The following is a 72,089-nucleotide window of genomic DNA, read 5'->3' on the forward strand; positions in this document are numbered from 1 at the left end:
GCTGTCGTGCCGCTACCGTGCCGCTGTCGTGCCGCTGCTGAGAAGACGAAGCAGCAATCCCCGAGCGGGGTGGGTAAGTCGAAACTTTCTTTAAGTTTCGCAAGGTATCATAGCTTGAACCCCCCTATTAAATTCTGCCAATTGATTGTTGATTGCTTTTAATTTGTTTGATAGCATGTCTGGTGTTAATCAATATGGTATGGTTCCGTTTGACAGAAAAATTTTAGGGAAGTCATGAATGTGAGAGGTAGATCTCAGGGTATGTCTAGTGCCCAAAAGTGTTATAATTGTCATTAGTCTGGTCATTTTATCAAGGACTGTCCTAAGCCTAAGAGAAATCAGCATGTTGAAAATGTTAATGTGGCTGTTTGTGAGAGCAATATGAGTGATATTTTTATGATTAATAATCTATGTGATTATGCTAGCTTAAACTCTGTGTTATCTGATTCTTTGTGCAAATATGATTGGCTAGTTGACTCTGGTTGTACTTTTCATGTGACTCCATTTAGAGATTTGTTTTCTAACTATAAAGAGATTGAACATGGCTTTGTGTCTATGGCAAATTCGAAAAATTGCAAAGTGTTAGGAATATGTGATATATGTCTAAGGTTCTCTTGTGGCTCTGTGTTTACTTTGAAGAATGTGAGGCATGTTCCTGATTTGCGTTATAATTTGCTGTCTTGTGCATCTCTTGAGAATGATGGTTTGGAGGGAAAGTGGGGGAAAAGTGTTATGAAAATTTTACGTGGGTCTCTTGTTATCTTTACTGCTAAAAAGATGAACAATTTGTATGTGTGTCATGCTGAGACTGCTTGTGACTCTGTGAACTCTGTGATTGGTGATAAATCTGTTCTTTGGCATAATAGATTAGGTCACATGAGTAACAAAGGTCTAGAAATTTTGCATAAAGGTGGTCACTTTGGTAGTGATAAATTGTCCCCCATCTCCTTCTGTGAATCATGTGTGCTAGGAAAACAACCATAAGGTGAGTTTTCCCATCTCCTCTTACCCAAATGTGTCTAAGTGTACTGATATCCTTGAATATTTACATGCTGATGTGTGGGGTCCTTCTAGTGTTGTTACACATGGAGGGAACCAATATTTTTTGTCCATCATTGATGATTATTATAGGAAAGTTTGGGTGTTACTTTTAAAACATAAGTCTGATGTTTTTGAAAAGTTTAAAGAGTGGAAGATTTTGATTGAGAATCAAACAGGTAAGAGAATCAAAACTCTTAGAACAGATAATGGTCTTGAATTCTGTAATAAACAGATGAATGATTTATGTGTTACCTGGGGTATTAAAAGACATAGGTCTGTGCCGTACACACCACAGCAGAATGGTGTTGCTGAGAGGATGAACATGTCACTTCTAGAGAGGGTGAGAGTTATGTTAGCGTCATCTGGTTTGTCTAAGAAGTTTTTGGGGATGCTTTGCATACTGCTGCTTATTTAATAAATAGGTCCCTTAGTGTTCCCTTAGGAGGGAAATGTCCTGAATCTGTGTTTTCAGGTAAACCTCTTGATTTGAGCAACTTGAAAGTTTGGTTGTGTTGGCTATGTGCATCAGTAGGTTGACAAGTTGGAGCCTAGGTCCAAGAAATGTGTGTTCTTAGGCTACCCTGAAGGGGTAAAAGGTTATAGGCTTTGGGATAGGAGTGAACATGGGCTTAAGATTGTGATAAGTAGAGATGTTGTCTTTAATGAGAATGACTTTCCTTGCTTGTCTATGTCTCCCACTCCTGTTAATGATGCTCCTAATAAGGTGGAGCATGTGCCGATAGTTTTTGATCAACCTGTTGAACATGATGTGAATGCTCCAAATGAGGTGGAGCATGATAATGTGCATGATATTGATGATTTGCATTATTCAAATATTTTGTCTGATTCAAATGATTTGTCTGATGATTTGCATGACTATCAACTTGCTAGGGATAGAAGTAGAAGAACTGTTATAATGCCTTCTAGATTTAGGGATGATAATTTGAATGATTGCAATATGTCTGAATTTGCTTTTAACATGTTTGAATCCCTAGACTGTAATGAGCCTAACTCTTACAAAGAAGCTTTGAGGTCTAAGTTTTCTACTGAATGGATTATTGCTATGAAGAATGAGATGAATTCCCTAAAAATCAATGATACTTGGAAACTTGTTCCTAAACCTCATAATTGTTCCTTAGTGGATTACAAGTGGTTGTATAAGGTGAACAAGAGTATGAAAAAGTTAGATTCAAGGCTAGGTTAGTAGCCAAGGGATTTACTCAAAAGGAGGGAATAAATTATGCTGAAATTTTCGCTCCTGTTGTCAAATTCACTACTGTTAGAATTATGCTTGCTTTAGTTGCTCACTTTGATTGGGAATTGAAGCAAATGAATGTTACTATTGCTTTAGTTGCTCATTTTGATTGGGAATTGAAGCAAATGGATGTTACTACTGCTTTCTTACATGGTGAACTTGATAAGAATATTTATATGCATCAACCTGAGGGGTTTGTTAATCCCCAGTTGCCTGATCATGTTTGTTTGTTAAAAAAAAGCCTTGTATGGTTTAAAACAATCTCCTATGCAATGGAATATCAAGTTTGATAAGTGCATGCAATCTTTGATGTTTAAAAGAAGTTCTTCTGATCATTGTCTGTACTTCAAGAATATAGACTATGTGCCTGTATTTCTTTTATTGTATGTGAATGACATGTTGATTGTTAGCCCATGTCTGAAGTCTGTTATGCATGTGCAAAAATCGCTTTGTGAAAATTTTGACATGAAAGACTAAGGTGATGCTAAGAAGATTTTGGGCATGAATATCATTAGAGATAGAACAAAATTTTCTCTTTTGTTGAATCAAAGTGCATATGTTGCTAAAATTTTGAGTACATTTTTTATGTCTGATGCTAAATCTGTGAATGTGCCTCTTACTTCCCACTTTGTATTAAGTAAGGATCAGTCTCCTAAGACTGAAACTGAAATAACTGAAATGAAGAATGTGCCTTATTCCAATGCAATAGGGTCTGTTATGTATCTCATGGTTAGTACTAGGCCTGATATTGCATATACAGTTAGTTGCTTGAGTAGATTTATGTCTAACCCTGGTATTCCCCATTGGAATGCTTTGAAATGACTTTTGAGATATCTAAAAACCATTGTTGATGTTGACTTGACTTTCTCTAAGTGTTCTGTAGGTACAAAGTTGGTTGGTTATGTAGATTTCAATTATACTAATGATAGGGATAATAGAAAGTCTACTACTTCCTATGTGTTTACTTTGTGTGGCTCTTGCATAAGTTGGAAGTCTCAACTTCAACCCATTGTTGCTTTATCTACTACATAATCTGAGTATGTAGCTTCCATTGAAGCCTTTAAGGAAGCAATTTGGCTTAAGGCTGTTTTGTCCGAAATTGGTTTTCTTGACAAAAATGTGGTTGTGTTTTCTGATAGTCAATCTGTTATTCAACTATGTAAAAATCATGTTTTTCATGATAGAACTAAACATATTGATGTTAGGTTTCATTACATTCGGGATATTGTTAAAAAGGGCATTGTTAAGTTAGAGAAAATTCCTTCAGAATTTAATCTTGCTGATATGAGTACTAAGTGTCTACCTGCTAAAAAATGTATTTCGTGTCAACGGATTTTAAATTTTGACTTAGGGAAAACTCTTTGAGGTTCGTCTTTTATGGGAATGGCATGCTTTGTGATCTTGCCTTCAATCTTTGTGATTTTCTCATGCTTTGTGCTCTTGCGTTTGATTTTTGTGATTTTCGCATGCTTTGTGCTCTTGCATTTGATCTTTGTGATTTTCTCATGCTTTGTGCTCTTGTGTTAGATCTTTGTGCTCTTGCGTTAGATCTTTGTGCTCTTGCGTTAGATCTTTGTGCTCTTGCGTTTGATCTTTGTGATTTTCGAATGCTTTGTGCTCTTGCATTTGATCTTTGTGATTTTCGCATTCTTTGTGCTCTTGCGTTAGATCTTTGTGATTTTCCCATGCTTTGTGCTCTTGCGTCTGATCTTTGTGATTTCCGTATGCTTTGTGCCTTTGCCCCTGGTCTTTGTGATACGAGTTTACCTTGGGTATTCTCTTTGTTGCCTCGGTGGTAATAAATTGGTGATGATGTGTCTTGCGATTCCGTGATTATGTTTTGCACTGTTTTGGGCCAAATGTGGAGATTGTTGGGTATTGGTTGGCTCAACATTGTGGCCCAATCTCTAGTAACCCGCTTATTGGACTTGACCTAATAATATAAATAGATACTACTCTCTTGGTGGGAGGGAGATGTCAAATTCTTTTGTGGTGTTTGGATGCTAGTGAGAGGGTTGCATCCTTTGTGTGAGATGGTGGTGCAACGGAATCGATAAACAAGAGGACTGAGCCAAACTTCAATCGCATTCACACCCAACAAAATGAATATGATTAAGAGGAGAGGAATCAAATATAACCATTTATTTTTTACATACACCATTATTTGAAATTTTTTTTTGTAAATATTATATTTTTTCTTTACTAGATTTTTTAATAAAAATTATATATATATCAATAGCTCTATTTGTATTAATTATTATATAATATATAATTATATATTAAATTTTAAAAATATTTTCACATACTCTTTAATTAAAATGTTCAAATAATTTATTTAAATATAATAATTTTTATACATTCTTTCTACATATTTATTACTTATATAATTACTTATTTTTTTATTCATTCTATCTTTTCTTTGTTTTTCATTAATAATGATTAAATATATATATATATATATATATATATATATATATATATAAATTCATAAAATTACAAATTCAATTAAACAATTACAAGTGATGCAATAGTTAAAATATTCATATGTCAAACTCAGACTAATGTGCGAATTTGAGAGAAATTATGGTTTAAATAAGGAGTAACGTTAATAATGAATTTTAAAGGGGTGCGAATTTAAGGGGTCTATAAAAGTGTGGTTTGAATTGTGAGATGGTGTTAATAATAAATCTTTGAATGATAAGATATTATGATATTTTGAAGAAATTATGGTTTGAATCAAGAGTGATATTAATAATGAATCTTTGAAGGGGGCGCGAATTTGAGGGATTGATAAAATTGTGGTTTAAATTGTGAGAGTGATGTTAGTAATAAAACTTTAAAATTTAAGATAATTATGGTGTTTGTGAGTTTGTACTTGTATTTTTTTGCCGAATTATAATTTAGTGTCAACTTTGTATTAAAAAGAACGCAACAAATGTCATATTTGTAAGTGTTGAATATAACTAATAAGCTGAATTTTTTGTTATCTCTGCGGTCAAACCAGCCTGACAAATAGTATGTTCCCACAGAGTGGTAACTAGCCAAGGAAAGATCTCTTTAAAATGGTGTGTTATTATGTTTTTGGTATTTGTGAGCTCATACTTGCATTTTTAAAGAAAATTATGGTTTATCTTTAATGTCTAGAGTTAGATAGAGAAGATCTAATGTCTTCATTAGCATGATCTTTTTTTGTTATTATGGAACATACAAGGTAAAATTGAGTTGAATTTTAAAAAAAAATAGTTATTCTTAATCAATATTATCCATCAAATTATAATTCAATGTCAATTTTGTATTAACAAAAATGAAACACATGTCATATATGCAAGTGTTGAATATAACTATTAAAAATGTCATATATGCAAGTGTTGAATATAACTATTTAAAAAATAGTGTTATGTTTTTTACAAACACACAGAAAAAAGTTGTAATACAATTTTATATGGAAAGATATATAGAATTTTCCATTGTATACTCATGCGACTTATGTATCTAATAATCTATAAAGATTACATTTGCCCTTGTATATATAAAGTGTTGAATATAATTAATGATACATAGTGTGATGATAATTTTACAAATTTATAAAAAAAAAAGTGCAGGCCAATCTTTTTATATGGAAAAATCATCATCAATATTCACTGAAATAATGGTTCTTAACCATTTTGTATCAAATTTTTTTTTGACGCAAGACATCTTTTCCTCCTAATAATTAAGATAGTTTTATTAAATATTTTTTAAAAATTTTGAATATCTTAATGAAAGATTTTACCACATTTTCCTTTTTGTTTTGGATAGAGATTTGGACAATTGTGTATCGAGATCAAAATCTAGAATTCGGTCAACAAGGCTCATTTGATGTTAATTTTTTAAGTATTTTTGGATTTTATTCAAAAAATAATTAAAGTATGAGTTATTAATTATTAAAATATTCTTTTATATTTAAAATTTAATAAAAGTAGAGTAAGAGTATTTTAATATTTTTTATTAATAAATTAAATAATTTGATAATTATAAAGATCAATATGATGGAGAATTTTTTTAAAATATTTACTCAAAATAACTCAACTAATTCATGATCAAACGTGATCCTAAAGTTGATATATTAGGTAAAGAATTTGTTTATGGAATTTGTTATGTTTGGTTGGATCATTCATTTCAATATATTAATTAGCAGAAGGACATTTGATTGGTTAAAATTTGAACATATGATATAACATAAGAAATGTCGGATACAATCTCACAATTGCATTGTGATCAAATTCGACACTTAATTTTAATAAGTAAAGTTAATAGGCGAATCAACTAGGATATCTATATATATATATAATGATGCTTAATTTTTAAAGTGTCCGGATTGCCGGGTCGAGAGTTGTGGTTAATTTGGATACTTGGGTCGGATTGTGGGTTGACCCGTTTTTAAATTTAAAACGGTTAAAAATAAAATTAAAAATGCTAGAGGTATGTTTCGAACTTGCAACCTAACAAAACAAGCACAACTCTTTAACCAACTAGACTACAAAAATTTTATATTTTAAATTCAACACCAAATTTGATAAACGCTGGACGTTTTAATATTAATATAAGTTCAACTTTTTAACTAACTAATCTATATATATATAATGATGCTTAATTTTTAAAGTGTCTGGTTTGCCGGGTCGAGAGCTGTGGTTAATTTGGATACTTGGGTCGGATTGTGGGTTGACCCGTTTTTAAATTTAAAACGGTTAAAAATAAAATTAAAATGCTAGAGGTATGTTTCGAACTTGCAACCTAACAAAAACAAGTACAACTCTTTAGCCAACGAGGCTACAAAGAATTTATATTTTAAATTCAACACCAAATTTGATAAACGCGGTACGTTTTAATATTAATATAAGTTCAACTTTTTAACTAACTAATATATAATGATGTTGAGTAAATAGATACTTGGGTCGGATTGTGGGTTAACTCACCCATAAACTTAAAACGGTTAAAAATAAAATTAAAAATGTTATCCGTAATTTTTTTCACGGTTTTTTATATTATTACTCGTGCAAATGCACGAGCTAAATGTTAGTTTAATATAATAAAGATTGATGTTGAAGAGATTAAGACAATGTTTAATAAAGTGATTTATTACTTAATAATTTATTTAATATAAGTATATTTGATAAATTATATTTATGATTAATTAATTTTTATTGACTTAAATGAAAATATATTAAAAATAAATAGTTAAAATATCTAACATATTTTGAAAGATGAAAAAAATCACTAAAGGACCATTCTATCCTTGTAATAAAATTACTTTAATATATAAGATTTATTAGGTTTTATTTATTTTTTCTATACAAGATTGTATTGAGATTTATTTATTTTTTCTATTTCCAAGTAAATAAATTGTTTTTTTTTTATCAAATTTTAAATGTTACGAAATTAATTTTTAATATCGATTAAAAGATTAAAAAACTAAAAATGTATATAGATCTAAACAAATTATAAAATGATTATAAAAATGTATAGAGATTAAATTTATAACATGATTATAAAAATGTATAGAGATTATATATATTCATTCTCATGTATATATATTAGTTAATAAATTATAAATTAATAATTTAATATAAAAAATAAAAATATTTATTTTTGTTATTTTTATTTAATATATAAAATTATATAATTCAATATTTATGTTTATTATCTAATATAATTAATATTTAATGATATAATAATCTTGATATATACTTTCACATATTAGTTTTAAATATTATTAAATTAATTTAAGTATTGAATATTTAAAATTTAGATGTTTAAATTTAATTAATTTAAATTTTTATTTTTAAATATTTAAATTATTTATATAGTGTTTGATAACTTCACTTATCATTTAATTTAATATATTAAGATATATTTATAATTACTCATTTTTATAAATTTAAATAATAATATGATAAAAATAAAAATATCAAGTTTATTTTAAAAATTGGGAAAAGTTGAACAAGTTACTTACGAAAAATAAATTTAAAAAATAATAAAATAAACATTTCATCTAAATCTAATCAAATTAATGATATATAACATTGTATCGGTTTTCTATTATTTTTATTTTTATCATAATTGACCAAACTAATAATATTACAAAATTATATATATATATATATATATATATATATATATAATTATATATATATATATATCCATATTTTGTATCTTAATTATAATTAATTATTTTTATCTTATTAAAATAAAATAAAATTAAAATCACACAAATTAAAATGGATTTTAAATGAATTTTATTTTGTTAATTAATTTGTCTTGAACTTTTATTTTGCAGATGCAAGGAAAGAAAAAAATACTAGTCGACCCAAATGGAGATGCCCAAACCTCAAAAAGAGCTCAAACAACCTAGGCGTCAATATTAAAACATTTTAAATGAAATGGATCCTGTTATATTTTAGTATTATATTTTAGTATATTCTTACCATTGATCTACATGGATGAATATGTATATAGAAATATTTTAAACTAAGTTAAGTGTATAAATCTCAAATAAAAAATTTAAAACTTTTATATAAATCATTATATATGTTACCCATTTGAAAATATGTCTCTTACTATTAAAATTCGTCTATTCTCTTACTATTAATCGTATCGACCCAAGAATTGAACTGTCCTAGTCCATGTAAAAAAATGTGGAAAAAATTTTACTTTCTTAATTTGACAAAATCATTCTTCACTTAATTTAATATAATATATGAGGTACTTATTTAATATAAATTTATTAATGTATTTATAATCACTTATTTTTTAATTTAAATAAAATTAAAATATTTAATTTATTATAAGAGAATAAAAAAAAATTAAACACTCCCTCTTAGTATCAAAGACAAATTTATCATTTTAAATTTAATAAAATTATTCATATATCATTTGTATTGTATTTCTTTTCTTTATAATAGACTTTATTTTAATTAGGAAGATTCTATGCAAAGAAAATGAACAAATATATAAGCGAATTAAATAAAAAAAAAAAAATCTAAAAAAAAATTGAAATATAATATATCATTGATTACTATATTTAATAGTTTAAAACAACTTAATCAAATACAGTAAGTATAAATTTTCACCTTCAATAATTTTGTTTTATAAAAAATTGATATATTTCAGTTCAATTTTTTTTATTCACAACATTACAGATTACAAATAAATTATAAAAAATTAATAATATTTAAATTTTATTACATAAATTTTACCATTATATTGTGATTGACATGAATTTCATAGTATCATAATTGTGAGACACTTCTTACATAAAATATATAAGTTTAAGAAATTTTAATATTATGTGTATGTTTTTCTTTTATTTATATCATTTTTTTTAATATTGTGTGGAGTCATCTTAACTCATATTTATTATAAACTTTCTATTAAAGAATATTTTTTGAGATTGGGACAACTAAAATATAATCTTGCAAATATAATCATTTTTATTTAAAATTTTAGTTTTTCATTTTATTGATTTAATTTTATTTTTCTATTTGTTAACGTGAATTTTCACATTATTTCAAATTGACAAAAATAATATTTAAACGAAATATGTATGTGTCTTTTCTCTTTTATACCTAATTGTTTCAGCTTTTACTATATCCTCTAAAATATTCTAGACATAATTTATTGTTTATCAAAATTTCAAAATATTATTTAAAATATATGTATAATTTTTATTAAAAAATAATATTTAATCATTTTTTTTTACGTTAACATCATCAAATTCTTGTTTCAAAACTACATATACCATCAAATTCTTGTTTCAAAACTACATATTCCTATATATAAGTGTTATTATATATAATTGTAATTTTTTTTCTTAAACAATAACGTTAATTATTATTTTTATTAAAAATAATAATAATTCAATTTTATAATATTTTATGTAAAAAATATATATTGATAATAATATTATAAATTAAAATAATAAATATTTATTCATTATTTAAAACATGTCAAAATATAGAATTAAATATATTTTTATTATTTGAATATATATATATATATAATCTATTTATTATATTGCGTGTATTAATTATATATATATATATATATAATTAATTAAATATTAATATTATTATTTAAAATACAATTTTACTTCTAATTTTATTGTAGAATATCTTATGAAAAAATAAAATAATTAATTTTTAAATAAAAATAATTAATTTATTAAAAAAAAAATTATTATTGAATTTTTTCACCAAAAATAAACTTAAATTTATTAATTGTAATTGTATAATCTAAGACCTCTCATTACTAATATTGATACTTTTTTTCGACCATTTATATAGAACTTTTATCATCATTTATTATTAATCTTCGGGTCCTTTAAAATTTCATTTTAGTTATAAGATTTTTAATATAAAATATCTTAGAATGATGAAAAATAAACATTAATTATAATAAAATAAAAAATAGTTACATTTCTATTTTAAAAAACTAATATTCATTCGCATTTAAAAATTAATTATCATCTTTTTGTCACCCAAATTAAGTTACACCCTACTAATTTTGAGACCTTACTTCAAATATTCTTCAATTGACCTCATTATTATTTTCGTTACCTAATTTTTGAACATTTTGTACCGACCTCTTAACATATCTCATTACTAATTTTTATGTTATTTAATATATCATTTTACTCATTAATTTTTTATTATAAATATATTGTTATTTTATGAAAAAATAATATTAATAATGGTTAACCAAAAAATAGTTAAATTTTTTATTTTAGAAATAATTAGTAAAAAAAATTAATATTCATTAGACTTTAGAAAATGATATTGATCATTTTTTTACCATCCAAAATAAATTTAAAATTTACTAATATTGTGACATCACTTCAAACATTTCTCAATTAATTACTCGTTATTTCACTTCAAGCATGATGTAATGAATTTTACTCTGCCTTATTACTAATATACGTGTTATTTTAAATGTTAGTTAATTAATAATTTTTTATTATAAAATATTTTATCATTTTATAATTAAAAAAATTATAGTAATAATATGATTAAATAAAAATATATTTAAATTTCTAATTTAAAAAAAAAACTAATATTCCATCAAAATAAACTTTAACATATTTATGACTTCACTTTTTTGTTTAAACAATCTCTAATTATCTCTCATTAGATTTCACTTCGAAAATTTTGTAGCGATCTTATCTTTACTTTTAGCGTTCCTTAATCGACCTCTCATATTATTAATCTTGTGACTAACACTCACTTTCTCAATTTGAACCATAATTTTTCATCCCTCAAATTCTGACTCATACATATTATTATATCTTTTATCTTTCAAAGATAATATTGATAATGATTAAACAAAAATATAATTCAATTTTTAATTTAAAAATAATTAATATTCTACCAAAATAAAATTTTAACTTACTAATAGTGTGATATCGCTGTAATTATTCTCTAATTAATCTCTCATTATGCTTCATTTCGAGCACTTTGTCCTGATCTTACCATTACTTTTGACATTCTCTAATCGACCTCTCATTTTAATATTCTTGTGACCAACACTAAATAAAATATATTTAAAATATTAATTTAAAAACAACTAATATTCTACCAAAATAAACTTCGACTTACTAATATTGTGACCTCACTTTAAGCATTTTCTAAAAATTTTCATTATAGACCTCATTTCGAGTTACCCTTACTTTTAATCAACAAAAAAAATTCACACACATCTATATATATATAATGATGCTTAATTTTTAAAATGTCCGGATTGCCGGGTCGAGAGCTGTGGTTAATTTGGATATATGTCAGAGTAAATGGACATTTGGGTCGGATTGTGGGTTGACCCGCCCATAAACATAAAACGGTTAAAAATAAAATTAAAAATGCTATTGGTATGGTTCGAACTTACAACCTAACAAAATCAAGTACAACCTTTTAACCAACTAGGCTAATAACACTTTATATTTTAAATTCAACCCAAAATTTGATAAACGCGTGACATTTTAATAATATAAGTTCAATTTTTTAACTAACTAATCTATATATATATATATAATGATGCTTAATTTTTAAAATGTCCGGATTGCCGGGTCAAGAGCTGTGGTTGATTTGGATATATGTGAGAGTAAATGGACACTTGGGTCGGATTGTGGGTTGACCCGCCCATAAACTTAAAACGGTTAAAAATAAAATTAAAAATGTTATAGTTCGAACTTGCAACCTAACAAAAACAAGTACAACCTTTTAACCAACTAGGCTAATAACACTTTATATTTTAAATTCAACCCAAAATTTGATAAACGCGTGACATTTTAACAATATAAGTTCAATTTTTTAACTAACTAATCTATATATATATAATGATGCTTAATTTTTAAAGTGTCCGGATTGCCGGGTCGAGAGTTGTGGTTAATTTGGATATATGTGAGAGTAAATGGACACTTGGGTCGGATTGTGGGTTGACCCGCCCATAAACTTAAAACGGTTAAAAATAAAATTAAAAATGCTATTGGTATGGTTCGAACTTGCAACCTAACAAAATAAGTACAACATTTTAACCAACTAGGCTAATAACACTTTATATTTTAAATTCAACCCAAAATTTGATAAACGCGTGACATTTTAACAATATAAGTTCAATTTTTTAACTAACTAATCTATATATATATAATGATGCTTAATTTTTAAAGTGTCCGGATTTTCGGGTCGAGAGCTGTGGTTAATTTGGATATATGTGAGAGTAAATGGATACTTGGATCGGATTGTGGGTTGACCCGCCCATAAACTTAAAACAGTTAAAAATATAATAAAAAAATGCTATAGGTATGGTTTGAATTTGCAACCTAACAAAACAAGTACAACCATTTAACCAACTAGGCTAATAACATTTTAAATTTTAAATTTAACCCAAAATTTGATAAACACGTGACATTTTAACAATATAAGTTCAACGTTTTAACTAACTAATCTATATATATATATAATGATACTTAATTTTTAAAGTGTCCGGATTGCTGGGTCCAGAGCTGTGGTTAATTTGGATATATGTGAGAGTAAATGGATACTTGGGTCGGATTGTGGGTTGACCCACCCATAAAAATTTTACCGTAATATTTTTTTTACGGTTTTTTATATTATTACTCGTGCAAATGCACGAGATACATGCTAGTTTACATAGTGACTCACATATGTCATCTTACCCTTACTTTTGTCTTCTCTATCAATCACAAATTCATACAGCATATACGTAAAGACTCACATATGTCATCTTACCATAACTTTTGATATTTTCATGATCACAAATTCACGCCATATATCATCACATCAAGTATGCATTATTTTAATATTTATAAATTCGCATCAATTGAGACTCAAACTCTAGTCTCAAATATGAAATGTGAACACTTTAACCAGTAGACCACCTATGATTATTTAAATTAATAAAAAAATAATAATGGATTAATAGATAAAAGTTATAATGAATAAAAAAATTAATTAATTATATAAGGTATAAAATTATTTTTATATAAATACTAAGATAAAAATATTTTTTAAATATAATATATAATTAAATTAAATTAAATTAAAATAAGAGTTAAAATAATGGTATATATAATAAATATGGAGAGAAAATAAAAAATATATATTTTAACTAAAAAATATTTTTTAAAATTTATTTAATAAATATGGAGACTAATAATATTAAAAAGAGTTTTCATCTCTTTTAATTTAATTTTTTAATTAGTGACTCTTCACATTATTTGATAATAGTTTGTATAATTAACATATTAACAAATTCTTTAACCGATTTGTTTTGTCTCATAAAGTACTCTTACTTTTGACCTTCTCCATCAATCATAAATTCATACACGCATTTACGTGGGACTCACACATATCATCTTATTATTAATTTTTGGCCTTCTCCATCAATCATAAATTCACACACGTATTTACGTAGGACTCACATATGTCATCTTACTATTACTTTTTGGCCTTCCCCATTAACCACAAATTCACACACGTATTTATGTAAGGACTCACATATGATATATTACCCTTATTTGACCTTTCTCTTGTATCGAATATAAAATATGAACACTTTAACCACTAAACTATTTGTGATTGTTGAATTTAATTTAAAATATTATGCAAGTATAAATATTTAATCATCTTTAGTTAATAATATATTAAATATATAATAAATAGAAGAAAATTAATTAATTATATAAATAATAAATATACAGAGAAGAATAAAATTAATTTTTTAAAAATATTTTTAAAATCTATTATATAATTATATTAAATAGGGCAATAATAAAACAATAGAATAAAATGTAAAGAATGTATAAAATTATTGTTTAATAAATTATTTAGAACTTTTAGTTAAAGATTAAGGTATTTTTTTAAAAAACAATTAAGATATATTAAATTTTAAAAAATAAGTTAAAATAATGGTACATATAATAAAAATGAAAAATTATATATGTATAGATAATTAATTGAATAATAGATAAAAAAATATATAATGAATAAAAAAAATTAATTATATAAATAATAAATATGAAAAGAATGTATAAAACTAATTATTTAATAAATTATTTGAAAATTTAAAATAAAAACTAAATTAAAATATTGTTAAAATATATTGTATAATTATATTAAACTAATCAAATAATTAAAATAATTGAATAATAGATAAAAATATATAATTAATAAAATAAAAATAATTAATTATATATGTATATAATTAATTTTTAAATAAATTATTATTATTTTTTAAATATTAATATAAAAATATTTTTAAATTTTAATATATAATTATATTATCGCGAAAAAAGAGTTAAAAAATTATGCATATATTAAATATAGAAAAGAAAATAAAAAATATATAATTTCTGTATATTGATTAATTAGTTAAAAGATTTAATTTTTATTATGAAAAATATATTTCTTTATAAATTTAATGTTAAATTTAAAATATAAAGACATTTTAGTTGAGTCAAAGACCTTCAAAGGGGCAAGGGCACGCCCATACACCACTCGTGGGCACGTTGAAAAACTCTCATTCTTATTTATAATGGGTGACATATTCCTATGTTAGCGAAGATGGTATTAGTCCTAAATCCTAGAAGTGAGGCTCTTCAATTAGATCGATATAAATCAAGCAAAATATTTAAATCTTTGTTATATATTTAAATTAACCACTTTTCACCTAACAAATACAAAAGAAATATTATAATTCATAATATTATATATAATATATATATATATTGAAGAAAAAAAATAGAAATAATTATGAATCAATGGCTAGTTTTTGGAGGGAAAATGGAGCATAGAAAAGGAACGGTGGGGCGCAAATGGATGCAAATTAAGATTTCTTCCTTCAATATCGCATAACCGTCGCTCCCCCGCCATTTCTTCGTCTAAAAACCATGGAATTCCTTCCTACCTCTTACAACTCTCTCTCTCTCTCTCCGAATCCATCCGTCAGAACATTTTCAACCCCCAAAATCCTCCCTTTCTTCTCTCTTTCTTTCACTGGCCAACCTCTCTCTCTCTTTTCTGTCAATACCCACACATTCTTGGAAGACTATCAACGTCATCCTGATCAAATCTTAAGCTAAGTTTTTCACCATCGAAAAACTCAATCTTGTGCTATGAGGTCGTGTTCTTTTCCAGGAAATCGTCTTCTTATTCCTCCTCCATGTTTGTGATAGTTCAACATTGATAAATCGAAATGAATGGACCTATTATTCGGGCTTTTCCTTTACTTATTCTGTTTCTGGGAATTGCACCGAGCGGTTGGTGTCTAGAGGGAGATGCATATAGTGACTCTAGAAATCCAGCTATGTTACCTCTTGTAACAACCCTAATCTATAACCAGATGTCAAATGTCACCTCTCTTTTCAAGAATGACGTCTCAAATTATCTGGGTTATTGCGTAACGGACGTGTAAGTGTGTTGCTAAAATGATATTACGCCTTTAATCAGCAACCAAATGGCGTGACCAACTGACCATGAATATTGTTGTATTGGTTTTGGTATTTTCATCACAGGGATGCTGAGTGGAATGCTGCTTTCAACTTTTCAGACAATCTTGATTTCGTTACCAATTGTGTCAAGCAGATAAAAGGTAAACAAATCAATCAATCTATGAATGAATGAATGATTTAAATTGAGAGGATTGTCCAGGTATTGAGATTTTCATCTTTGTATCAATCATTTAACAGGAGATGTCACACATAGGCTATGCACTGCTGCAGAAGTAAAGCTCTACTTCAGTAGCTTTTTCGAATCAAAATCTTCAGCTGCTCAATTCTTACGTCCCAACAAGAACTGTAACTTAAGTTCCTGGGCTCCTGGATGTGAGCCAGGGTGGTGTTCCAGTGTTCCTGCCAATGTTAAAATTGACATGAAGAACACCAATGAAATACCCGATCGGACTGAAGATAGTCTTCCCTGTTGCGAAGGATTCTTTTGCCCTCAGGGCCTTACTTGCATGATCCGTGAGTCTAGTAATTCTATTTGCTTCCTATTTAATGTAATCTAACTACTCTTAACTTTCTTTGTGATCCCATCTCTCATTTTTAGCTTGCCCGTTGGGTTCTTACTGCCCTCGTGGAAATCTTAATACAGCAACTGGCATTTGTGATCCGTGAGTATAATGGAACTTCTATTCTATTCGAATGTTTGATACTACTATATAGGACTTCTATCATTTGCTTATTCAAATATAAATGGAGAAAACCTGCAGATACCGTTATCAGTTGCCTCCTATGTCGAATCATAGTTGTGGTGGTGCCGATATGTGGGCTGATGTTTCGACTAGTAAGGAGATATTCTGTTCAGCTGGATCATACTGTCCAACCACTACCAAAGAGATTTCTTGCAGTAGTGGGTATTGAATTTGTTCCAAAAACTCTTCTACTTGTACATTTTTCTTTTCAGATATATTGTATATTCATTTTAATTGAAGTCCTTTCTTCAGTTGGATAACAAATGAGTTAGTGATTTCCATATTTTACCTAATAATCTTTATTTGTTCTTATCATTTCAGGCGTTATTGCCAAATGGGTACAACAGCTCAAAAAAGTAAGTAATAGTTCAATGCATTGTTATAGAGTGGTATTATGTATGGAGCTCACTTTGGTAAAATTTTCATGTAAAGGCTGGTTTGAAAGAAAAATAAATAAAGGATTAGGGTTTACAATGTTCTGGGTACTTTCTAGTATAGAACATTCTACAGAACTCTTGTTGATTTTGGTTAAGAATGTTTTTAGGGTCGTTTGATAAATTGAAAATTAAGTGTTTATTATTGGATTTTTTAAGGGCCGAATTAGTTAAGTGTTTAAAAATTAAATTAAAATATCTAAATTGAAGTACTTACATATTTGATAAAATATGAAACTAATGTCGGGAAATTATTTTAAGAATATTTACCCTTATAGAGACGTAATTTGATTAAGGGTTAAATTTGCCTTTATATGCTTATATTACTAAGTTAAGTCATTTATAGTTTATCGAATTAAGTCACATTTTTAAACTTCAATTCTTTTAGTTTAATTTGAGTTGAATTTCAATAATTAAGTGATTTTAAGTAACAATTATCAAATGAACTTAATTCAAATAAGTACTTAATTATTTAGATTATGTAATATGTTGTGTTATTAAACAATGTCTCAATCTGCATGATTGGATGTTGATTTTGATGTGCCAATTTTTGTCTTGGTGCCTCATTGTCATTCATTTAGTTTTTGAATTTTAATGTCTTTTGTTCCTTTTTTATTTTCATTTATGCAATTCTATTTGTCTTTTTCTGTTCTGCATGTATTTGAACTATGAGCTCTGTCATATAGCCTTTCTATTTAATATAAACATTATTAACCCGCTTTCGGATTTATAGTTTGAGGGGATTTTTTTATAGTTAGCCTTTTGGTGATCATTTCACAGGATGTTTTCAATTGAGTAATTGCAAGCCAGGAACTGCAGATCAAGATATCCATGTCTATGGAATCATTCTAATTGTAAGTGTTGTCTCATAATACAGAGATATTCTAAGCTAATTGTTGCCTCGATATTGACTATGTTGGCTAACTGTGTGCATATAGGTTGCACTGAGTTTGCTGCTGCTCATAATATACAATTTCTCTGATCAAGTCATAAGTACTCGTTATAAAAGAATGGCCAAGTCCAGGGAAGCTGCAGCAAGGAGCGCTAGAGAAACTGCCCAAGCAAGACAAAGGTGGAAGACTGCAAAAGATTTGGCCAAGAAAAGATCGCTTCAGCAATCCCGTTCGCAGAAAGCAGCAGACGCACCCAAGGTGGGGACTGATCAAGCTCCTCCTGCTGTTCCACCTCAGTCAAGTTCAGCTGAAAAACCATCTGCTGTTGTTGCTCCTAAAGGAAAAAAAAAGGATTCGACAAACCTCACAAAGATGTTGGATTCAATTGACGATAACCCAGAGAGCAATGAAGGTTTCAATTTAAAGATAGGAGACAGGAACATCAAAAAGCAGCATGTGCCCAAGGCAAAAGAGCTTCACTCTAAGAGCCAGATTTTTAAATATGCATACGGTCAACTTGAGAAGGAGAAAGCAAACGAGCAGAAAAAGAATATGACATTCTCTGGAGTTATCTCTATGGCAACTGATGACGATGAAGTCTTGAAAAGACCATCGATTGAGGTCGCTTTCAAGAACTTGACGATTACTCTTAAAGGGAAAAGAAGACACCTAATGAGATGTGTAAGTGGAAAACTCATGCCCGGTAGAGTTTCTGCAGTCATGGGTCCATCCGGTGCTGGAAAGACCACCTTTCTCTCTGCCTTGGCTGGAAAGATCACTGGATGTACTATGACTGGCTGTATTCTCATAAATGGAAAACTTGAATCCATTCATTCATTCAAGAAGATAATTGGTTATGTGCCACAAGATGACGTTGTTCATGGGAACTTGACTGTGGAGGAGAACCTACGTTTCAGTGCTCGATGCAGGTATTATGCTTAAACATAGCTGTTCGCCAAATTCTACTTCCATGCTGATAATTTGAAATGAAAACTCAAAGTAAATTTCTAATTGAATGAAGTTGTATTTCAAACTGTTACAAGTTCTGCTTTAACTAGTAAGTTTTTTTTCTTCTTTCTAATAATAACTTGTACTATTCAGGCTGGCATCTGATTTGCCAAAAGCAGATAAAGTGTTGGTTGTTGAAAGAGTAATTGAATCTCTCGGACTGCAACTGATTCGTGATTCACTAGTAGGAACAGTAGAGAAACGAGGAATCTCTGGAGGACAAAGAAAAAGAGTTAATGTTGGACTAGAAATGGTCATGGAACCTTCTTTATTGATATTGGATGAGCCAACCTCTGGTTTGGATAGTTCTTCTTCCAATCTACTTCTTAAAGCACTTCGTCGTGAAGCTCTTGAAGGTGTCAACATCTGCATGGTTCTTCACCAGCCAAGGTTTGTTAGTAAACATTAATTGAAACTAGTACTTGGAGGAATACATATATATATGTATACATATAATAGTCTTTGTTTGCATAAATTGTATTATTGATTTATTTCTTCCTCAGCTTTGTGCTATTCCAGATGTTTGACGATTTAATACTTCTCGCGAAAGGTGGTTTCACTGTGTACCACGGTTCTGTTAAGAAAGTTGAAGAATACTTTTCTGGTATTGGAATACATGTTCCAGAACGTGTTACTCCTCCTGACCATTTTATCGACATTTTGGAGGGTATAACTAAACCAGGACCGGGTTTAACTGCCCAGCAGCTCCCTGTCAGATGGATGCTTCACAATGGTTATGCAGTTCCCCCCGATATGATGGAAATATGCGACGAAATCTCAAAATCTTCATCCAATAAAGGTCAGAATAATACTAATAACGCTATTGCTGGGGAAACATGGCAGGATGTGTCCTTATCCACTGATTCTCAAAACGATCAAGTCGATTTCAATTATTCAAAGGGACACGATCTGTCTGGCCGCATTACTCCTGGTGTTCTTCGACAATATCGCTATTTCCTTGGCAGGTACCAATATTGAGCCTATTTGGAAATTACTCACGATCACGTTTTGAAAAATTGCCAAAGTAAAGTAATTTTTTGTTGCATTTGGTATAAAAAGTTTTGGCAACTTTTGAATCCAATTTTATATTTAGATGTTTACCATTTGATTATTGTGTTGGAGGCTAAAGAGTAAAGACAAGGGTCATTATGGCATTTCACAATTTATCGTTTTGGAAAATATAGAATGATTGTATTTGTAGCAAGTTGACTAAAGTCGATACCTAAACAGGCCATTGATCTCCTTCCTCTGTTCATTGGATGCAAGTTTTCTTCGTCAAATTATAAATGGAACAAATGTTTTTATTTTTAATTTTCTTTTAGGGTTGGAAAGCAGAGACTAAGAGAAGCTGATATGCAAGCAGCTGACTATTTGATCCTACTAATAGCTGGAGCAGCACTAGGGACTCTCTCGAAAACCACCGACGCAAGTTTTGGGGAACTCGGTTATACTTATACTGTAATAGCTCTTTGTAAGTGAAAATAGTAACAAGAATCTAAATATGATTGTTTTATACTTTTTTGTTCACTTTTTTGGTTTATGAATTGCAGCACTTCTGTGCAAATTAGCGGCCTTGAGATCATTTTCACTGGACAAACTCCATTATTGGAGGGAGAGCGCTTCTGGGATTAGCAGCCTGGCTTACTTCCTTTCCAAGGACACTATAGACCTTTTCAACACGATAGTGAAGCCATTGGTTTATCTTTCCATGTACTATTTCTTCAACAACACTAGATCATCGTTCGAAGATAATTATGCTGTCTTGGTCTGCCTTGTTTACTGTGTGACCGGAATGGCTTATGTGTTTGCCATAATGCTTGAACCTAGTCCTGCTCAATTGGTAAACATAAACACATTCACACATAATTTTCTTACTGCTGTTATTGACATTTTTTTATAATTTGCATTGGTAGTGGTGTGTACTGCTTCCAGTGGTGTTAACTCTGATTTCAAACCAAGATAAAGACAGCCAAGTCTCGAGACTTGTGGGAAATTACTGCTATCCAAAATGGGCTATGGAAGCCTTTCTCCTTGCTAATGTTGAAAGGTAAAAAAATATATACATTTAAATAGTATAGAGATTTAGAAATTTATTGGTTGTTTCTTAATCAGGTACAATGGAGTTTGGGTAATAACGCGATGTGGAACGTTATTACAGAGTGGTTATGATCTTCACAACTGGGGAAGATGTCTGACTTGCCTCATAGTGACTGGAGTACTGTGTAGATTTATAGCTTATTTTTGTTTGGTCACATTCCAGAAGAAGTGATTTTGATTTGATTTGATTATTTTGATGACTTCCTTTTTGTGTGAGTCTTATAAATTAAGATGGGATTGCACCAGAAGTAGGATGGTTTCATAGTAGCAATGTAAAGTGAAATTGTGTTGGTATAAATTGGGAATTACTATTATTTTATGGGTGAAGAAATGAGAAATTAGAAATGGGTTAATAATAATAATAATAATAATAATAATAAATAATAATAATGAATGGAATTATGGGGATCTCTATTTTGTATAGTCTTCTTATATACCCTACCCTCTGAGGTTGCCACCCAGGAAGCATGGAGATGAGTTAAAGAAATGTTGGGTTCTTTTTAATGGAGTTTCAGTCTCCAGCTCAACTGCTGCCACATGCACGTGCATAAGGTATTGCTGCCAGTCCAATCAATTTTTTATTTTTTTTACTTTAAGTAAAAGTTATTTTATTGTTTTAGATCAAAATTATTGATTTAGCATGTAGTAGTTTCTCACTAAGTTAAGATATGACTTGGGGAATATGGGTAGTAGGGCATGTGTTGAGTAGTGAAATCTAAATTAAATTTGGTTTTTTTTTACATTAAATTTATACAAATTCGTTTTCGTGTTTATTATCAGTTTAGTAACTTTTTAATTAGCATGTTTTTATTCCTGATTAATACATGTTTATCTATTTAGTCCGATTTTAATATTTAAAAAATAAATTACAAGTAAAATATTTAAACCAATTAATAAGTTAAAAGTATAAAATTTAAAAGAAAAAGTTACATTTTTTAGTCATAATCAAGTTAATATAAGTCACATATATGATGTTGTTATTCATTATTCTTATGGGTGTGGTGGTGAAAATTAAGAGAATAATGTGCATATTTCTATGAGGATCTCGTTTTGTTATCTAATTAGTTGGGATAAAGTTAAAATGTTTTAAAGATTAAGGAGGTCTAGATATTTGAGATCTTATTTCTTTTAATAAAGCTCTTCTATCACAATGATGTAGTAAATTTACAATGGAGCTGAATAGTCTTTGAGCATCGATAATCATGTATAAATATGGTAATGATTGGTCTGGTTGGTTCACTAAAATGTTTAATTATTCAGCGGAGTGTGACATTTAAAGAGAAATTTATCCTATGTGGAAACAATTTCGTGAGCAATCGAGATTCATTGTGAGGGATAGTTTTTTATTAGATTTTGGGATGACATTTTGTGTAGTATCAAAAGTCTAGCTACGACATATTTTGAGTTTGTTTTCATTGTTATATGTAGAAATGTCATTGTTAAGGACATGTTGATTCTCGGTCTAGTGTTTTGCTAGTCGAATTAGATATAAAATGAGATTAAATATTATGGAGATTTCGTCTCATAATAGAGTTTAGTTTTGGTAAGAGTGTCACCGTCTAAACAAGACATTATACGTTGACAAAATATGAAAAGTTTTCATGTGGGGCATTGCTACAAGTTGTTCGCTAAGATGATTTCATATAATTTTTACTGGAAAAAATTTTGGGAGTCAAAATTTTATCTAAGATCTTGTGTTTGGATGGAGCGTCGTTCATGGTGGAATTCTAAAAGATGATATGTGCATGAAAAAATATTATATTATGGCTAGTCGTATGTGTCAAAAATAAGTGAATCGGTAACTCACTTTTGTATTGTCGAATGATAACTAGTATTTGGAGCATTTTGTAGAGTATTACTGAGATTTATTGGGTGATGCCCGAGTCTTTAAGTAGTTGCTGGAAAATTGGATTTATACGAATGATATGGCAGACCTACATATTTTTGATTACCATCCCAATTATTTTTTAGTAGACTATCTGGTTGGAGAGAAATCGTCGAACTTTCAATGATAGTAGTCGTCCGATGCATATCATTCATAATACTATTATTATGATGCTTTCTAAAATTCGTTCAAAAAGTCAGTAGAGTATGTCCGAGAGTTAATTGTTCTTTTCGAGGATTTACAAACTTGATAAATTTTTTAATTATTATTTTTTCTTATTTTTTAATTTGTTATTTTCATGTAATTCTTTTCGATGTGTTTAAACAATTTTTCATTTTTAATATACATGGACCTTTTTAAAAATAAAAAATTTATTTTATAATTATTTTATAATTTATATGAGTTAAAAATATTATTTAAATTAAATTAGAAAAAATATTTGTATAAAACAATAAATTAAAAGTATAAAATTAATAACCTTAAAATATTTTTATCAATAAAAATACTAAGATGTACAATAAATAAATAAATAAATTTGGTTCTTATAGAATTTAATTATTTTTCAAAACACTTTTCTCTCGCTTTCATAAACAAAAGCATACTTTTTATCATATCATTTAACTCGAAATACCTTATCCAAATTATTTCGATTTTGTTTAAATTGTGGTTTGAGCCTCAACGGTATAAAATTCTTTAGTGTTCAAACATCAAACTTAAAAAAAAAAAAAAATCAGTTATTCAATAGTCACAATGATTATATAAACATTACACATACTATCCCAAGAACATTCCAAAATCAAACTCCAACATCCCATATAAAATTACTATGTATCATGTTTTTGTTGATTCCTTGCACTGTTAGGTTTGGTTATTTGAATAATCTTCAAATAACTCCACCATCTTTTCACATATCCCTTCATTAATCTTAGAATTTTTTAAATAAACAATTCAACTTCATAGTTCCAATCTGAACAAAATTATTTAAACAACCCTCAACCTTAACCTAAAAAAAGCCAAACTTGTGGCTAAATTGTAAACAATCCACTCCACTCAAATAATGACATGTTGAATAAGTATGCCCTGTCATATATGTCTTGAATTGACCATTATTTTCTTTAAAGAAAATGTAAGAAGTCTCTGAATACTATCTTTTACCATTGTTTCCAAATTAAAACAGCTATACACTTGTCTAGGAGGGATGGATGATGGGGAGTGAGGTTCAAATAATTTGTCTGCAAGACAAATTGATCTGACATTAATGTACTGTACAAGAGTGCCCTGTTTTTGAAGCCTTATGATGACACTTCACAATCACAATCATTCTTCTTTTAATTGAACACTTCTAATCACAACCACTAACCTTAAACCCTTTCCTTAATCACCCATATCTTAACGTTTTATTGACAGAAATCTACCTAAACTCTGCTCCCCTTTCCCTCAACCACAAGTTAGGACACATTGACCCTATTTCTAATTAAACAACTTTCTTTTTTAATCTGAATAGTACGAATATGACAGAAAGAAAAAAAAAAGAATCTAATCTACTTTCTGGAAAGCCTTTACTGGGACATGGACTTCTAATGGCCTATGTCATATTGCCTTGGTCTTTGAAGATAGCTTCTTCCTATTTAAATAACCAACTATAGGGAATCCATTTAGCTCAAATTATAAGACTTCTGAGTCAACTAAATGATACGGAACGGGGAAAATATTGATATGAAAGTTGTAGGGAATGATGTGTCATTTTTTGATTTGATTGAAAATTTAATAATAGAGATTTTTTAAATTTTAAATCCACTCAAGAAATGACACGATAAGTAATCTTCTTGTGATGTTAGCTGAGCTTGATCTTTTAATAATCATACTAGTACTATTATTTTTTTTATGGCAACTTCATCTCCTATAACTTAATGAAACAAAAGATTATTACTCTATCTGAATCTGAATACTAAACTCGCACTAATCATTATTGAACTTTGTTGACTTTTATCCCTTCTTGGTGGCTTCTAATCATAATCTAGTATTTCATGCTCATACTAAATTTAACTCTGCAAAATCTCTAATTAATTAACTATTGGGTGTAACTTATACTGGTCAAAGCTTAGATCGGGCATTGGGGTTTGTGAAAGAATGAATGAATCTCTTCCCATATTTGTTCCTGCAAATACCAAAACATATATATGATCCTCCTGTACGGCCATATTCTTGTCAGACAGATCTAAATCTAATCTAGATAACAAAAAAGTCTTAAGCACACAGGAGGAAGGATGATACGGATCGTACCCAAAAAAAAATATTATTACCACTACTACAAGATCACCTAAGAGAAGAAGAATACTTTATTACAAGATAATAATAATAATAATGATATTTCCCATTACATTACAAAAAGCTAGTGCATCATTAAAGGAGGCAGAAAGAGCAAGCAAAATCATTTATAATGGCTTTCCATTGTACATCATGTGATTTCCAGCTATTTTATTAAACTAATTCAAAAAGATTGCACTCCATCATTTAAATCATTCCATATCCACCATTACATTACATTAATCATATAATAATAATATTTCAACAGTTAATCAATGCATTATTATATATAGAGATATGTCAATGAGGTACAAGAGTACCTAAATCCCAACCTAGCCTGATCTTTTTAGTCATTTTTTTTTGTTTTTGTAAATGGTTCCGTGTGAAGACTCGAGTTCATGACATTGAGAGCATGAGTTTATACGTTTTACCACTGAACTAAATACCTCCTCTTTTTAGTCATCTAAGAGTCTCCAAAATCAACATGTACCCATAAATGGTTTCATTCAAATCATCTATCAAGATAGTAAATAATAGAAGAAAAACAAGATATCTTGATCCCATCACTAGTGGGAGACGCACCAAGCCCAGGAAACTTATCCATGCATCCATATCTCTAGATCTTCTTATCTTTATAATTACTATGTACCACTCTCAGTTAGAGGTGGGGTCTGGTTTCTGTGAACTACTCATGTTGACCCACCATCATGATCATCATCAATTCATCATCATCTCTCTCTCAATCATTCAGTGCATGTTCGTACAATGTCGTATAGAGATGATGCATATACCGTATTAAAACCAGCTAGATTTTTTTTTCTTTCTTTTTACAGATTGGCAACGCGCAGAAATCCAGCACGCTACAAAATCCGCTCCACCATTAATTCACACTTCACAGCTCACCCTTTATCTCTCCCTCATAATCATCATCATGTCAACGTTTTCATTTTTTTTTAATTAAAGATCTTTTTCCTCCAATCTCTCCTTTATATATATACCCATATCATTTTAATATCATCACGAATAACCATTCCTTTTATCTATCTATCTATCTCTTTCTTCTTCTATTAACATGAAGAACATTAAAAAAGGAAACTTTCTGAGAACATGCTTGAAGAAGTGGGAAAAGATTGGCAAACCTGCTAATGAAGCTTGTGAAGAGTGCTATTGTCTGTGGGCTGCTGCTAACGAGGAAGAGGAAGAAGAAGAAGAAAAAGACTTCATTCCAAGAGATGTTCCTAAAGGTCACCTGGTTGTATATGTGGGTGAATATCAGAAGAGATATATAATAAAGATTACAATTCTCAACCATCCACTTTTTCAGGCATTACTTGATCAAGCAAGGGAAGAATATGATTTCAATCCAACCTCTAAACTTTACATACCTTGCAATGAAAACTTGTTCCTCGATGTTATCCGATGCGCCAACTCTCCACGGGATCGGAGAAGAATCTCCTTTTCAGGCTGCTGCTGCTGATTTTGATCAAAAATTGACCAAAACAATTTATTGGCCTCTGCTGCTTATTATTTTCCTGCCTCAGAAGAGCCCCACTTTGGCGGGACTAGAAAACGCCCCTTTGTTCATATTGCATGAAAAATTATGCTATTCCTTTTCTTACCATCATAAGTAGAATGAATAGCACCCTAATCTAAGAGATTTTTTTGCTCAGTACTTAATTAAAAATCTAATGATAACAAAATATGAGACCAATGATTGATGAAGATAATGGAGATGATGATGGATTTCTAGCATATAAAAGTTGTCTTAAGCAATCATAAGTAAATTAATTGTTACTTAATCAACTTTTTTTTACACAAGCATCTCCCACCACACTTCAATCCAGGAGACTTCAGTCTCTAACTAGTTGAAACTGTCTCATCAGATAAACTACGCTGATTCGGTTATTATACCCATTACCCAATAATAATAAGAACAAACAAAGATAATACACAGTTTCAAGGAACTTCAGAGTGCATCAAATTGAAACCGAGAAACACAAACAAGGAAAAATTTCATACCATTTAATAAGAACCAAGATAGCTGCACTAGAAGGAAAGGAAGACAAAATTGGGGAAACTTGGTCTTTCTTTTCCTCTAATAAAACAACAAAAGGAAATATCTGCTGTAATCTTACATAATTATAGAAATGTAAGCTCAATATTTTTTTTGAAAAACGTCATTGAATAAAATAAGCGCAAGAAACGTTTAATAGAAAACAATTAGAGGGAGGGGAAAAAGAAAACAAAAGACGGAACAAAGCAAGATACCAAACAAGGGGCTAGATGTCAATAAAGTAAAAAAAATCTCATATTGTGCAAAAACACTCTTTTAATCTTTCAGTGTCATAACTCCTCTCTTGTAAAGGTTTTCCTTTTTTTAATATAAGCTCAATATGTATCGAATAAAGTAATCCAAAGAGAAATCGCATCATTAAAACTCATTATGCAAAGTAGAATATCAGCCAACAATGCAGAGAAGTTGCTATAATTTTGCCCAAAAGAAATGTCAGGCCAAAGTCATTTTCAGTAATGACCCACAAAGCACACAGTATAAAAGTGATGGTTATTGAAGATTTGAGAAGGAGACATTAAAAATAATTGATAATTATTAATACTAATGCTTCTCCGTCCATTACTCACATAAGGTTCACAGTACTAGTAGAAGAGGAGAACCAACTCATCCCTCAACACAAAAACATAATAGAATAAAAAGAACTACATTCTTCGCAAAGTGCTGACATTACCAGCAAAAATATATTAAAGAAAAACAAGTGGATCTTAAATATTATAACCTCAGTTTCACAAAATTTAATTAGAATTAAGACAGATGACATGAAAAATTATTGGACGGTAGAGATGGAATGAGGCGGATTCAAGAGAAATCAGGTTTCTCTGGATAAGTGCATCCAGAACGTTGGATAACAACATTGGCAGCATAAGTGCCTGCACGAACAGACTCCTCAATAGGCTTCTCTTGAACCAACTGAGACAGAAAGCCTCCAACAAAGGCATCCCCTGAAAGTTATGTCATTCTTAGTAAGATAAATATATGTCAAATCATAAAGAAAAGCATATGCAGTTTTTTAGAATGAGTACTTACCAGCTCCATTGGTGTCAACAAGCTTCTCCTTTGGCAATAATATGACAGGGAAAAGCTTCACTTTTCCATCCTCAGCAACAACTACCGGATCTGCCCCTTGGGTAATGACAGTTATTCTCTTGTGTGTTCCAGATGCTTTAGGCAACTGGGAGATTTTCAAAGCTATCTCCTCAACATTCTCCGTCTAAAAAATCAAAACCAACCAATTAAAGAAAACAGGTCAGAGATAAATTTCATTTTCAACCCACTCAGGATAGCTTAAGTGGAAAAGTGTTTGAACTTGAGAGTCAATGTCTCAAGTTTGATTCCCACTACAGTACCTTGGTTGAAGGTGGAGGCTCTCATAGCAGTAAAGAATAAACACTAATTCTCTAAATAAATAAAAAATCGATAAATCAACATTACCTCCCAGCCGTGAACTTTTGCAAAGGTTCTTGCCTCAGTTTCATTTCCAAAAACGTAGTCCATATACCTGAACAGTGAACACCAAATGGCGTTTGTCATTTACACTTTAACATATTCAAGTAGTAAAAAAACATAATAAGGGAGTTCACTTTACTTACGGAAGGACTTTTTCTTGTGCATCCTTGAAGAATTCACAGATGAATGGAGCCGAGAGATTCATCATGAAAACCTGCAACGAAAAAAGGAAATTTGAGGTCACTCAGGTCAGCCTTTTGGTAAAGAAAAGATTTGTAACTAATTGAATAACAAGCGTACCTTGTTATGTGCTGCTGCATGCTCTGCGACAAGTTGAATAGACTCGGGCGACACAGTGAGGAAAAAACCAGCAATATAGATGTATTTGGCCTTCTCAACTGTCCAAACGTGACAAAGTGAGCAAAAGACATGCAAAATGTTGTATGATGAAGGAGAAACGGGATTCTAGTTGTGAGAGAGGAAAGTACCAAGTGCCCAATTCTCGGGTCTTTTCAAGTGCTCTGTTTTGTAGCAGTTGGCAGCTGACAAATTCGCAACAAGAGACCTGCACTCACATTTCAATATAAAGACTATCAATAAAGCAAGGGGTTTAAGAAGTTATAGGTTGTTTTTACCAAAATGCACATTCAAACTGTTATTAATCAGTTGGGTGATTGAATCCGTAGGTGTACAATTATTATCTAACAATAACTAAATTTAAATAATGAGATGAAGTAAATAAATTAATTAATTAACATTTTAGCAAGTAAACATAACAAAAAATAACAATTTGAACCATTAATTAAAGCTTTATCAAAACATATATTAAGAAAAACGATCGCATGACTGTCAGGAATCGAATTCATAACATAATGTTATCTAGAAAGTCTCCACCACTACTGCTAAGAGGTTGTTCTATTATAAATTCAGTTTTTTAGCCATTAAAACCACTTTACCAGACAAAATTCATCAGTTCGGCATTAGGAGAGATGAACTGAACCTTTGGTTGGTCAATTTACCATCTTTTGAGTGGTTTTTTTTTCAGTGGGGTCAGTTTCATTAGTTAACTCAATTACAACTTTAACCCCTAAATCAGGCTTCTATGTTTTTTTAATTTCTACGATAAAAAAAGAAAGCTTTGGAGCAGTATGGGTCAAGTAAAACTGACCTTTCACCACCCACAACACAAACAGCACAAGTACCAGTTGGAGTGGAGTCGACTTCATAGTATTGTGCCTGAATGTTGATTTTTTTATTATTAGCACATTATACAGTCAATAACTGTAATCATGGGAGCAAATAATTAACAGAGATAAACAAAATGCGTCAACATACATTAACACCAGCAAGTTTCACGCTTTTCTTCATCTCCTCCCCAAACTTGTCTTTTCCAATGCAACCCATGAAGCTGGTTGAACCAGGAATTTGAAGCATCCACTGAAAATAAATAAACATGCCCTTTAGACACTGAACAAGAGGCTCACTAAATTGGTTGCAATTTTAATAAGTTCGAAACACACCTGAGCAACTTTGATTGCATTTTGAGTAGCACCTATAGTAAAAAGATTATCAGCTTTTTAATATAATTCATAAAAGTGGGAATTCTTATTTTGACCTTAGAAAAGAAACATACCTCCTCCGATATATTCAACATTGTCTTTTGCTGCCAAATCATCGTACCTGAAATTGAAGATGATTAACTTTCTTGACAAAATAAAACCTCTTATATGCTATAAACTTACCATTTATATTCTTCCCTAGCAATATGCAAATAAATGCAAACAATATCCAAAATTCTCTAGGGTATTCAAAGTTGATTTCTTGAGAATTAGCTCAGTTAAATTAGGTAAATTTTATGTTCATGAGAAACAGCTAAGTTAATCTAAATACACAAATAAGGTGAATCAAAATTTTTTTTGCGGCCAAGGTTTATTCCCTGGAGAAGGCTAGCACAGCCCCAACTTAAATCAAAGCGTTCTAACCTAAGAGAGAATCGAACCTGAGAACTTTGATCTCTTAAGTAAAACTCTTTCCACATGAGCTACCTTGTTAGGTTATGGTGAATCAATATTTATACAACACTATTGAACGAGGCTATCTCTATTTCTCAATTCTTGGAGGCCTAGATTGGTTGTGTGTTGCAGAACCAAAGCCCTAAACATTGGCTAAATAGCACTATCGATCTGGTGGAGTATTTGGCTCAAAAGAAACAAGATGATTTTTTAGCTGGTTCCGTAGTTTTAGAATTGGGTTGAAAATAAAGGGGGGAGTAAATGATGAAGACTAAAAAGATATATCGGTCAGAATCTTTAAAAGTTCCAACCTCACTACTCTAGCAAAGGTTCTCTTGGTTTCCATGTTTTCTCTGTAGGGGCTATGACTTTCTTAATGAATTTACAATTAATTAGCTTATGGCTACCTTTGTTTCATTATTTCCTTGATGTTCATTAAATTTGTTAGTTTTCGTTTTCAATTATGATTCATGCATCTTGTTTCATAGATAAAATTAAAACCATCACCCCTCCAAACAGCATGATTGATATTTGATGCTTATGATATACAACTACAATGTTCTTCTCTGGTGATCATTTTAAAATCTTAAAGATTGAGTTATTATGCCAAATTATGCTCTGAACATGCCAGATCTCTTTTGTTAGTGTGTAACAAAATTTTGTTTCCGATAAGGTTTATACAAATAAAGTCATTCTCAAACTAAGGAAAAATATACTTACATTTGTAAGTGCTTCTCCTCTGCTAGAATGGCATTGTTTGGCTTGATCTCATACCTGTCACATGAAAGCAGGGTTAGTTTGTTTCAGAACCAGAAAATTCACAGCATACAACACATGTCCAGATTAACATTAGAAGGTTCTGTTTAAATCGAATTCGATCTAGCTTTTACACAAAGTTGGAAGTAACTGGATATATATAGATATAGATAGATCACTTCTTCACATAATGCAGATCAGCAGTTGAGCACAAATACAGTATTCTAAGAATCAAATGAATCAAGTGACACTGAATTTCTAAGAGGAAATGGAAGTCTCAAAATACTAGATCTAAACAGGGAGCATCTGTTGGATGTGAAACCCATTCTACATTAAACAGATCTGCAGACCCATAATTGCATAGGTATAACCAAGGATCTAAAACCCTTTTACATCAAAACAGGAATCGTGTAAAGATCATTCATTTAATGACACAAGATACAAAACAACCACATCCAGAGCACCCATGTGAATAAATGACATATCAAACATCGAGATCTAGCTGAAAATGTAGAGAGAAAGAGAGATTACTTGTCCAAGAACTCATTGTCGACTACGGCAGAGATATCAAGAAGTGGGTTTCCCATTCCCAAAAGAATTCCCTCAGTCGCCATATCTGCAGAGTAAGAAAATAGAGGATCTGGGGAGGCGGCGGCGGCTGGGGAAGAAGGGTTGAGAGCTATGTGTTTGGGTAATGAAAGACGGAGAAGAAGTGGAGATATAGAGAGGTATATAAAGAGCGAAAGAGATGGTGAAGAAGTTGGTTGGTGGCGGAAAGAGATCTTAGATCTGATTTGCAATTGGTGTGGCGACGAATGTTGGCTCCTCACTCGCTAGTTTTTTTTTTTTTAAACTCACCAACCCTACTTTGAAAAAAAGAAAGATAGTATTTTATATTCTTTTAGAGTTTAAATTATATAGTTTCAAATTCAAAATTATAATTTTGTTTTAATTTCTTGTAAAATCAGAATTAAAAAAATAAATTGTAATTTCAATTATACATATCTAAATATTATTGGTCCATTTGTAAATATATTTTGGTTTTAAATCTATTTTGAATAAAAAAAATAATCAATAAATATTTTATATACTTTCCTAGTATTTAGTAAGATATTTTAAAATGAAATAATATTTTAAACATATTCATTAAAAATAGATCAGAACTCTTTTTTAGTAGGGATTTGAGTGGACATATTCATTAAAAAAAAAAATAATAAAAAAAAGTAGTATTCTATATTCTTTTAGAGCGTACAAATATGATGCGGACAAAATTTGTACCTGGATACACTAATGGGGAGATAGGTACAAATTAGGAGAGAGAAAATTGAGTAGCAAAGTTTTGCTATTGGGTACAAATGAGAAAAAGTCAAAAAAAGTAGTCCCCACCCCACTTTTTTATAAAAAAAAATAAACATTTAAAAATTTTAAAAAATAAACCGTTTTATTTAATTTTTTATTTAACAAAATATGATTTAGTAGTCTATTTTTTTCAAGTATTATTGTGATGATAATTTCCTAAATTATTTTTAAAAATTATTGATTTTTTTTAATTTTTTAATATAATTTATAAATATTAGTTTTATTAATTTAAACAAATTAATATAATAAAAAATAAAACAAGATTACTTGAATTAAAAAATATTGTATGAATTAGATGATGTGGATGGTGGGACCACAATTGTACTTGAGATGGTTTGGGGAATAGAGGTATAAATTGAGAGGTATAATTTATTTGTGATGTGGCTGTTGATGTGGCACATATTTGTACCTATGTATGGGTACAAGGATGGAGATGCTCTTAGAGTTTAAATTATATAGTTGCAAATTCAAAATTATAATTTTGTTTTAATTTCTTGTAAAATTATAACTAAAAAAAATTGCAGAAATTTATAAGGAAATGATGTGACATCTTGTTAGACTATTCACAGCAGAGTATCAAATTTTTTCATTTAATACCCTACCACGTCAACTTAACACATATTTTAACCCACTTTTTAGCATATCCTACATCATACATTTCAAGATATCAAAATTATTTTTTCACTTTCTCTCACTTCCACATCATTTATACATAATTTCATTTTTTTTAACCACAAACAATATTATTCATTACTTGGTAAATCAAACATACAAATATTATTTAAAACGAAGAAGAAAACAAACACTCTAAACATTGGTAATTTGTTAAGTAGTGTTTTTAAAACTCTAATCGAGAGTTGTTCCAAATTTATTCCAAATGTGCATGACAAGATCTTTCTTCAATTGAATATGTTGTGCTTTGTCACGTAGATCGGCCATAGTATGAATATTTGATTCAGATCGGCCTTGAACATGCACTTGAAATTGAGGTAGCACTTCTCTTTGGACATTAACTGAGGAACTAGACCCAGAATTATTCGAACGTTCGAAGTCGATATTTTCCCAATTTCGTGAATACGAATCTCGTTCATCCTCCACAATCATATTATGTAAAATTATGCATGCCCTCATTATTTTACCTAGGCCATCAATATTCCACATCCTAGCTGGTTGGCGAATAATAGCAAACCGTGCTTGGAGTACCCCGAATGCACGTTCTACTCCTTCTTGCATGCTTCTTGTTGTTTTGCAAACAACTGCGCTTGGTCTCCTTGGGGCATTTGAATTGATTGGACAAAGATGGGCCATTTAGGATAGATTCCATCAGCAAGATAGTAGGCAAGATTGTATTGTCGACCATTCACAGTGAAGTTCACAGCAAGAGCTTCACCAGACTCAATGTCGTCAAAAATTGGTGACCTGTTTAATACATTAATATCGTTCAATGTTCCGGACATGCCAAAAAAAGCATGCCATATCCACAAATCATAAGATGCCACTGCCTCGAGGATAATTGTTGTTGTGCCCTTGTGTCCATTAGTAAACTGCCTTGCCAAGCCTTAGGACAATTCTTCCACTCCCAGTGCATGCAATCAATACTTCCAATCATTCCAGGAAAACCGCGCTCTTGTCCAACTTGGAGTAACCTCCGCAAGTCTTCCCCATTTGGTCGTCTTAAGTATTCATCTTGAAACAAGGCAATTATTGTTTCGCAAAAAATACGAGTGTACTCAAGTGTAGTGGTTTCTCCAATTTTCACATATTCATCACAGGCATCCCCGGCTACTCCATATGCAAGCATGCGCATGGCAACTGTACACTTCTGGATCGGTGTCAATCCAAGCTTTCCTGCATTATTCTGCCTTTGGGTGAAGTAATGGTTGTAATTTGTTACGGCTTCTACAATTCGGAGAAACAATTGCCTTCTCATACGAAATCTACGTCTAAATTACATTTCAGTATAAGTGCACGGCTCATCAAAATAGTCGGCCATGAGCCTCTAATGGGCAGCTCCATGGTCCCTCTTTATAGAATTTCTTTTACGTGATCGATTGTTTCGCATTTGAAGCTCTTCGAGAAGTTCTTTTTGCCTTTTGAGTAAAGATTCCTCCAACTCCCATTGTTGTTGAATCTCTTCGAGATTGAAAGGGTCTGGGGAATATCCATATGATGATATGAAGAAAGGTGATACAAATAAGGATGATAATATGCTGTAAAATTTCAGTAATTTTTTGGTGTCCAAATGACACAAACCAAGTCTCTATTTATAGATCTCGAAAAAAAAATAATGATATATATATATATATATTTTATCAATTATTATGCAAAAGTGTATTTAAAAAAAAACAAAAACAAAAAAGTAACCACCAGCGCTGCCACTTGGCACGCTGTGATTGGGGCACATCAAATTTGGTTCCGTATCAAAATTTGATACCCATATTTTAACACTTAATTTTGATACTCTGCTGTACCATTTGATATTATTTTAACACTCATTTGATACCTTATTTGACACCCTGCTGTGGATAGTATAAGTGGATTAAAAATTTGACAATTCTCTCTCCTATTAAGTTTTCAATCCACTTACAAAATGTCACATCAGTTCCTTATAAATTTCTGTCATATATTTCCAGCTCTCTATCATTTCCCTTTAAATTATACATATCTAAATATATATGGTCAATTTGTAAATATATTTTGGTTTTAAATTTGTTTTGAATAAAAAAATAATTAATAAATATTTTTATAAACTTTTCTTTTTCAAGTATTTAGTATGATATTTTTTAAATGAAATAATATTTTAAACATAAGTTGATTAAAAATAGATCATATATATTTTTTGGTTTAAATTCAAATCTTTTATTTAAAAAAAATATTTTTTAAAATTTGAATGGGAGGAACAAATACAATTAAGTAGAATTAAATTATATATGTTTTTATCTTCAATTTCACCCTCATCACCTAAAAAGTATAATTTCAATGTTATTACATAATATTTTATTAAATATATATATATATATATATATATATATATATATATATATATATATATTAAGTTTTGTAATATAAAAAATCGACTCTCTACGAAAATGAATTTTTCGAACTTGATCGTTGTGCCAAATAACTTACATTGTTCTCGAGTGAGACGAGGAATCAAAATGATATGCGTGATTAGAGTGCATTAAAAATATGTTGGTTTAGACTAATTTTGACTTTTTTAGAATTGTCACATAATTTACTTTTCGAAAAATTAGGAAAGAAAAAATATTTTGCGTGTCAAATGCATTTAAGATATTTTGTTATTGGTTACACAAGAGAAAATGCATCAGTGTTATGTTATGTGTTTGTCAAATAACGATTTCAACTCTAAACTTTTGGTCATTTAAAATAATATTATTAGTTATTTATTTTATCATAAAATTTGTATTTAAGGTGAATTAAAGCCTAAATATATATCTAAATTATATAATTATGTTCCTAAAATATGGTACAAATCACTTAAAGGTGCTCCGATTAATCTCGAAGAAAATCAAGGCTCCTACTCCAAAAAGCCTAAATCTAAAAAACTTTTCTGAAGCAACAATGACGATTTTTTTTCTTGGTTCCCTACTATATAGTTTCCATCCTTTTTTTTCATATGATGTCGGACCTTTTTAAAAATAGCCTCGCATCGGACCCTTCGTCAATAACACTCATTCACATTTTTTCCATTTTTAGTCAAATGTTCATAGATCCAATGCTCCTTATTTGATCCCCTATTTTGTGCCCCTATTTTGTGCAAGGATTAGGGAAATGATCAGTCTTTTGTGATATTTCTCTTTTTGATTGATCAAAAACGTCTAAAAATGATGGAGTTAAGTTTTCTGAAAATGAGACTATTGATAATTGTGTCGCACGCGCAGAAGAAGGTGATCCACATGAGGCCTAGGATCATGTGTCGGCCTTTAGGTCACATTCAGGTCGCGTTTGACTAGTGTTTGGGACGTTGACTCATCCGTGCTGGCCTGCTTTCTTTATGTTGGCCTTTGGTTGAGCCTTGGGCTCAGCCTGCACTTCATGCTTTTTTTTCACTCTCCATATGTACTATATTTTTTTCCCATTTTTTCTCATATATATATAAAAACAAAGAAAAATATCAATAAAATAAATATATTTTAATCAAGTCCATCTGTTTAATATATTTAAAATTATAAAAATTGAGAAAGGATCGTCTGCTCCTATTTGTTTGTGTTCCCTCCCATATGGAGAGGGGCAATGTTGTAATAAAAGGAAAGAACTTTTCTATTATTACAACATTGCCCCTCTCCATGTGAGAGACAACAGAGGAAATATAAACAAATGGGAGCAGAAGATCCCAAGAGATAAAAATTAAGGTGATGTAAGTGTTTACAAGTTTTCTGAGTTCTATGCAAATTTAAATTTTGAGGTGCCTTAAATAGTATTTTTTTAATTTTAACAATATAAAATGAGATATAAATAATCAATATATTATAATACGAGGAGATAAAGACTAAAAAGATATAAAAAAAAGTTATTTTTATAATATATATTTAATATTAAAAGAGAAAAAAAAAGAAAAAATAATATTAATAAAATAATATTATTAAATATTAAAAAAATGGGGACCCTCTAAAAGTGGGGCCTATGCAACTGCATAGGTTGCCTTACCAGGGTTAGGGCAGATGGACTTTGCATCAATAAAAAGTTTTATTTCTTTTGAAAACAAATTAACATCTTATCACCAATTATTTTTTTATTCAAACACTAAAATAAATATATTTTTTAAAATGATTCATTTAATAAAAAATCGTTTAAGCACAACGATAAAAGCATGATATGAAAAAAATGTATGTACAAATTAAATACATTAGAATAATTAATTGATTCAAAAATCTTTAAGAAGAGCAATAAGATCTCCACACGAATTCATAGGTTTTTCTCATCTAATCTCCGAAATTGTCATGATAATGGCATTGTGAATAATCTTTAACGGCCTACTTTCGTTGTTAAAAGTTCTTTGATTTCTTTTCAACCAGATAATCCACTAGAAAATTATAGGGATGGAGACCCATCTTCTAAGTCTCGCATTTTTAGTCTCTCAATCCATGCCTCCCAATAGCCACTAACGATTTCTAACATAACTCATTGTATTCCAGTCATATTCCACAAAAGACTTCACATATTTGCAACAACGTGACAATGTAAAAGTAGATGAGAAGATGTCTCAACTTCTTTGTAACACATACGACAACGAATCACAATAATCATTTTTTTCATACATCTATCGTCAGTGAAAATTATGTAGTGAATAAAACTCCAACCAAAAAAAGAGATCTTGGTAGGCATCTTAGACTCCCATAAATTTTCCCAGCAAAGATCAATCGAGCTAAGTTTATTGAACAAAGTGTAACAATGTTCCACATGAAAGTTATTTAAATCACGTCACCGCATAGAATCCCGAGAAGACGGGTTTAACCCCGTATTTCTAATCATGAACAAAAGTTTATCATTGGACATGTTTTCCTCACTATTCAATCTTCTTCTATAAAAATAGAAGCAAGCTCGGGGAAAATCTTCATCAAACATTTACCACCACACCAAGTGTTGTCCCAAAAATTAATCGAGCTTCCATCACCCATAATAAAAATCGAATGCTCCCGATAAACTTTACACATAGAATAAATACCACCACAAATGTTGCATCTCACGGGTTTATAAGAATTTTTGGTGAACCAACTAGACTTATCTTGACCATATTTATATTTAATCAATTTAACCCAAATATTATATTGCTCAGATGCAAATATACTACTCCATTTGGATAATAAGACTTTACTAAAAGAAACCAGATCGCGGATTCCTAGTCCCTCATACTCTTTTATTAATTTAACCTTATCCCAACTCACTAAATGAGAAAATAAAAAATCAAACGATCCCCATAAGAATTTACACATAATTCTATCCATCTTCACGACTACATACTTTGGGAGGACAAATAGAGACATGATATAAGTTGACATTGAAGAAAGAGCATTCTTGATAAGAACTAAACAACCTCCCTTATAATTCATCTTACTTTTCCATATGAGAAGCTTTCTCTCCATTTTACCGATGATCGGGTCCCAAGAAGCTTTAGAGTTAGCTTTAGCCCTTAGAGGGAGTCCGAGATATGTAGACGGAAAAATTCCAATTTTAAATCCCAAAATACATGTCAATCTAATCTTATCCCTAAACGAAACTAAATTAGAGAAGAAGATATCAAACTTACATAAATTAACACGCAGTCCCGAACATGCAAATATACTACTCCATATGGATAATAAGGCTTTACTAAAAGAAACCAGATCGCGGATTCCCAGTCCCCCATACTCTTTTATTAATTTAACCTTATCCCATGTCACTAAATGAGAAAATGAAGAATCAAACGATCCCATAAGAATTTACACATAATTCTATCCATCTTCACGACCACATACTTTGGGAGGACAAATAGAGACATCATATAAGTTGACATTGAAGAAAGAGCGTTCTTGATAAGAACTAAACGACCTCCCTTATAATTCATCTTACTTTTCCATATGAGAAGAGTTCTCTCCATCTTAACAATGATCGGGTCCCAAAAAGCTTTAGAGTTAGCTTTAACCTTTAGAGGGAGCCCGAGATACGTAGACGGAAAAATTCCAATTTTAAATCCCAAAATACATGTCAATCTAATCTTATTCTTAGACGAAACTAAATTAGAGAAGAAAATATCAAACTTACCCAAATTAACACGCAATCCAGAAAATGCTCCAAATAACCAAAGAATATCACGAAGGTATTTGACATTTTTCTCAATAACCTAAATCATGCAAAGAGTATCATCTGCAAATAATTAATGAGACATCGAGAACGAAGATCTTCTCGCACCGCAATCCACACCACCAAACAAACATGTATTCTCTGCAAATGATATCATTCTAGAAAAGCCTTTCATGACAATAACAAATAAGAAAGGAGAAAGATGGTCCCTTTATCATAACCCCCTTGAACTCTTAAAGAAACCACGAGAGCTCCCATTCACAATAACATAGAATTTCATCGTCGATACACAAAATTTAATCAATCCGATCTATTTCTCTCACATACTCATTTTACCCATAATATCAATAAAGAACTCCCAATTAACATGATCATATGCTTTCTCGATATCGAGTTTGACAAAAGCACACTAAATTAAAATACTAAAAATAGATTTATTTAATAAAAAACACTTATATATTTATATTTAGGGATGGAACCATGATTCAGTGGTGGGGTGGGCTTAAAAAAAATTTAAAGCTACATAGATCCATCCCTGAATATGCCGAGACCAATAGAAGGCATTATCACATAGAGGCTTTCCATCCAACTCCCTGAACTCCGATTGCAATTTCCACGAGAACCATGTTTTTTTTCTTCCCCGTCTCCTCCTCGATGAAGAACCTGTAAAATAACAATGAAACGACATTTGTTAAAATTTATTTAATCATTTAAATATCACGTATAAGTTATAATTAACTACCTGCAGTCTCGGGAATAGTAGAATCCCCCTCTAGGGTGACAAACTCCTCGAGAATGCTGGAATCTAGATCATCTAGTCTCTTAATATCATGAAATTTTGATCCCATAAAGTGTATAGGATCATCGAAATCTACATCATATGTACAATCTTGGAGCTCATCCAAATGTCTCGATAGTGCTCATCTGGTACCTTATTTAGGTGCCATGATATTTGCAAAAAAAAAAAAGTTGGAATTTTAAAGAAGTCATCCGATTTGAAACACACACTAGTAGAAAAAGGGTATTAGTAAGGGCTAAAACCGTTACTGAAAGCATCGAACGCCGTTACTGAAGCTTATTTGTAACGGCACATAAAACCGTTACCAATCGTTACAAAAAATTACGTTACAGAAACTTCACAGGTATCAGTAACGGCGTTCGAAAACCGTTACTGATAGTCATTGAATAATAGTAACGGTTCTAGCCGTGTAAAAACCGTCACAGAAACAACACGAGTATCTGTAACGGTTTTATAAAACCGTTACAGCTAGTAATGGAACAACAGTAACGGTTTTAGCCGGCTAAAAACCGTTACTAAAAGAAAACCGTTTTATCTGTAACGGTTTTCGAAAACCGTTACAGATTCTCGTTGTTGTTTCTGTGACGGTTTTTTATTTCTTAAACCGTTACAGTTAGATTTTTATTAACGGTTTTTATAATTATTTAACCGTTACTAAACCCTAATAGTTTTTTTTTTTTACAAATTTTTACCTATTTAAAACCTCAATCATTAATAACCAATAACCAAAAACCAAAAACTACAATCATCAATAACCAAAAACCCAAAAATACAATCATTAATTGAAAACAATAATCATCCACAAACTACAATCCATCCAAAAACTATAATCCATCCAAAAACTACAATCATATCACAAATTCACAAAAACCATTAATTAACGTATTTCAAATTACATTTCAACTGACCAGAATTGAAGTGGGAAATCGACGATCACGAGGAAGGGGATCATCTCTAAGTAGGAGGGGCATCATCTCGAGTGGGAGGGGCAGGTGGAAGTTGATCACGGGGAATCCTGGATAATAAGAAGTTCATTGTCGCTCTCATCTCAAGCATCTCATCCCGCATTCTCTCACGCTCTCTTCGAGCTTCTTCACGTTCATCTTCACGCTGCATCAATAACTCTTCGCGCTCCATTTCACGCTGCCTTTGTGCTTCCTCACGCTCCATTTGACGCTCGACTAAGGCTTCTTCGCGCTCTCTCCGTGACTGAAGCTTCTCAGCTTCACGCTCCTCTCGCATCCTATGTATCTCCTCAAGTAAAAGTGCGTTTTGCGTGTCACCGCGCTGTGTGCTAGTACCACCACGAGCATCAGGTCTAAAAGATCTAGGTGTGACACCGGAGCCCAAACCCACAACTCGCCCATGTCCCTGAGACCCGAATGCGCACTCAGCCAACTGCAATTCATTTCTATTCGGGTCTTCTTCTATAGCAGTTAGCAAGGCAGTCTACAAACACAAATTACATTCGATTACATACATACATAAAATAAATAAAAGAAATATAACTAATAAACACGACTTACCACTTTTTCTTGAATAATAGGGGGAACCTCCGGATTTGGATCTTGCAGAGTCGGTTTCTTTGTATGAGTGTGCAGAAATAATTCTGCAAAATTAGGCGACGTACCGGTAGTCTTCTCCTGTACAAATTTAATTATTAATAAAAACGTAATAACATTATAAACATTGTTATTCAATGATAAAACGAACCATTTGCTTCTCCACTTGCGAAAATGAGATGCTGCCCGCATGATTCTTGTACACAACATGCGACCTATTTTGCGCATTCACAGCACTTGTTTTCTGCAAATAAGAAAACATTTGTGTTTAATGAATGATTAATGTAAGAGCTATTTATAAACACATTAATTTACCTTGAATTCCGGCGTGAGAAAGCGACGATCAAGTAGATAATTCCAATCACTAATTTCGATCTCGGGAGGGGGATTTGCCCTAATCGCTTGCTCGTCACCTTCACGGGATTTAATGTACATGGTGTTCCAATGACATCTCCATCTATCCCATAATTTGTTGGCTTGAAATAAACTTTGTCTTCGATAGTTGTTGATGTCATCCCCCACAGCCATGAAAGGATCCTAAATAGTTAACATTAAAATACGATTATAGATTGTGTTGAATACATAATGGACTTAATAATATAAAAAGTTATATACCGTGATAGCCATCCATATGTGATCTAGCTGTGTGGAGCTCAGGTCCGACCAACGCAAAGTCCTATGAGGTAGTGCATTGAAGTCTCGAATGACACTCCCAATATGCCTCGACCAAGCTGTCCTATTCTCGCACATTGGTTTACCATCAACAGGGTTAAATTGAAGAGTCATCTTTTGCCCCGCTTGCAATCTACCAACAGCTTTATTCTTGTTCTTGCCCCGTCTCCTTCTCGAAATAGATCCTAAAATTAAACAAAAAATTATATAGGATCACAACAACTAACTTAAGAAAAAATACAAGTACCTCCATCTTGCTCCTCAGACGGGGGCTGTGTCTCATCATCATCATCAATATCATCACCGGGGATAGTGTTGGGTACACTATCAACATTCATAACATCATCAAGATCCAAATCAATTTCCCCGACAGAGTTACACAATTGCACGGGATCTTCTGAATGCTCCTCGGTCCTTCGTACAAGCTCGTGTAGCGCGCTGCTTAAACTCTTACCTTGAATTCTTTTAGGTGCCATGATAGCTGCAAATATTGAATGTAATGTTTATAAGACAAATTTACAAGTAACCCTTCATAGAAATTAATTCAACCTTAATTAGAATAACGGGGATTTATTGGTGTCACAATTTTCCATTCAATATTATCTAACCTAACATACAAAGTATCCACTAACCTAACATCGATAATCTACTTAGCATTCAATATTACTAATATAACATACAAATAACAATCTAACTTTAGCATTCAATATTACCAATCTAACATACAAATAACATAGATTGTAAATAAGAACTAACCTGAATCTGAAAGGGCAAACTTCAAGCAGCGATAGGAAATACAAGGGCAAACGGTGAAAATTGAGTTTTCTGCAAAATAGAATGAAAAAGAGTATTGAGAAATAATGCACACAGTCCTATTTCAAATTAACTATTCAGCCAAACTAAAAATAGAATACACAGTCCTCTTTTTTAATAAAAGAGTTGTAACAAATCTCAACTAGCAGCAGTATTTCTATACATGGAAAGAACGTTTAAGGACCAAATCAGAGAGAATTACCAATGCATGAATTTAAAATCTCAACATTACACACAATGGCATGAATCATTAGTCAAATTTAATTACTGTCTCTTAATTGAATCAAATAGGAAAACCACATCTATTGAATCAACTAATTTAAAACCACACAATGGCATGAATCAACTAATTTAAAATCTTAACTATCATCTATTGAAACAAATAGGAAAACCACACAAAGAACTGATATCAAGTAGTATGAGGACTGTCTATTTCAATACTAAATAATTAACTGATTGCAAGTTAATCTATATTTTCCATATATTGATTAAAGAGACCCAACCTGAAGATGTGCAGAACGCAAGTGATCAGCTCCACAGAAGCTACAGTCTATCAAACAGGCATCTGCAAAATAAGAGAATAAGGAAATAGATAAATTTGTGAGAAAAAAGAAGAATTGACTGCCTATATTCACTAATTTGTTTTGCTAAGAATCATATAGTTGTTCAGATATGAGTGAGTGAATATTGTATGATAATATATATTTAAATTTCTCTTTATTATAACATATATAAGATTTACAGGAAATTGTCATTAACATAGCTGTATAGTGATATTTAGCAAGTGGCCTCAAAGATATTTTGTAAGCCTGCCGATAACATAAAGAAATGCAACATAAACTCTCATTTATTGATCTTTGAGAAAATTATCGCATTCCTATTCATGTGAAGCAGCATTCACATAGTTATAGAAAAATTCACATAAGTGATCAGCATTCACCAAAAAACAATGACTACAGAAAGTAGAATGTACCTAATTTGCGACGAACCCAGGGGTACGACGTTGCTGGCCGGAATTCCACTTTATCGGAATCGTCAAATAGTAAAGATTAACCTATTCGAAATACAAATAGATTGAAATAGATAAATTTGTGAATCCGAAATAAGGAAATAGATAAATTTGTGAGAAAAAAGAAGAACTTACCTAGGGTTGATCGGACAGTTATGTTGGCGGAGGACAGGGCAGGAACAGAGAAGAGGGGAAGAAGAAGAGAAGAGTGGAAGAAGAAGAGAATAGAAGAAGAACTTACCTGATCGGCGGAAGATCGACGGAAGATCGGTGGAAGATCGGCGGATGATCGGCGGAAGAAGAAGGAGAAAACAGTCGCGCGCGGAAGAAAGGAAAAGAAAGAAAGGAAGAAGGAAAAAAGAAAGAAGGCGCGCGGGTAATTAATGAAAATCTGTAACGGTTATTCATAAACCGTTACAGATACTATAAGAGATGTTAAAAAGACGACTTGATATCTGTAACGGTTATTCATAAACCGTTACAGATACTATCAAAGAAATTAAAAAGACGGCTTGATATCTGTAACGGTTTATGAATAACCGTTACAGATTCTCTAGTAGTAACGGTCTAGTAGAAAACCGTTACTGATATCAAGCACAAATAACGGTAATTAATGTGATATCTGTAACGGTTTATGAATAACCGTTACAGATACTATAAGAGATGTTAAAAAGACGACTTGATATCTGTAACGGTTATTCATAAACCGTTACAGATACTATCAAAGAAATTAAAAAGACGGCTTGATATCTGTAACGGTTTATGAATAACCGTTACAGATTCTCTAGTAGTAACGGTCTAGTAGAAAACCGTTACTGATATCAAGCACAAATAACGGTAATTAATGTGATATCTGTAACGGTTTATGAATAACCGTTACAGATACTATCAAAGAAATTAAAAAGACGGCTTGATATCTGTAACGGTTATTCATAAACCGTTACAGATTCTCTAGTAGTAACGGTTTTCTACTAAAACCGTTACTGATATCAATCATAAATAACTGTAAGTAAACCCATATCTGTAACGGTTTATATAGCCGTTACTGATATGCTCGTAACAGTAACGGTTTAATATAACCGTTACTAATAAAAAATATTAGTAAGGGCGTTCGAGCGCCGTTACTAGTAGTCGTTACAGAAGACATAATTTCTACTAGTGACACAAATAAAACATGTCTAGATGTTCGAATAAAGAGGATTTATCTTTGTGACAATTTTCCATCCATGTCTAGATGCCATATCCGTAACATAAAAAACTTGATGTGTTTGACTTGTCTGCAGTTTTTGGTAGTAACTCACTTGTATTAACGCTGGCCTTATTATAAAAGTGACGTTAATAATTATATTAGCCACGACTTTAGCATAACGCTGACACTAATATTAGATTACATAATTCAAACTTATCAGATAACTTAATTTCTAGATTTAAAATTGCTTAATGGATATATATATATATATATAGTTTTTACTTCATTTCTTTATTTGAAATTATTGAATGTTTCTATTCTAAAGAATTTAAACAAAGTGAATGAAATTTCAATAATTTACATCATCTTTCCAAACTAGACCTAATTACCATACTCGTAATAATAAAATCTTGAGTTGGGATTAAATCTAAAAGGAAAAACAAAACAATAACCAAAGAAAATAAAACATATAAAATAACCAAAGATAAATTTAAACAATAACCAAAGATAAATTGGAACAATAACCAATGAAAATTCAACCAATGTACTTCTAATCAATATCCATTTGGGCTCTCCTTAGAAATCTTCATCTTCAATTTCTTATTAACCAATTGAAGATGAAGATATCTAAGAAGAGATTGAGAAGAGACATAATAGATATTGGTTGGAAGAAAATCATTAGTTTCACTTTTAAGAGAATCTCAAATTTATTAAGGAGAAGCGAGAAATGAGCGTTCTATTTATAGGCCATGAAACTTATTTGGTAAAGAATGTCAACGAAGACATTTGTCGGTAGGTCGTTGATAGTCTAAATATTGATTATTAAGGACGACGATAGACTAATATAGTGGCTAATAATCTTTTTATTAGCCACGGCCTTATACTAACGTCGTCCCTAATAGAAATATTGATTATTAAGGACGACGATAACATAATACCGTGGTTAATAATCTTTCTATTAATCAGGACCTTATACTAACACCGTCCTTAATGGAAATATTGATTATTAGGGACGACGATAGCATAATGTCGTGGCTAATAATCTTTTTATTAGCCACGACATTATAATAACGTCGTCCTTAATAGAGTTGCACAAAATGATTTCAAGAATTTGTTTCTTCTTGTGATCTTCAATCAATATGCTTCTAACCAATAAATAATCGGGGTCTTCTAAGAAATCTTCAATTTCCTTTTAACAAATCGAAGATAGAGATATCTTAGAAGAGATTGAGAGGACCCCGATTGGATATTGGTTAAAAGGAAATCAATAGTTTCACTTATTTGGCAATCTCAAATTCCTTAAGAAAGAAACGAGAGAGGAGCGTGTTATTCCTTAAGAAGAGATTTTTGATCATTGAGAAAATTATTTAAGGAGAAGTGCTTCAAAACAATAGATTTTTTTTCCAACCAATAGACAATGGGATTTTCTGAGAAATCTTCAATTTCATTTTAACTAATTAAAGATGGTTGAAGATGGAGATATCTTAGAAGAGATTGAGAAGATCCCGATTGACTATTGGTTGGAAGAAAATCATTAGTTTAGGAGAATCTCAAATTTTTTAAGGAGAAGCGAAAGAGAAGTGTTCTATTTATAGGCCTTGAAACTTATTTGGTAAAGAATGTCAGCGACGACATTTGTCGGTAGGTTGTTGATAGTCTAAATATTGATTATTATGGACATCGATAAATAATGTCATGGCTAATAATCTTTTTATTAACCATGACCTTATACTAACGTCGTCCCTAATAAAAATATTGATTATTAGGGACGGCGTTAGCATAATGCCGTGGCTGATTATTTGCCATGACATTATGCTGACGTCGTCCCTAATAATGTGGCGGAGACGAGTTATCGTAAACTTACCTTAAAGCTGACGCTACTAATGTTTTAATATATCTTTTTTGATCTAAGTAGTAAAGGAAGAACTTTATATATCAATAATATATAATCAAAGTAATTAAATAAACCACATTGATGGACGACTTGAATAGACAGTAGAAAATCACACTCTCTTGGGAAATCTCCATATTCAATTAATTCATTCTAACTATTTGAAGATGATAGAGATTTTCCAAATGAAATTGATGATCATTAAGAAAATTCTTTAAGGAGAAGTGTTTCTAACAAATAGACAATTAGTCTCTCCATAGAAATCTCCATCTTCATTTAATTATATCAAACTAATTGAAGATGACAGAGATTGCCAAGAATAGATTGATGATCATTGATAAAATTCAACCAATGTGTTTCTAATCAATATATTTTTTTCCAACCAATAGACAATCGAGATCTTCTGAGAAATCTTTATCTTCAATTTCTTTTTAACCAATTAAAGATGGAGATATCTCAGAAGAGATTGAGAAGATCCCGATTGGATATTAGTTGGAAAAAAATTTATTAGTTTCACATTTAGGATAATCTCAAATTCCTTAAAGAGAAACGAGAGAGGAACATGCTAAGAATATCAGCGACGACATTTGTCGGTGGGTTGTTGATACGATTATTAGGGATGGTGATAGCATAATGTCGTGGCTAATAATTTATAACATCAGCCACGACATTCTACTATCACCGTCCCTAATAGTTTTAGAATATCTTCCACGACGATAGTATTATAGATGATTAAGGACAGTGATAACATAATGCTGTAGCTAATAATCTTTTTTAAAATGGCAGGGAAACCTGACTTATATCCACGACGTTCATGACGAAAACCGTGGTTGATAATAAAGGTAGGAGAGGGGCGAGAAATCCAGACCATTAACGACAACTCCGACAACAAAAGTCATGATTGATAATTTTTTATTAACCACGACCGTCACTTCACCGACACTAATAATTTTTAATAATCAAGGAGGAACCGTCGCCAGACACTAATAAATTTTATTAATCACGGTGTATAAGTTCACCGGTTATTAAAAACCCTATTTCTACTTAGTGAGTATACCTAATAAAGTAATAGTAAATATGAGAAGTCTACCATCTACTTAAATTTTAATTAATATATATATTTATTAAATTGATTAATTATATAAATTATTATAATAAACTTATTCACAAAGACATTTAAGTTTATTATAATAATACTTAAATGTGTACAAGTTTATTATAATAATTTATATAATTAATCAATTTAATAAATATATATATAATTAATTATTAAATAAAATTATATTAAAAAATAAGAAAGGAGAAAATAGTGAAAATCGGAAAATAAATAAGGGTAAGTTTGAGTCAATTAATAATCATCTTATTCGTTCCAACTTATTTGTCAAAGAAAGAGGTGGTGAGAAAATTACGTTTAAACACATTATTTGTTTAATAATAATTTTTTTTGCATAGACTTATTACTTAGAATTATTGTATCAGATTATTACACAAAACACTAAATACTTATTTTGAATCAAACTAATCCTAAAAGAAAATGATGATAGAAAAAGTATCTTAAAATTACATGTTTAAATTTTAAATAATAAAAGTAGTGAAAATTTGTGTTTTAAATTTAAAATATATTTGATTATAAATTTTTTTTGTAATTTAATATATATTAGTTAAATGAATGTAACAAGTTGAAATGGAATGAAAAATTATGACATGCGGTTTGGTGATTTTTCAGCAGATAACTCGAGACGACCACGATTCGAGGTGGGATGTGTTTGAATTTTTTTTAGGGTGAGCTTAAATAAATAATAATAAAATTTTGAATAAAACGAACTAATAAAAGTAAATTTTACTACTCTTCTAATAATTAGATAAATAAAATACTAATAATTAGATAAATAAAATAGTGAATTATATTGATGTTGACTTACTACAAAATAATAATTGTGGTAATTTTGATAAAGTATATAATAGTTTTGATAAAAAAACTTAAATAGTATTAATATATAAAGATAATAATTTTAAATAAAAAATATTTTAATATTTTATATATTTTATTTAATAAATTAAATAACGTGAAAGAGAAGAAAGAGTGAAATAATATTTTTTGAATTTAAGCTGATTAAATAAATCAAACAGAAACCTGTCTAATTTTATAAACTTCATCAATTTGTTCATGTAAACTTGTAAGTTATATTATTATATCTAAAATAGTGTTCGTACATTTAAAAACGATATTTTAATATATATTTTATTTCTACATTTCTAGACCTACCCCCAAATTTAATTGACCTTTTATTATTAAAAGTATTACTCACCTACTGTCACAACCCTAGTTGCTGACTCTCGGCCTGGCTAACTTGAGTGCTGGCCAGGACCGAGAGGAGGTGCCCAAAAAAGAGCCAAGTGTGGAGCTCGGGCACCAGACCGGAGATACCAAGGCACGCGTGTGGGGGCCTTGGCATAGGTGCGGAAAAGTGTGCAGGGCGGAAGCAGGGACCGAGAGAAGGTAGCCTGGCTGAAGTAGGGACCGAGAGAAGGTAGCCTGGCCGACGCATCCGACCGAGGGGAAAGAGAAGACCGAGGACCGAAGCGTTTCAGCATGGGCCAGATCATTGTGCATGGGTCAGGCCTCGACCAGGGATTGGGCCTTGGGCCAGTTTGGGACCGATAATGTCCCGATCCACTAGGCGACCGAAGAAAGGCGCAGCGTTAAGTCAAAGATGGAAGAAGTCTTGGCCGAGACCGAGTATTTCGGGAAGGCCCGGTCAAAGTCCCTATATTTTCGGTAGACTAAGTCTTAGATGAATTATTCAGCGTAGACTTGGGCAAAGTTTGTTGTACATGTTTTCTATCCTATTTATATCTCTAGAGGAGGCGACCCTAAGGCATTCAATCAAGAAATCGATCAAGTCATCAATTAAGAATTAGAGAGATATTCTTGAGCCTAGGGATTGTGCCTACCCGTGGGTTCCTTGTATTTTCATTGGTTGTGTGTGAATCAATAATAAGATCCAAGGTTGGCTTCGGCCGTAATATTGTGTTGCCTCTTTGCTGTTTTCTATCTTCTTTATATTCTGTTCGTTCTTGGAGAAATATATCTTTGCTGGGAAGTTTATTTACTTGGGAGAAAATCTTAAGTAGGGAGTGGCTAAGCAGGTTCTTGCGAGGAGGACCTGTGCCGGACAAGGGTTAGCCAAAGCTGTAAATTTTGGTGTGTTTTTCCGCATTAGACAGACCCTTCGTTACAAGTGGTATCAGAGCCCAGCGACGTATATTTTCGACGAAAGAAAATAATGAAGAAGACTAGTAGCAGCAGCCGTGCGGTCCAAGAAGATTTCGAAGCAGAAACGGACACGCGGCTGACCGAGCTCGAGGAGCTCATAGGCATGCCTGCGGAAGAAAACGAGCCCTCCCTGTTCGCACAGGTGGGCGAGTTGAAGGCGCAATGGGAAACTGCTCAGAAGAGCCTAGGGCGTATGAGCGACATGCTCTAGCAGAAACAGATCACTAGGCAGACCGCACTCATCTCACGGATAGAAGAGCTGGAGATCGAGGTGCGATTGCTTAGGCGCGCGGCTAGTTCGGATGCCCCGAACGCAGCAGCTCCTTCAACGAAATTCAAGGTACCCGAGCCCTGTTCTTTCGGAGGAGCCAGGAGCGCTAAGGAGATAGAGAATTTCCTTTGGGATATGGAAGTCTATTTCGAGACCTCCAAGATCCCTGAAGATAAGAAGGTGTCGGTAACAAGCATGTATCTAGTAGGCGATGCCAAGCTTTGGTGGAGAGCCCACCTTTCAGATGATGCTAGTGCGATGCGCGACAAGATTGACACCTGGGATGTGATGAAGCGAGAACTGAAGGAGCAATTCCTCCCGGGGAATGCTTCTTGGCTAGCCCGCGAGTCCCTCCGCCGTCTACGCCATACTGGTTCTACAAGAGAATATGTAAAGAGCTTCAGTTCCCTTATGCTTGACATTCGTGATATGTCAGAGCAGGATAAGCTGTTCAACTTTCTAGTCGGACTGCAACCGTGGGCCCAGACCGAGCTACGAAGATTGGATGTGAAGGACCTACCTTCGGCCATAACTGGGGCCGATCGGTTGGCCGATTACAGAACTATTGGCGCAGTCAGCGCCGAGCCAAGTAAGCCCTCTGCCAAAGACAAGGGGAAGGGCAAAGTCCAAGGTAGAGACCGAGGACCAGGGGGAAAGACAAGTCATAACCGAGGCAAAAGTACCGGTCATGACCGAAAGAAAACAGAGTCGGACCGAGGGAGCAAATCCGGTCCGGCCCGAAGACAAGCTGGATGCTACCTGTGCAACGGTGATCACCTGATGCGGGAATGCCCGCAGCGCGGCAGAGTTAGTGCGATCCAGGGTCAAGAGGAGGAACAAGATGATGTGCCTTCTAGGGTGAACCCGCTGCAAATGCTAGGCGCGATGCAGGCCGGTGCCCATGTGCCACATAAAGCCCGGGGTCTAATGTATGTGAAGATCAAGATCAACGGGAAGGAAGTTATGGCTATGGTTGACACCGGTGCAACCCATAACTTTGTTGCTGATAGAGTGATCAGCAAGCTTGGGCTAGAGATTGCTCAACACCGCTCGAAGATGAAGGCGGTGAATTCGGAAGCTCAGCCAGTCAAGGGGCAGGCAACGGCTGAGTTACAAATAGGGTCTTGGAAGGGTCGGGTGGAATTCATGGCCATCCCCCTTGATGACTTCGACGTCATCCTAGGAATCGAATTTCTAGCCGCGGCCCATGTGGCGGTTATGCCACACTTAGGAGGGATTTTCATTGCGGCGCCAGAGAATCCATCCTTCATAGCTGGGCGTTATGAGGCCGCCAAGGAGAAGAAGGCAGCCTTGCTCTCTGCCATGCAGCTCAAGAAGGGCTTGAGGCGTGGAGAGCGCACTTACGTGGCGACATTAGTGGAGATGAAGCCCGACGTTTACTTGGAAGTGCCGAGTAGAGTTGCAGATTTGATGCGGCGGTTTGAAGATATCATGCCGCCCAAGTTACCTAAGGTGTTGCCTCCGAAGAGGAACATCGACCACAGAATCGAGCTGGAGCCCTGGGCAGTGATACCGGCGAAAGCTCCCTATCGGATGGGTCCATCAGAGTTGGTGGAATTGAGGAAGCAGCTGACCGAGCTGCTGGAAGGTGGGCTGATCAGACCCAGCAAAGCGCCATACGGGTCTCCCATTTTGTTCCAAAAGAAGCAGGACGGCTCCTTACGGATGTGCGTGGATTACCGCGCCCTCAACAAGGTAACAGTCAAAAATAAATACCCGATCCCTAACCTGTTGGATTTATTTGATAAACTAGCACAGGCGCGGGTCTATTCAAAGATAGACTTGAGATCAGGGTACTAGCAGGTTAGGGTGGCGACCGAAGATGTGGCCAAGACTACGTGTGTGACTCGCTATGGGTCATATGAGTTCCTAGTTATGCCTTTCGGCCTAACCAATGCGCCTGCCACGTTCTGCAACCTGATGAATGATGTCTTGTATGAAAGGTTAGACCGGAGCGTGGTTGTCTACCTTGATGACATCTTGGTCTATAGTGCCTCGGCCGAGGAGCACTATAGCCACTTGGAGTGGGTGTTTGAGAAGCTGCGAGAGCACCACCTCTACATAAACAAGGGAAAATGCGAGTTCTGTTTGGAGCAAATCAATTTTCTGGGGCATATTGTCGGACATGGTGAAATCAGAATGGATCCAGCCAAGGTTATTGCTATCGAGAAGTGGCCACGACCGAGCCGAGCGACCGAGCTGCGGTCCTTCCTCGGTCTTGCCAACTATTATCGCAGGTTCATTCAAAATTATTCCAAGATGACCGGGCCCCTCACAGATTTGCTAAAGAAGAATCGAGAGTGGGTCTGGTCCAACAGATGTGAAGAAGCATTTTCAGCCTTGAAGCACGCGGTCGCGACCGAGCCCGTGTTGCAACTGCCACACTTTGACAGGCCTTTTGAAGTACATACCGACGCATCCGACCGAGCGTTGGGCGGGGTGCTGATGTAGGAGAGGCATCCGGTTGCATTCGAAAGCAGGAAGTTCAAAGATGTTGAGACTCGATATTCAACTCATGAGAAGGAGATGGTGGCGGTTGTGCATTGCCTTGAGGCATGGCGCCACTATCTTTTGGGCACCAAGTTTGTGGTGGTCACCGACAACGTGGCTAACACTTATTTCAAGACTCAGAAGAAGCTGTCCCCTAAGCAAGCGAGGTGGCAAGAATTTCTCAGCGAGTTTGATTTCGAATGGCTGCACCGGCCCGGGAAGAGTAATGAAGTGGCCGATGCATTGAGCCGCCAGACAACCGAGGAATATGTGGCAGCCTTGACACTGGTGGAGGCAGGGTTCATGGATGAGATCCGAGAAGCTGCCAAGAATGATGCTGCTTACCAAGCGTCGGTGAAGCAGGTGCTTGCGGGAGGAAGCAGGTGCTTGCGGGAGAAAGCACGAAATATTGGCTTGAAGACGGTCTGCTTTTTGCCAAAGGAGGGCGCGCGGTCGTTCCAATCGGGCCCTTGCATCAGAAACTACTCAGAGAAACCCATGATCCACAATGGGTCGGTCATCCTGGAGTAGGCAGGATGATGGCGCTTCTTTCACGGTCCTACCTATGGAACAAGATGCTAGAGGACGTGGAATTTTATGTCAAGACGTGTCTGGTGTGTCAACTAGACAAGACCGAGAAAAGGAGACAAGCGGGCTTGCTGCAGCCCCTGCCCATACCTGATCGACCGTGGCAGTCGATTTCCTTAGATTTTATTCTCGGTTTTCCCAAGGTGGAGGGGAAGACCTCGGTCCTAGTTGTGGTGGACAGGTTTTCCAAGTATGCGGTCTTCATACCGGTGCCCAAGGTGTGTACAGCCGAGACCGCAGCTGACTTATTATTCCGGAATGTTGTGAAAAATTTCGGAGTGCCGGCGGACATTGTGAGCGACCGAGACGCACGGTTCACAGGCAGGTTCTGGACTTCTCTTTTTAATTTGATGGGGTCAGAACTCAAATTCTCGACGGCCAATCACCCGCAGACCGATGGCCAGACGGAGAGAATCAACCAAGTGCTCGAGGAGTACTTGCGGCATTATGTGACAAGCAGCCAAGAGAATTGGCTCGGCTTGCTAGACGTTGCACAGTTCAGTTACAACTTGCATCGGTCTTCATCAACGGGCCAGAGTCCGTTTGAGATAGTATTGGGGGTCCAGCCCAATACCCCGCACACAGTAGCTTCAAGGAACGGTGGGGGTGATTGTCCTGCTTCATACCGCTTCGCCAAGCTTAAGCAAGAGATGTTAGACTTGGCTCGGGAGAGCATGGAGAAGGCTCAGAAGCGTATGAAGAAGTATGCTGATGCGGGTAGAAGAGAAGTGGAATTCCAGGTCGGAGAACAGGTCTTGTTGAAGCTGACTCCACAGATTTGGAAGCGGATTAGTGCTAAGAGTCGGCAGCGAGCACTAATTCCTAAGTATGACGGGCCTTTTGAGGTGTTGAAAAGGGTCGGTCGGGTGGCCTATCGGTTGTCTCTTCCAGACCGGTTGAAGATCCACCCAACTTTCCACGTGAGCTATCTGAAAAAGCTTCATGAGGATATGGCCGATGGTACCAGGGTGCAGGCTAGGCGAGCCCCACCCGTGGTGCAGTTTGAGACCGAAAAGAAAGTGGCCCAGATTCTGGATCACATGACAACCGGTCATAGTGTCAAGAACAGGCGCACGGACTTCTTAGTCCAGTGGCACGGAGAGAGCCGGGAAGATGCTACATGGGTACGTAATACTAACCTGTGGCAGTTTGCGGATAAGGTGCAGGCCTACTTGACGAGTAAGGGTCTGGTGGAGAACCCCTCAACGCGGACGTTGAGTCCGGTGGGTGGGGGTGGTTTGTCACAACCCTAGTTGCTGACTCTCGGCCTGGCTAACTTGAGTGCTGGCCAGGACCGAGAGGAGGTGCCCAGAAAAGAGCCAAGTGTGGAGCTCGGGCACCAGACCGGAGATACCAAGGCACGCATGTGGGGGCCTTGGCATAGGTGCGGAAAAGTGTGCAGGGCGGAAGCAGGGACCGAGAGAAGGTAGCCTGGCTGAAGCAGGGACCGAGAGAAGGTAGCCTGGCCGACGCATCCGACTGAGGGGAAAGAGAAGACCGAGGACCGAAGCGTTCAGCATGGGCCAGATCATTGTGCATGGGTCAGGCCTCGACCAGGGATTGGGCCTTGGGCCAGTTTGGGACCGATAATGTCCCGATCCACTGGGCGACCGAAGAAAGGCGCATTATTAAGTCAAAGATGGAAGAAGTCTTGGCCGAGACCGAGTATTTCGGGAAGGCCCGGTCAAAGTCCCTATATTTTTGGTAAACTAAGTCTTAGATGAATTATTCAGCGTAGACTTAGACAAAGTTTGTTGTACACGTTTTCTATCCTATTTATATCTCTAGAGGAGGCGACCCTAAGGCATTCAATCAAGAAATCGATCAAGTCATCAATTAAGAACTAGAGAGATATTCTTGAGCCTAGGGATTGTGCCTACCCGTGGGTTCCTTGTATTTTCATTGGTTGTGTGTGAATCAATAATAAGATCCAAGGTTGGCTTCGACCGTAATATTGTGTTGCCTCTTTGCTGTTTTCTATCTTCTTTATATTCTGTTCGTTTTTGGAGAAATATATCTTTGCTGGGAAGTTTATTTACTTGGGAGAAAATCTTAAGTAGGGAGTGGCTGAGCAGGTTCTTGCGAGGAGGACCTGTGCCGGACAAGGGTTAGCCAAAGCTGTAAATTTTGGTGTGTTTTTCCGCATTAGACAGACCCTTCGTTACACCTACCACCATGCATTATACATGTATCGGAAATGCCCATATGCATATAATTCTTTTTATTTTTAAATGACGCAGAGAATTATAATAGTTTAATATAAAATTAATAAATTTAATTTGTAAATTTAAGTTAAGTTCTTTTTATAAATTCAGTGAACTATTCAAAGGTTCAAAACTTTGAAAAAAATTTCAAAAATATATTTTTCATTTTATTTATGCGAGGTGAGGTATGTTGCATTTTTATTGCCTCCCCCTATTGTATATATTAGCAAGGTTTTAAAAACCGCAAACTTCGATTCAACCGATTTGAATCCAACCGGTTAAACTTTGGTTGAACCAGATTTTAATTATTTTGAAAAAATAAATAAAATTAGATATATTAATATGTAGATGGTATATATAATTACTAGACATATAAAAAATTAATTAATTAAATTAAAATTTTTTTCATTAAATTAATATCACATTAAATATCTATAATTTAAAATATCAAAAATTTAAAACTATATATTAATGATAATATGCGGGTAAATGAGGAAGGGTGGGACGCTGAGAGATGATAGCCATTGACAACTAAAAAACTTCATTAACTTTCATCTTTCTCCGTTTTTTTCCCTATCCTCCCAAATTTGATGGTTTTGGTTTTATCTTTTTAACTATGCAATTCGTTTTCAGTTCAAAGTATGTCAAAACCTTCGCTCGCGGTCCAGACGAAGGAATAGACCCAAAATAACAATAAGAAAGAAAATATAAGAATACTGTATAATCACATGACCTTTAAAACCAAAAATTTCCGGTTCTGTTTTCCGGTAGAACCGTTCGGTTAGTAAGATTAACGTATTGGAGTTAAAAATCGGACCATTCCCTAACTTTTTCGTGATCGGACCGGTTAAACCGCTAGTTCGGAACGCGTATTTTAAAACATTGTATATTATACATTTGTATTATTTTTTATAATTTAATTTTTTTAGTGTAAAGAGCATTGTTTTATTAAAAGGTTAGGGCGAATTATTAAATAAAACAACAATCCAGTAATCATAATAAATTGGAGTAATAACTTTCTAAAGCAAATTAAAAAAATTTAAAAAAAAGACCATCTCACTACATATCGAGGATGGAGAATGAAGTTTTTTTCTCTTATGGTAGATTTTACATTTATTTTTCATCTACAAACTTGATTTGCACGTCTTTGTATATTTTAATATTCTCACAATTTTTTCTTCATGATAATTGATCTCACCTTCTTAATAAAATGTCTTAACTAAGTTTAACTCAATCGCAAGCTCAGACAAATCGACTCACACCGATCTGAGTAAACTCGAATTTTCCAAGCCTACCCTAAACCAAGCCTCAGTCCACTAACAATCGTCGAGTAAATTAGAATCATCCAAGCCTACCACAAACCAAGTCCATTTGACTTGTACATGACTCAACTCAACACAACCTACCTCGAGTTTGACGTGGATTGAAGATCAAAACCCAAAACCCATTCCAAACTAGGGATGTTAACATGTACATTACCCGTCGAGTAGTGAAGTATTCGTCCATGAACACAATTTTTTATTTTACTACCCGACTCCGATCCAACGGGTATCTCTATTTCTATAATCATTACTGATTCGTTGGGTACCCGATCCCAAACAGCAACGTGTACCCCCATTACCATATTAAAATATGAAAATAACTTTATTAAATAATAAATAATTTTAAAATTAGTAATGCTAACTGATTCTGGTGTGTCTCAAAAACTTTAGGCAGAAGGCTATCAATACAACATGCTATACTCAAAATTGGTCGATGATTAATAAACGGTTTAATAAAATACCTTATGAAATTTGGTATGATGCCAAAGTAGATATTCGCATCATGCTAAGTTATTCTTCAGTCAACAAAGTGTATAAAGTTTTCAATAAACAACATCTGTTGAATAATCAACCCATGTTGTAGTTGATGAATCTATTGAAAATAATTCTAATGAAATTAATGAATTATCTAACAAATTGGAAGCAACTAATCTCCAATCTGATAGTGACGATGAAGTTCAAATCAACAAAAACAATCAATCTGATCATCCAGCTGATACGGTTGATGTTCCGGTTGATGTTCAACCAGTCAACCAGACTGAAAGTCAGCAGTAAGCTGACAGTCTGGATGTTGCTGGAACAGCTGATCAGACAGCTGACCTTCTAGGACCAAACTTCAGATGGAATAAAAAATATCCACCATAATTAATCATAGAAAATACCTCTACACCTCTTAGGACCAGAAACCAATTGATTGATGAGTATACAAACTCTATTTTCATCTATCAAATCGAACATAAGATGAAGCATTGTTTGATCCAGATTGGATCAATGCCATGCAAGAAGAACTAAACTAATTTGAAAGAAAACAAAGTTTGACATCTAATTTCCAGACTAGATAATCAATTCATTATTGGAACTAGATGGGTATTTAGAAACAAACTAAATGAAGACGGACTAGTTATTAGAAATAAAGCTAGGCTAGTAGCTCAAGGATACATATAAGAGGAAGAAATTGACTTTGAGGAGTCATTTACTCCTGTAGCTTGGTTAGAAGCTATTATAATCTTCTTAGCATATGATGCTTTTAAAATTTTTAAAGCATATCAAATGAACGTTAAAAGTGTCTTTCTTAACGGCATACTCAATGAGGATGTTTATGTTGAACAACCTCCTGACTTTCAAAATCATACTTTGTCTCATCATGTTTTCAAATTAGATAAAACATTATATAGACTTAAGCAAGCTCCTAGAGCTTGGTATGACTCATTGTCAACATTCTTATTTGAGCATGATTTTGTTATTGGCACCGTAGATAAAATACTCTTTAAATTTGTCAAAGACTCACATATTTTACTTGTACAAATTTATGTAGATGACATCATCTTTGGGTCAACTAACCCCAAATTATGTGAAAAGTTCTATAAGTTGATGAATGAAAATTTTGAGATCAGCATGATGGGTGAGTTAACGTTCTTACTTGGACTTCACGTTAGGCAACTTGAAAAATGGAATATTCATAAATCAAGCTAAGTACACCAAGGAATTACTGAAGAAAATTAGTATGGAGAACTGCTTAGTTGCCTCAACTCCCATGAACTCATCGAGCAAACTGGACAAAGATGAAGGCGGTCAAAATGTTGATATCACAGCCTAAGGGGATAAAAAAACATATGAAAAAGTATGATTCACAAGATGAGAGTTTGATTGAGGGACTGGTGTTGGTTTGACGATGATAAAAGGTGTGTAAAAGTGTGTAAGGTAATGAGATGAGATGTCGATTGAGATTTGGTGGTTGATTTACCAAAGTGGGGATAAAGAAATAGGTTGCAGTAATATAAAAGATGATGGTAATAAATGATATATTAGTGGTTAAAATATATGAATGAGATGTTGATTAATCGAATTGTAAAAGTGTGTGAGGTCACGAGATTAAAGTTTGATTGAGATTTATGGGTGATTTTCTGAGTGGATAAAGAGGAATATTAAAAAGTGCGAGTCACAAGATAAGAGGTCGATTCGTGGTAAAATATGTCGCAATAAGAGTAAAAATAATGAGATGAGAGGTGTGATTTGTGGGGATAAGAGACCGATAATAAAGAAGATATTGGTGGTTAAAAATAATATCAATGAAATTTTGATTGACCGAAATGTGAAAATGTGTGGCTCACGATACTATAGGTCGATTGAGATTGGTGGTTAGTTTGTCGAGTGTGATAGGAGACATGTGAAAAATGTGAGGTCATGATATGAGAGGTCGATTGAGAATGATGGTTGATTTAACGAGAGATAATAAGTGTGTGAAATCACGATATGAGATGTAAATTGTGTGATTGGTGGTTGATTTGTTGAAGTGGTGGTAAAAAAGATCGCAATAATGGATAAGAGGTCGGTAATAGTGCAAAACACGTCTAACATTACTTTAAATAAGAGCAAAATGTTAACACAACTTTAAATAAAATATCTGAATCGATCTATAATAATTAACAAGATAAATGTGTTGACTTGATTCTTATTAAGAAGAAATCTATATTTCTTTAAGTGTTTTTAAAACTCGTAATTTTTTTTTGAATTTTAGATATTTATTAAATTATAATATATATATTAACATTAAATTTTAGATTAAATTTAATTTTTACAAATTAAAATTAATTTTAAATTAATTAAATTTAAATAATATTAATTTTATTTAAATTATTTATAAATAAATAATATTTTGTTTATATTTTTACTCGTGTAAATGCACATATACATTTAGTTTATTTAAATAATTAAAAAAAATTAATTCAATTATTCTTGTAACGATGAAACAAAAGGAATTATAAACACGGTTAAGAGACAGGTGAGTGTACAAATAAAAGTTATTCTGATTAGTCGTAGTGTTCCATGTTTCCATAAAATTTAACAAGTTTTTTTCTTTAAAAGATTTTAGCTTTAAATTTTTGTACCTTAACAAAATGATACCTAGCATGTATATATTTGAATGCATGGATCAATCTTTCATCATGGTTTGTTATTACCAAATCATCACAGGCTTACAATGAGAAATTTATCCCTAGTTTCTGACTCAACAAACAAATTAAGCTGTTTATGAACATCTTCCCAAACCTGTTGGATGAAATATGAGTCAATCTCGTTGTACCATCTCTTAAGACCATACGAAGCTTTTTCAAGTTTATACATTATTTTCATCCCTTTTTTCTCATAACCCCTTAATTGCTCTACAAAAACTTGTTCCAATTTTCGGTGAAGAATGGCACTCTTGAAACATCAGATAATTACTTGAGAAACTTGCAACTCTATCTAAATCAGTCCATGAGATATGATAGAGTTATATAGATTGGAAATTGTTGGGGGACTAGACTCCAAGTGAAAACTAATTTTATGAAAAGCTTGTATGAATCAATGCAATCCCAACTACTGAAAACTGTCATAAAAGAAATTTTGCAATTTTGTATATTTGTCCTAGATGTGGTACAAACTGGTAACAGTAGAACAATATGTTCTATAGCTAGAAAGAACCATCAAGATCTATAGGGATGCAAGTTTCAACAAAAAACACAAAGAAAGGTTCATTAGGAATTATAATAGTAACATCTTCCAATAAAGGAATTGGGATGAAAAAGAATACAACATAATTTCCAAGTGTTTCAGTCCTTAACATATTGGAATTGGAGCACCGTTCCACTCCTTCAAACATTCAAGCAAGGGGTCAATGATCTCTCCCCTGGACATGGCCGAGAACACCTTATCGAATTCCTCTCCAGGCGACCGCACTTTCTCTCCTGTCAACAATTCAGTCCCCACTTCTTCCCTCACGAACTTGTACAACGGATAAGACCTGCACTCTTTGATCCTGTTTGGAATTGTTGCCTTCCCTTCATCGAACGCGGCTCTGGCACTCTCCACTTCCTTCGGCAAAAGGGCCTCCAGTTCTTCTTCGAAAGCTGCGATCTTCTGAAAGATTGAGCTGTTCAGATTCTTCTCTGCTTCCCCATTCTTAAGGGCGTGCTCAACCAGAACTCCCCTAAGTTTCTGCATCAATGGGTACATCGAGCTGCAAGGATCGTCGATGTAAGCAAACACGTATTCGCGGTCGACAACTCTCAATAGATCTTTCTCGCAAAACCTCGATGGGTGAAGCTCACAGTTCGTTCCCATGGTCAGGACACGTTTCGCAACCTGTCCAACCGTGTTCTTGACTACGCTCTTCATGTTTTCTTCCAGGTGCCTCAAGTCAATAGCCTGGCAAAGTGCCACCAAGAAAGTGGTGGACATGAGCTTCAAGATATCAATGGCCTCAGCTGTTTTTCGCGACGAAATCAGACCGAGAGAATTGACATCTTGATTGTGTTGTTCTGCGCTCTGGACGTGGTTTGTCACCGGGTTTCCCAAAAACTGGAGCTCCGAGCAGTATGATGCCATGGCGATCTCGGCCCCCTTGAAACCGTAATCCAAGCTAGGATTTCGCCCGCCAGTGAGATTAGAAGGCAGCCCGTTGTTGTAAAAGTCATTCACAAGCTCAGAGAATTGTGCAAACATCAACTTTCCAATTGCTGCAATAGCCAACCTGGTATTATCCATCGATACACCAATCGGGGTGCCCTGGAAGTTTCCACCGTGCAAGGCCATGTTCCTGGAGACGTCGATCAACGGGTTGTCGTTCACCGAGTTGATCTCCCTCTCGATAGACTTGGTAGAGGACCGGATGACCTCGATCTGAGGGCCTAGCCATTGTGGAGATGTCCTAAGAGCATACCTGTCCTGTTTTGGCTTTTGTAAAGGATCCGTATCATGTAACTTCTCGGCAGCCTTAACATACGAGCTCCCTTTCAAAATATGCTCCATGATAGCCGCGGCCTCGATCTGGCCAGGGTGGTGTTTCAATTTATGCGTCAAGTGATCTGTAAACTCTGGCTTTCCTTGCATCACTTCAGCGAAAATTGCTGATAGAACTTCAGCCAAAAGGGCTAATATGTTAGCATCAAACAGCACAATTGAAGCCAATCCAGAGCCAACTGCCGTTCCATTGACCAAAGCAAGGCCTTCCTTGGGTTGAAGCTCAAAAAAGCCACCCTCGACCCCGGCCATGCGAAAAGCCTGCTCGGGGTTCAGGGGCTCCCCATTGGGCCCAACTGCCTTAGAATTTGGTCGACCCGTGAGGAGCCCGGCGATGTAGGAGAGGGGGACGAGATCTCCGGAGGCGGTGATCGTGCCTCGAAGTGGGAGGCATGGGGTAATGTTGATGTTTAAGAACTTAGTGATGGCTTCGAGAATTTCAAACCTGATACCGGAATATCCTTGGAGGAGAGTGTTGATCCTAACCAGCATGGCTGCCCTTGTCGTGGATTGGGGAAGTGTATGGCACGTCTCTGTTCCATTTCCAAAGATTCCAGCATTCAGAAACCTGATAAGTTCTTTTTGAAGAGCGCCGCCTTGTTTGGTTCGTCGATGGGAGGTGGCGCCAAAGCCCGTGGTTACACCGTAGCTGTCGGTCCCTTTATTCATGCTATCCATAACCCAATCGCTGCTAGCCTTTACACCAGCCCTGGCGGACTCTGCTAGCTCCACTTGAACAGTATTAGTACCAGCAGCAGTTGCAACTGCCGCCACCTGAGAAATGGTGAGGGTTTCTCCCCCGAGTTTAACCGCAGGGTTCCTGAATTCGGCCACCATTTTCTTAACTTCATCCCAATGGCTACCCTTGAGCGCCTCCGCGGCAACCCCCCAGTTCAACGGATCATTTAGACAGAATCCCTCGTTTTGGTGACTGATCTCCCCATTATTAATGCTACCCATTTGATGTTTCTTGGTGTAGTGAAAGGAGGGTTTTGTGGGTATCTTACTTGGTGCAGCTAGCACAATTATGAAATATGAAGAGATAGATAGATAGATATGTATATATATTTAGAGAGAGAGAGAGAGAGAGAGAGAGAGGTAGATATAGAATGGAAATTAAACTTCAATTTCCTGAGATAAATGGTTGCAATGGAATTGCCTTATATAGATTACTGGCGCTAGGTGAGAGTGAGAGTAGAGAAGCAGAAGGTGGAAGGTGGGCGGTGGGCCATTGATGAATTGAGATGAAGGGCTGTGATAAGCTGCAGCATGTCATGGTTGACTGGTTTGAAGTTGTTTAAAAGTTAGAACTGGGAGGGAGGAAGGAAGGAAGTAGGAACTAGCTTGGTGCGGTTGGTGAGGTTAGATATTTGTGTAGTGATATGCTAATACCTTATCCACAACATATGTTTATAATTTCCACGTTTAGTGACTATATTTTAAATAATTTATTATTTTTATTATTATGATCATCTTTGTTTCTAGTGCTTATTTTAATAGTGTTTCTACTACACTATTGTTGGAGTCATTGTCTCCACTTTAAATTGTGTTCTTAGTTGAGACTTACTTGAATAAGCCAATTGTTATATATTTTATTTTAAAGAACCAAAATCATGTGTTACTCATGAAAAGCAAGATTCAGAATCAGATGCATACTTCCAATACAGAGCAACATTAAATAAATGAATAGTAAAAGAAATACCTGTATAAGAAACTCTTCTCTCCAACTGTTTCAATTGTCAAATGACTTCATAAACAAGAATGCAAAACCAAGTCTTTGAAATCTTTCCCGGCCTGCTGTTCCGTTCGGGTATCTAAGGACCAAACAAACAACTAAGAACATGAATAAAAAAATTTGATACTAACAAAGATGTTTCTACCAAAGGGTAGAAAATGAGAGGAATCAAGAAATATTTGTTGAACAGAATTAATCTTCACTGAATTACTGTAAAACTAGAATCTAGGATTGTTTAATCTGCAGAGTAAACAGCATGTCCTCGAATGCACCTCTCCATTTTCAATAAGTCAGCTCTAATTCTTACTTTATAATGATGGTTGAACTTCATATTCACATATCTATAGTTTTTCTATTCAAGGCATATAACACCAGGTCCAAGATAGAGACTCTACACATGAACGAGATAGAAGGGATATTGATTCATCAAAGGTGTTTTCCCAATTCTGCAATTTAAAAAGAAAAGAACAGTCACTCCAATTTCCAAATCAGAGTGCAAAACTTTACAAGTCTGTTATGTGCAATTTGATAGCACATATACCAAAGTGAAGCAACTATTATCAGAGAATTAGCTTTTTTAACAAGACTGACAGCAAGAGGTCCAAGTGTACACTAAGGCTTCAAGCTCTTTGATATATTTTTTTTATGATTTTAATGTGTTCTACATATGCAAAACATTAAACTTATTATGCATCTTCTACATTCATATCAGTCAGAGTATATTTGACTGCATATTGCTCTAGTATTTCATATATTTGTTCCATAGAATTCAAGATGAACACTTGAGTATATGCATTTTGTTCTGAAACATCATAGGACAAATATTGCAAATTATCCATGAGAGGTTGCAATGAAAATCCTGCATATAAACATATAACAAAGCTCTAAAATTCTTTGCAATGTTTCCTGCAAGTAATCTGTCACCAAACTAAGAGGAATGAAGCTATTAAAGAGAGACATATCTGGATCTTCTCTGCTCTTTTTGGTTCTAATTGGAATGAAACTATTGAAGAGAGAAATGCAAATTATTAGAATGATTAATGTAATTAGACAAAACAAAACAAAATTTGTTTGCTTCCCTTCCTCCTAAACAATGGAAATTTGCTCTTTCTAATACATACATGAATTGGATTATGATGTTTGCTTGTAGTTTTAGTTTCGAATGATTGAAAAAAGAGCTAAATGTCATGGACCATTCAATTGGGTGATCAAAACCTCCAAAGATGTCAAGCCTTAATGCACATACCCTACAATGTTCTAAATTTTGCTAGGCTTTTCCTTTTTGTGAAATTTTCTATAATTTTCTAGGAGTTCCTATTTCTAAGTAGGTGATAGAACTCTTTAGAATTCTCTAGGAGTTTCTAAAACTAGATTAGATGATAGAACTCTCTATTATTCTCTAGAAGTTCCTAGTTCTAGGTAGATAGAATTCTCTAAAAAGCCATAGGATAAGGAGGATCTAGAAAGATCCATCCACTTGTATATAAACAAGTCTTGGCCATAAACCAAGCACACAACCAACCAAAGTAATACAACTTAATATTCTCCGAGCTCTTTCTCTCTCAAAGTGTTCATTCTTCTTGAATCCTCTAATAGGCTAACTAGCTAGTATTGAGACAATCTAGTTTAGTGCCGCATGGGTCGAGGAGATATTCGAGTGACCAAGTTTATGCCTGTGACAAGTGTTATCAAAAATGCGTTTGTGCTTTCGCATACAAGATAAGATCGTGTTAAGAAGAGATAGATTCAGGTTTCAACGTCACGAAAGTTCTGACCGACAAACAGGAAGACAAGGGGCCCAAGAGGGGCAAGTCCGTAAAGAGGTGCCGACATGGAAGCGCGGATGACCCTGCTTGAGGAAGGCATGTCCGAGCACCAGGAGACTCTCGAGGTGTTTAGTGTGGTGGCTGATAGGATGACAATGTTAAATGAGGCATGTGAAAAGTTGGAGAATGAGGTCACGGAGATCATTAACAATTCGAGTCGTAGCATTCGGGACGAAGTGCTTGGATCGATTCGAGGGGAGATTAATGATATCCGAATTGTAGTGCTCAAGACAATCTGATGAGAAGTCCATGCGATGATCGACGCTCTCCGAAGGGAGATCATGGGGAGGCTCGAATCGATGGAAGGTCGGATTGGGTGGAATGGAGGGGAACTTTGAGGTGCGACACTTCATCAGATATATGTTCCCAAGCCAACTCCGTTCAAGGGCTCGAAGAATGCAAGAAAAGTTGAGGACTTCCTTTGGATAATGAAACGATATTTTCAGGCATCAAACATACTTAATGATCATACCAAGCTGGAAACAACTCATTCCTTCCTGAAAGAGATGGCACTACTGTGGTGGAGGAGGCGTGAAGCAGACATTGAACGAGACACGTTGATGATGGAAACGTGGGAAGACTTCAAGACCGAGTTCAAGCGCCAATTCTTCCCAAAGAATGCCGATTTTGAGGCTAGGAAACGACTAAGTCAACTTGCGCACAATAGGACCATCAAAGAGTATGTCAAGGAGTTCCTAGAATTGATGCTCGAGTTGCTTAGTCTCACAGAATAGGAGGCCCTATTCACATTTGTTAATGACCTAAAGACATGAGCACAATTAGAGCTGCAAATGACCAATGTGTAGAATGTCTCCGATGCAACTGCGGTTGCGGAGAGGCTAATCGAGCTCAATGTGTCCGTAGATAGGCTGAAATTTATCAGAGACAATAAGGAGAAAGGTGGGGAGACCGCCCACCAAAAAAGTGGCATCCACACAACAACTCAGGGAGGCAAACTAACGAATCGGGTAAACTTTGTGGTTCTATTAATCATATAATGTTTATGTTCCTATTTATGGAGAAAAAGGTTGCAACAATTACAGGAATTGAGTCTTTCAAAGAAGAGGAAGGGGCTCAAATGGGATCCCTAAAATTACTCAATGTTGTGAAGACTAGTGTTTTGGAACCGATTAAGGGAACAAAGAGGGCTCGATGTTTGTGGAAGCCTTGATTGGGGGAAGGCGCATCAAAGCACTAGTCGATACTACAGTTACTAACAACTTCATGCGTGAAGGAGTGATAAGGCGTTAGGTATTCGCATTAACCTAACGAGAGGGACAATCAAGTCCGTGAATACAACAACCAAGTCGGTGGCCAGGGAGGCTAAGGAAGTGCAAACCCAGATCGAAGATAGGAAGAGAATAGTCTCGTTTACGTTAGCCCCTATGAATGACTACGATGTAGTGTTGGGACTACGATGGTTCGATCAGGTACACACTTGCATAATTACTTATTCTGATTCGCTAATCATTTTGGATCACGAAAAGACTAGCGTGATACCAACAATAAGAGAATCTGAGGGAATGAGTATGTTCTTGGTAATCCAATTCAGTCGAGGTCGCAAACATGGTAAAGATGCATTTGTCATTTTTGCTATGTCAGATGATGGGGACAATTCCAAGGAAAAGGGGAAGTATATGAGGAAGTCCAGATAGCGTGCGTGGAGGCCTTCGAGGGTCTCAAGGCCAAAAATACCAAACAACCATCAACTTCACAAAGTTTGGCCACAAGTTACGTCGGTCATAGTCCGTCCGCCTTCACTTTTGCTAAATTCTTATAAGAGAAAGTTGATCTTGCTCCGGCATCTTTGAATAAAGCCACCAAAAAGATGAAGATATGGGCAAATCTGAAGAGACGTTCAGTTGAGTTTAAGGAGAGGGACGAGTAATGGGGAAATTACTCTCGCAACAATTTAAGTCTCTACAATATGTTCTCAAGGGGCTTGTGCACAGATACGAGGGACTGTTTAAAATCGAGAGACGTGTGAGAAATGTCTCCTATCGGTTGGAGTTGGTTGCCATAAGTCTACCCAATACCGAGAATAGTAGGGGAAGTGAAGATCACTTATGGCAGTTTTGGGAGAAGGTTGAAGAATACCAGTACAAGGTCAAGCCAAAGACGACAATGACTTGGGTTGGGGAAAATGTCACGACCCCAATTAGGTGATCAAAAATCCCCAAAGATGTCAAGTCTTAATGCACATACCCTAGAATGTTCTAGATTTTGCTAGGTTTTTCTCTTTTATGGAACTCTCTAGAACTCTCTAGAAGTTCCTATTTCTAGGTAGGTGATAGAACTCTTTAGAATTACATGGGAGTTACTAAAACTAGGTTAGACAATAGAACTCTCTAAAATTCTCTAAAAGTTCATAGTTCTAAGTAGATATAGAATTCTCTAAAAAAACCCTAGGAAAAAGAGTAATTAGAAAGATCCATCCACTTGTATATAAACAAGTTTTAAAGTGTTCATTCTTTTTACATTTTCTAATAGGCTAACTAGCTAGTATTGAAGCAATCTAGTTTAGTGTCGCACGGGTCAAGGAGATATTCGAATGATCGAGTTTCTACCTGTGACATAAAATTCTATATCAAAATCTTGTATCAGTAAATTCATTACAGCTTCTTCAAGCCACATTGTGTCTAGATTAGTATTTCGCCCATTGTTAGGGTTTATTAAAAAACAAATAAATAATTATTTTTAAGTGTTGCAATTATAAAAAGTGGAGAAATGTTTTATTTAATATTAACGACACATAATATGCACGCGACGGTACTAAGGATAATTTTGTTATTCCCTTGAATTCACCATTTTTAAGTTGCTTATGTTATAATTATAATTTATTTTTATTCAATTATTAAGCAACTCAAAAATAATTATTTTTTTTAAATTTATATATAATTAAATATTAGTGTATTTTTACTCTTATCAATTATATCATTCAATTTATTAAATAAAATATTTTAATCTTTCTAAAAAAAATATTTAATTATAAATGAATACCTTCAAAATACATTTAAAATTTATTTTCTTCCCAATCATTTTTTTTACTAAACAAGTCTATGTAAAAATTTTGAGTAGATACAAGTAACAAAAAAAAATTGAATAGTTTAACCATTAAGATAAGTAATTAAGTTTATTCATACAAATTTAATGGCATTTTATATTAATTTAGTTTAATTCATCTCATCTTATAAAGATTAAAACTTATTTCAATTGCTTTATATAATGTTTAGATTTTATTTTAACATATTTAAGTATTATTGTACAGTATTGAGATTGAAATGGTTGTTTTGTGGTGACTGTTTTTTTTTCTATTATTATTTTTGTTCAAAATAAAATAAAATAAAATATTTTTTTTTCATAATTTTTCAAGTAAGATTCAATATATCTCCCCAATCCCCAAATTGTAAATACACCAAATTTTATTTTCTTCAATTGAATACACTAGCAAATTATTTCCCCTTTCTCTCTACAAATAGATTATAGAGTTCTTCATTTTTTTCAAATTTGATAATTTGATTAGAATAATTCACGTTAACATAATTAATATCAGTGATGTCATTATTTTGTTACAGGTCTATTTAATATATAACCTTAATATAATATGTCCACCAGCAGTTCATTTCAGAAGTTTGTAAGTAAACAAATTAAACCGAAAAAAAATCTTTGTTTTACTAATTAGTATATTTTAAGTTAAATTGGAGAGATAATAAGTTTGTGTTGTAAAATAATAAAAATTCTCTAATCTAATCGGTTAAATTCAATAAAAGTGGAGATATAGAAATTTACTAATATATTATTTTAAAATATCATTTAATAATAAATTTATATATTTGGGTGTAAACTCAACAACAAAGTGTGTTAAAATAATCATTCAAGTTTAGTTGCATTATGAGATAGAGAGCCGATGCATTTTCTAAGAAAGTGGGTAAGAATGAGTCTGATGATTCATTGAAAAATGGTCAATAAGCTTATCCAATAATCTATTTCTTATAATAAAAAGGAGCCCACCAATTATATGACTATTATTTTCACAATTAAAAAAACAATTTGTTGGTTGTTAGTTGTTCTAAGCAATTGCTAGCCAATTCTATTAACACTGATATAACTGAATATAATAACTCAAATTTACAAAATATTATTTAATAGATAATAAATTTAAATTCGATTCTTAACAAAATAAAAATAAAAATGAAAATACACTTTAGATTAGAATGAGTGTAATTAATTTTGAGTATAAAAATTGTCGTGTTAGATTCGGAAAAAAAAAAGAAAATAAAAAAAAATAATAGTTATTTTAATTATTTATTGAAACATAGAGCAAATTTCTTTTAAATTTACTCTTTATTTTTAGTTTATACCTACTCAAATTTTTTTAATCATTTCATTGATTTTTTTCATCATAACTTTGGAATCTTAGCAAAATATAAACTAATAATATAATTACATTATTATTTTTTAAATAATACAAATATAAATACATCTATAAATCGTCTTAAGAAAGAACTCTAAGAAGTAAGAATCAGAGGAATGAAAGAGAGATTTTATTTCAATGAAAAATTAACAATTACAAATTGTTCAATAAGTATACAGTGGATAATTCTTTAACCTTTACAAATATATATTAAATCACCCTCAAATCATATAAATTTATAAGAAGTTAATCTAACTCATAATTTTTATTTTTTCAATTTAATTAACTATCTATTTATCTAATTCTATAAATATAGAAAAATTCATATTCATTCACTAACTTTCCAAACGGAATTATAATATCTGAATATGTAGATCCCCATAAGACTATTTACATTTACTATACCTATATGTATATCAAAATAAAATGATAAAAACAGGTCTTCAAAGTTGTGAGTACAGCTGAATAATAACAATATCAACTGGGACAAGACTAATTATTATCTCAATAACATCAACTATATATTTTTTTTTTTGAGAAATAAGGACTACAAATAATAAAAAAATAAATAAAATATTATAAACTACCTTAAACCTACAAGAAGCATGAGAATACTAAAAATTACTATTCATTTTTATAGGGTATAATTTACACTAAGAATATAAGATAAATTTAATTTATTTATGAAAACTGATATATATAATACTTTTATATATAACACCTACCTAATTGGCAAGAAAGAAAAAAAATATATCCTTAAAAAAATATATGAGAGAGAAAAATATTTTTTTTTTCTTGTCAAATCAGATAGGTACAGTATAAAAGGTACAGTATAAAGGTGATGAATTCAACGTTTTAATTATATTTTATACAGGGGTAAGTGTGATGACTGTGAATTCGT

General features: G+C 33.2%; 4 protein-coding genes and 1 pseudogene across 4 annotated transcripts; 2 read left to right on the forward strand and 3 right to left on the reverse strand.

Annotated features, from left to right (window-relative positions):
* The first annotated feature begins 16,036 nt into the window (after positions 1 to 16,036).
* Positions 16,037 to 21,685, forward strand: LOC124938878 (putative white-brown complex homolog protein 30). Its single transcript, XM_047479402.1, has 14 exons — positions 16,037 to 16,251; positions 16,356 to 16,432; positions 16,530 to 16,805; positions 16,891 to 16,954; positions 17,054 to 17,197; positions 17,357 to 17,391; positions 18,250 to 18,323; positions 18,408 to 19,291; positions 19,464 to 19,760; positions 19,874 to 20,335; positions 20,693 to 20,841; positions 20,921 to 21,210; positions 21,284 to 21,417; positions 21,483 to 21,685. The coding sequence occupies exons 1-14, from the start codon at positions 16,037 to 16,039 to the stop codon at positions 21,637 to 21,639; spliced, it is 3,258 nt and encodes a 1,085-aa protein (XP_047335358.1). The 3' UTR covers positions 21,640 to 21,685.
* A 5,046-nt stretch (positions 21,686 to 26,731) lies between these two features.
* On the forward strand, positions 26,732 to 27,136 carry LOC124938879 (indole-3-acetic acid-induced protein ARG7-like). The gene has a single exon (XM_047479403.1). The coding sequence runs from the start codon at positions 26,732 to 26,734 to the stop codon at positions 27,134 to 27,136; it is 405 nt and encodes a 134-aa protein (XP_047335359.1).
* Positions 27,137 to 28,241: 1,105 nt separating this feature from the next.
* LOC124938343 (adenosine kinase 2-like) lies at positions 28,242 to 32,748 on the reverse strand. The gene is made up of 12 exons (XM_047478764.1): positions 32,479 to 32,748; positions 31,912 to 31,965; positions 30,813 to 30,859; positions 30,700 to 30,731; positions 30,515 to 30,616; positions 30,348 to 30,415; positions 29,668 to 29,744; positions 29,480 to 29,577; positions 29,323 to 29,393; positions 29,165 to 29,231; positions 28,760 to 28,943; positions 28,242 to 28,674 (listed from the first exon to the last, which is right to left on the reverse strand). The coding sequence occupies exons 1-12, from the start codon at positions 32,559 to 32,561 to the stop codon at positions 28,532 to 28,534; spliced, it is 1,026 nt and encodes a 341-aa protein (XP_047334720.1). The 5' UTR covers positions 32,562 to 32,748; the 3' UTR covers positions 28,242 to 28,531.
* A 1,316-nt stretch (positions 32,749 to 34,064) lies between these two features.
* On the reverse strand, positions 34,065 to 48,913 carry LOC124938880 (annotated as a pseudogene).
* Positions 48,914 to 61,920: 13,007 nt separating this feature from the next.
* LOC124937770 (phenylalanine ammonia-lyase) lies at positions 61,921 to 64,371 on the reverse strand. The gene has a single exon (XM_047478089.1). The coding sequence runs from the start codon at positions 64,171 to 64,173 to the stop codon at positions 62,032 to 62,034; it is 2,142 nt and encodes a 713-aa protein (XP_047334045.1). The 5' UTR covers positions 64,174 to 64,371; the 3' UTR covers positions 61,921 to 62,031.
* Positions 64,372 to 72,089: the final 7,718 nt, after the last annotated feature.

Source organism: Impatiens glandulifera, chromosome 5 (assembly GCF_907164915.1).
Source record: "Impatiens glandulifera chromosome 5, dImpGla2.1, whole genome shotgun sequence".
Lineage (NCBI taxonomy): Eukaryota > Viridiplantae > Streptophyta > Magnoliopsida > Ericales > Balsaminaceae > Impatiens > Impatiens glandulifera.

Coding starts and splice junctions, on each gene's coding strand:
- LOC124938878 (XM_047479402.1), top strand. CDS start 16,037: ATGAATGGACCTATTATTCGGGCTTTTCCTTTACTTATTCTGTTTCTG. Junction 19,761..19,873: donor ATGGTTCTTCACCAGCCAAG/GTTTGTTAGTAA, acceptor TTTCTTCCTCAG/CTTTGTGCTATTCCAGATGT. Junction 21,418..21,482: donor CTCCTTGCTAATGTTGAAAG/GTAAAAAAATAT, acceptor TTTCTTAATCAG/GTACAATGGAGTTTGGGTAA.
- LOC124938879 (XM_047479403.1), top strand. CDS start 26,732: ATGAAGAACATTAAAAAAGGAAACTTTCTGAGAACATGCTTGAAGAAG.
- LOC124938343 (XM_047478764.1), bottom strand. CDS start 32,561: ATGGCGACTGAGGGAATTCTTTTGGGAATGGGAAACCCACTTCTTGAT. Junction 31,966..32,478: donor GACAATGAGTTCTTGGACAA/GTAATCTCTCTT, acceptor TTCATGTGACAG/GTATGAGATCAAGCCAAACA. Junction 28,944..29,164: donor CAAAAGTTCACGGCTGGGAG/GTAATGTTGATT, acceptor TTGATTTTTTAG/ACGGAGAATGTTGAGGAGAT.
- LOC124937770 (XM_047478089.1), bottom strand. CDS start 64,173: ATGGGTAGCATTAATAATGGGGAGATCAGTCACCAAAACGAGGGATTC.